Genomic DNA, 72,089 nt, shown 5'->3' with positions numbered 1-72,089 from the left:
TTTGGAAGTACCTTGGTCTTGGCTCTGGCTTCTGGTTCTAGTACATAGACTCGAACTTGTCTTCCCAACAATAGCACTTTGTCACTAGCAAAGGTCCTGGCTCTATAATCAGTCATCATGGAATTAATCTTTTCCAAACCATTAGCGATATTGTTCATCGCCTACCTATTGATTTCCACCAAATTGTTCTAGTTTTCCTTGTTCTCACTCACATCCTCTTCCATCTTCTCAATTTTGCGCTCCTAGTTAACCTTCATGTTTTCCACATCCTACAATTTTTTTTGGATCATACTCATGATCATCTCAGATTTCTTGGGCCCAGGGGAATCCATGGAAGTGCCAACAATTCCTTCAATTCATTCTTTTAGGGAGAAAATCTCCTTCTCCACTCACTTCCAACATTGCTCCTGACTTCTGGTAGCTTCCAATAGCAAATTCCCCATCACCCTCTCCTCCTTTATCTAGTCTTTATTTTCCTTAATCACACTCCCCTGTTTCTCATCATCCACCTTGATAGGGATGTCTAACTGAATCTCGTGGTCTAAGGCTTTGGACCCACTAGATTTGGTCAATTTTGATTTATTTTTGGTGGGAGGCTCCAAGTCTTGCATTTTCCTATTATTGGATTTAAACTTACTAGCCACCCACCTTGAGGTATTTTATTTTCTGTTGTTGTGAGTTCCTGGGGTAACCATAAACTCTCCTTAATTTTAGGTTTATACTCAAGGTCCTCCATATATTTGATATCTCTCCAGTCCATGGCCATTGCACTATCATCATCATCCATTTTCGTATCAGAAACAAACTACACATCATGGTTAGAAGAGGAAATGTGGGTTTTATCCTTGGGGGAGGATTTCACTTCATAGGACTGGGCGTATTCCATAATTAATAGGACAAGCCCTTCATGGATCATAGGGGTATCTTGATTTTCAGAGTGTTTAACTAAACTATTCTCCAAAGACAAAACTAGATTAAAGGGAATGGAAATCCAATCTACCATGTCTAAAATGGTTTAAGATAGTAAAATGATGAGAAAAAATACTAGCATATCTACCATCCAAGGTGATGTACCTCATGATGTACCTATTGATGTGGTGTTCATTTATGCTTTCACAATTAATTATCATATCTGAAATTGTGTTTAAGGAAATATTTTAAGAAAACTAATTCACCCCCCCCCCCTCTTAGTTTTCTGCCTTGTTGCCAACAATTGGTATCAGAGCCTAGTTCCTTAGAAGAAGCTTGATCAATTGAGATGATTAGGGATGGAAAATTATAAGAAGGATAGTATGAGATTTGATAGATCAAACTACACTCTTTGGAAAAGCTGAATGGAGTGTCACTTGAGATGCATTGGTGAAGATTACTAGAAAATTACTAAAAATGTGTATAACATTCCCCGAATGGTCCTACAACTCTCGATGAGCTACTGAAAGTTGAATAAAATATTAGAGATAAGAAATCATTGTTGAGTTCCTTGACTGATTCTGAAATGACAAACATAATGGATTTGTAGACTGCTCATGAGATCTGGAAGAAGTTGGAAACTTTGTATGAAGGTGACAGTCATGTGAAGATTGCTAAGTTGGGGAGTTTGAAGGGAAAATATGAATTGTTGAATATTGGCGAAGATGAGAACATTACTTCTTTTATGTAGAAAGTGAATGATCTTGTGTGCAATATCACATGTGTTGGTAGAGTATTAGAAGAATAAGATATTGTTGCCAACATGTTGAGATCTTCGGCTCCTACTTACAAGAATAAAGTTGTTGCTATTGAGGAGATTCAGACTGTGATTAATGTGACTAGAGACATGTTAAGTACCATGCTTGTTGCCTTTGAATTGAGTGAGTTTGGTGACTCTCTTCCTAAAACAAAATTTGCATTTAAAGCTACTATTTCTGCAAAGTAGAAAATATGATCCAAGAGAAAGTTATTCAAGAAGGTTATCTACATATGAGAAGGAGATGAAGGAGATGGAAGAAGATGAAATGGAAGTTGAGGAGATTGAAGTGTTGATTGCTAGGAGATTTCCTAAAGGAGTCGGTAAGTATGAAGGAAAATTACCTCTTAAATTTTTTTCATGTAATAAGATAGAACATTTCACCTCAAGGTGTCTATAAAGAGTTCCAAAGAAGCCCTACAAGCCTAAATATCAAAAGAAATGTTATTGTGTTGCTAATGAAGGTGTGATATATGATAAGAGTAAGTTTGTAACTATGGAAACATTGCTCCCATCATATGATAGGTGATAGAGTAAGTCTATAAGTATGAAAACATTTGATGGTGGTGTAGTAAGATTTGGTGGAGATAAAAATGGTAATCCATGGTAGAGGTTTCATTTCTCTTGATGGTAAACACAATACTAATAATGTCTAGTATGTAGAAGGTATAAAGCATAATCTCTTGAGTGTTGGTCATATGGCTGACAAGGGATATGATTTGAAATTCAAGAATGACAAGTGTATAATCTTAAGTGGTTCTGGAATTGAGATTGCATTAGGGACAAAGACTAAACGTAATATCTTTCACTTGAAAGCTACTGATAAAAGTCATAAGATTACTTAGATTAATGAAAGTTGGTTAAGGCATAAGATGTTGTGTCATGTTAATTTTGATTGCATGGTTAAGATAAGTTCTACTCAAGCAATGAGAGATCTTCCTAAGTTGGTAAACCTTACTAATAAGGTATTCAAGGAATGTAATTTAGGAAAGCATACAAGAGTTACTTTTAAAAACAAACACAATTGTTCCAATGGATTATTGGATCTTGTGCAACTAATTCGTGTGGTCCTTCTAGAGTGATAAGTTTGCAGGGAGATAGGTATTTCATGTTGTTGATTAATGACCATCTAAGGATGATATGGGTTACTTTTTCAAGGGAGAAGTTTGAAGCCTTGGAGAATTTAAAGATTTTTAAAGCCATGGTTGAGACAAAGATAGGTTTAAAGATGAAATGTCTAAGATTTGACAAAGGTGATGAATTCACTTCCAGTTTGTTCAATGCATTTTGTGAAAATCATGGAGTGAAGAGACAATTATTTGCACCTAGAACTCCTCAATAGAATGGTGTTGTGGAGAGGAAGAATAGAATAATTTCAGGAAGTTGCTCAATTCCAAAACTAGGGTTTGACCTAAGGCAAACTCCTATTCCAACTTATTTCTCTTCTCTATTGTGTGCAAGAATAGGTATGGAGTTGTGATATTTAGGATAAGTTTTATTCACAGAGATGAATCAATCTCCCATCGGAGTGTGAAAAGTATGGAGGACCAAAGTGACTGTCACACTGGTCTTAACAAATTAGTAGCTCCTTCTAGGAATAGTTCTGAATCCTCTTACAATCGTCAGATCCAAGTTTCATGGTTTAATCCGACAACTATAGCTTACTAATGTATTTTTACATCAATTCCAACACATTTACCCTAATTTCAGTATTTTCACAATTCAACTCAAAAGATTACAATTCAATCCAAACCCTTGGTAAATCCAATAGAATTCTTAGCCCTTATCTTTATTGGTTTGTGGCTAGATCTATTGGGTTTGCCTCCCTCTTTTATGTAACAGTCCCCAAGTCACAAAATTAGCAGTGTTTTCCATCTATGGTGGAAACCCTATTTTTTCACCATTACACTTAGATGATTCTCTCCCTTTGCTTGTGTATGGAATAATCTAAAACCTGAATGATCTCTCCTTCATCTTATTATCCTATCTAAAAAAATGTGATCTTTTTGAACAAAATGTTAATAATCTACTATTTACTACCTCCACAATAGCTGCTTCAATCTTATTTGATAGGGCCTCCCAAGACTTTTTTTTCCCCTAAAAAATCCTTCTATTTATTTCCTTCCATAATTCAAAAATTAGTATAGAAGAGGATATCCACTTTGAGCCAAATAGACTTGAGGAAAATAGTCTAAGCCAACAATTAAAGATGCTCAATATTTCATTTGGAGATGATACCCAACCCAATATAGCACATAACAATTGCCAACATCTATTAGCAAAGGGGGGGCTCAATAAATGTGATCAATATACTATAACATTGTGTTGCACATCCAGACATGTAGACATCTTGCAGGTGCAGGAATGAGATGGAAGGAAAATGCATCACAATAGAATGTGAGAACAAAATCGGGTATGAAGGAGGTATGTTGTAATATAAAATTAAAAGAAGATTTATGTTATTGTTCAACATTTATTCTTGATTGAAATGGTTACATGTTATTTGATACTATTTCTTTAGTCTTACAAATGCATTATATTTTAATTTGAAATAAAAAATATTGCAACTTAGATAAGTTTAAAGTAGGATAAATGGGTTGTGTAACGTCCATTAAGTATGTACTTTTTAGGCATTACATTAGGTATCAAAGTGTAGGTTACTATGATGGAGCCTTATGGACTTAGTCACTCTTCTTAATGAATTATGATAACAATTAAATTTAGGTTTTTTAAAATACCTACATAAAATTTAGGTTGTTTTGTATACCTCCAAAAAAATTGTGTATCAGAAAATAGGTAAAAACAAAATAAATTGATATGATCACAATTTAATGATAGAAACACTTGTTGATGTACACAAGTGCATGTATATGTGTATCTTAATTTTGTGAAGTATCCTTCATAAAGTTATGTGTAGTAAATTGTGAAAAGACTAGTAAAGGTGGTGTATCTCAAGTGGTCAATATTATTTGTTGAACTTGGGAAAGGATGAGGTGGACACCATTGATAATTCACTCAAGTGTGTCCTTTTGTGAAAATTATGTATATGTGAACAAAATATATATGATAATGGACCATGATGTGATTGTGAAGTACTTGTGTTTGGTATTAAATGTAAATAGTCGTGTGTTGCATAATGCTATGTTGGTAGTAGCTCCATATTAGAGTTTTCATTATATAGGATGAGCACCATGTAATTAGGACTTGATTTATAGAGGACCTTCATTGGGTTTATATAGTCAAATCCCATTTTGGTAGTAGCTCCATTGCAAGTTTAATTTTTTTATATCAGATGCATAACATGTTGATGGATAAAGGATCTCCATTGAGTGCAAGACTCCAAAGGATGTTAGTTCCTATGGACTCACAGTATAAACCTATTGTTTGATGTGTAAACCCTATTGGTGAGGATGGGATTTAGTGCACCTACATTTTGGAGCAGATGTATTATTGCTAGTTCAACTATTACATGATTGTCTCGAGTTGTGTGTATACACATAAAAATTGGCAATGAGTAATTAAATAAATATAAATAAATATTTTATATTTATTTAATAATTATTCTTCTATTAAATAGTTAATTTGAAAAGATTAATTATTTAATTCATTTTGTGTCTTTCTATTAATTAATTTAATTGAAATATTTTATTAATTAATTCATCTATCCTATTCCTTTAATTAATTAAATATCCAATATTTAATTATCTCCTCCAATCATTTGAATATCTAATATCTAATGATTATTCTTCTATCCTATAGTCTCAAAATATTTAATGATTTCCTAAATTATTTAATTTCATTTCCAACTGACCTTCCATCTCCACTTCATCTTCCCTTTGCCAACTCATTCATCATGTGGCTAAATTAATTCAATAAAATAAAATAAATAAAACATTTATTAGCCACTTATCTTCAACCTCCAAATTCTATATTCTCTCCAACATCCCTACATATTAGGAAGGAGTTGAGTCCACTTGTCCTCTCATGCCTAAATCTTCTCCAACCATCCCTAGATTCCCTCAGGCGACAATCCAGTCAAGGTGAGATGAGTGACACTTATCTTCTCCTTCCCCCTTTCTCTCAACCTTCACCATTGCTCACAGCCATCCAAATCTATAGATCTGATCATGACCATTGATCCAGGCCACATCATCTTATCCTCTCAAAGTCTATAAAATTAGGAGTTTGAGTTAAGGGAGAGTTAGTATTCAAGTTAGTCTTCAAGTGAGTTTTCAAGCTAATGATTTGTGAAAACATATGCATTCATGAGTTTTAATCTTGAAGCAAATAGCATAATCATATAGCATAATCATTTAGTGTAGTCATTTAGCATTTCATATCATAGTATCAGTTAACTACTAGTTATCAGTCCATTCTTCATATGCCATCTTGGAAGCTATCAGTGCTTGTCTAAGAGCACACCATCTTCAACCAGGAACAATGGAGTTAGGACACAATGAGACTTAAATCATGAAGGTAAAAATAATGTTTTGTTGTAGGTACCATTCTGAGGATGAAATTCAAGTCGACACATTTTGGCACCCATTGTGGGGTTCAGGCCTCAAACTCATCTTTCTAATATCCTGTCTTATTCTCACAAATGAAAATTTAATGCATTTGTAATGCAGATTCACACATGTGTGAATTCTAATAGCGCTTTTGTTTGATAGGTTTGCGCATTTTTCCTTCAGGTTAGCGCATCTGTCATGTAGGTTAGTGCTTTTGTCTGAGAATCCACGCATTTAATCTTCAGGTTAGTGCTTTTGTCCTTTAGGTTAGCATTTTTGTCCTATAGGTTAGCGCATTTGTCAGTTTGGTTAATGCTTTTGTTAGAAAATTATCACTTCTTAATCCATAGAGCAGCGCTTTTGTAGTGAAGGTTAGCACTTTTTCCCTGTAGATTAGCGCTTCTGAGGTGAAAGATAGTGCATTTGTTAGAATAGCACTTTATTTGCAACTGACAGAATTTCCTTGCAGGTCCGAATGTCCAAGAGCTTAAATTTCTTAAACTATTCACATGTATGTGCAGGATTGTGTGTAAAGCAAATTTTATGCATTTCCTCACCTGGTTAATTAAGAGCTCTATTTTGGCAAGTAACACATCATGTCTTGCTCATTTAGTTTAACTAAGGGGATAAATTGACAACAAGCTATTAGCAATATTGCATTATAACAGACAATGAAAGATTGTTGGCATTTCTTAAGGATATTGAGAAGGTTGTTGATGATTATGGATATAACTGATTAAAGATGTTTTACTATCCTGATATTATTATTTTGTCATTGATGTCAAGAAATTGATTTTCCAATTCAGTATGATGTTTCCATATCTTGAGTAGTATGATATGAAGATTATAAAGATGTCGGTAAAAGACAAAGGAAAGAATATGATGAATAAGGGGATGAATAAGGTATTCAATGGGCAACTACTACCGAGTCAGACAATGATGAGATCATGATGTTTTAGATTGTTTTAACATCATACATATGTTGTAAATTGTAAAGATTAATACTATACTATGTTATCAAGCAAAGAACCTAGTCGGTAAACCCTAAGGTTATTGCTATCGGTTAATGAAGGCGGAATGTCTACCGAGTGAAGTTTAGTATTCACTGAGTTGTTACCGAGTTGTAACCGAGCTATAACAGAATGCATGAAATGTTTTTATGCGGTATTTAATAAAGGAAGTTGATGAGCTGGAGTGGATTAAATGATTGATAAGCCGTGGAAGAAGTTTGTTAACGAATCTAAGGCAAAGAAAAGTCGGCATGAAGATCTACAGCTCATATTGAACCGCAATACCCTGGCACAAGTTCCAAGACTATTATGCAAGTTCGAAGGCTGGGTAAAACATTTTCAGATCGAAAGATGCATTGAACCTAGACAAGATTGAAGATTTGATGGCTATGATTGATCATGGGAAATGTGATCAAGGAGATTAAGTAGTTACCTAATTGTTTATAAATAGGAAACTACTGATAAACAATGTATGTGGGCAAGTGTATGCACAGGGATGCTACATAGTGATTACCAAGCACAGAAGCTTGAAGACCTGTTAGAATAATAGAGTATAGGAGCCTAGCAGATAGACAAGATTAGTTCTATGTCTAGATTGTATTGAACAAATAGGAATCTACTTTAGCATTTTAGATGTGAAGATGTAGATAGATTTTTATTATTGTTATTTTGTGAAAGTGATAGAAAATCTCTTAACTGAGTGGACTTAATAGTCTTATATGTAAATCCTCTAGCAAGGTGAAATTTTGATTGAGTGTTTGAAATCCTTTAACAAGGTCACTTCTAACAAAGTGAAGTTCCTAACAGATCTGAGGGAAATCCCTTAACCGGGTCACATCTAGCAATGTGTTTGTAATCTTTAACAGGATTTTCTTTTAATCGAGCATACTCTAGAAGAGTATATTTCTTATTGGGTCCGAAATCCCACAGTGGTTTTTCCCTATTTGGGTTTCCACATTAAATCTGGTGTTATGAGGTTTATATTGTTCATATGCTTTTGAGTCTACATGTTTAACAGTTTTGGTTAGATGACTGATACATATGTTACCAAGGTTGAATCTGATGTTTTTATGGATGATTAAGTTTGTATGATTCACCCCCCCCTCTCATCTTGTTGGGCATTGGATCTGTACCTATATTAAGTATCAGAACTATCAATTGGTATCAGAGTTTTCGACTCCGGAAGGAAAGTTTAAAGGCACTTGAGTTAAAGATCCAAAGATGTAAAAGAGGGATGCACCAAAGGTGAACAAGTCAAGTTTCTTTACATGGCAGAAAAGGATGAAGCTACATCTATCAGGAGTTGGAGAATATGTTGTATACTATCTGGAAAATGATTTTTTCACACCCAACACCTATCCATTGACTATGGAAGAGATAAAGGTGAAGCAAGAACATATTCAAATAATGATTGAAATAACATCTGCATTGACCAATTCAGAGTTTAACGATCTAGAAGGCTGCAATGATGCAAAGGCAATGTGGGATAAGCTCATATCAGTATATGGAGGAGATGAACATGTTCAAAGAGAAAAAGTAGATAGTCTGAGAGGACAAATTGAATCTATGAGGATGAATGAAGGTGAGAACATAACTCAGTATAGTACAAGACTAAAGGAGATTGTCAATCAAATCAAAGGAGCGGGTGGAACTATTGAAGAAAAGGATATAACAAGTAAGTTGTTAAGAACCCTTCTACCAGCTTATGCAATCCGAGTCTCTGAAATCAATGAATTGAGGTCTGTACCTAATATGCTAGTTTCTTTGGATGCTACTATTGCTAAGCTACATGCATTTGAGTTAAGTAATTTTGATAACAGTGGATCTTCGGTAAATAAAGTTGAATCTGCATTTAGTTCTTTTCATCTTGATGAATCTAATGACTACAATGAAAGAAAGTATAAGTACTCTGAAGGAGATCATAGTGGAGCAAGTGAAAGATTTCGGAAGAACATGGAAGAAGTACACAAACTATATGATGAAATCAGAAAGCAAGAAGAGTTTGAAGCACTATTAGCCAAAAGGTTACTGAGAGGCAAAGGTAAGTATAAAGGAAAACTACCTTTGAAATGTTTCAATTGTGATAAGATAGGACATATGGCTTCTAACTGTCCTGACAAAGATTTTACTGAAAAGAGAGATTACCGAGATAGTAGATAGATAGATAACCATTACAGAGGACACCGAGACATCAGAAGAAGAGATAGAAAGACATGCTTAATAGCTGATGAGGAATCTAATGATGATAAATCAGATGAGACTGATACAGAGGAAGTTGTTTATGTGGCTATCAAGGATGGATCGGATGAAGAAAGGTATGCAGAAAAAGCCTTAATATCTCACATAAACACTAATGATTCTTGGATTATATATAGTGGATGCTCATATCATATGACAGGAGATAAACACAAGTTTTTTATGTTAGAAGATTATGATGGAGGCTATGTTAGATTTGGTAATGATGCACCATGTCCGGTAAGAGGTAAAGGATCTATAACACTTCTTGATAATGCAAGATGTAATGATGTTTATTGGGTTGAAGGTTTGAAAAACAATCTGTTGAGTGTAGCACAGCTAAACAACATAGGTTACCGAATAGAATTTCAGAAAGGAATTGTCAAAGTTCATGACAAGAATGGAAAGTTAGCTGCTACCGGGATGTGCAAACAAAAGGTAATACATTTCACCTTGACTCAACTCGGAATAAGTGTTTGCATGCAAAGATTGATGATACCTAGTTATGGTATAAAAGGTTTTGTCATGTAAATTTTGATAATCTGATCAAAATAAGTAAGAAGCATAGAGTAAGAGGTCTACCGAGTCTTGAAAAACCTGAGAATGCTATGTGCCGAGGATGCCAGATGGGTAAGATGACAAGATCAACCTTTAGAAATAAGTCTTACACTTCTAAGGGAATATTAGATCCAGTGCACACTGATCTTTGTGGTCCTATGAAAGTTCAAAGTTATTATTGGATAAGTATTTCATATTATTTGTGGATGACTATTCAAGGATGATGTCAGTAATGTTTTTAAAGGAAAAATCAGAAGCTTTTCAAATGTTTAAGTGGTACAAGGCAAGAGTTGAAAATGAAACAGGAAGACAACTGAAATGTCTTAGATCAAATAGAGGAGGAGAGTTCACATCTGATGAATTCAACTTATTCTACAATGATCATGGTATTAAAAGACAAGTCTCTACACCAATAACTCCACAGCTGAATGGAATAGCTGAAAGAAGAAACAGATCTATTGTGGATTGTGCTAGAACACTGATGATTGAAAAGAAGGTGTCACAAACATTTTGGAGAGAAGCAATAAGCACAGTTATTTACACCTTCAAGCGGGTTCAATTGAATAAAGGTACTTTGAAGACACCATATGAAATCTGGTATGATAAGAAACCTAATGTTAGTTATTTTAAAATCTTTGGAAGTAGATGCTATGTTCATAAAGATGATAGAAATGGCAAGTTTGATCAGAAAAGTGAAGAAGGAACATTTCTAGGTTATTCTTCTAGAAGCAAAGCATTTAAATGTCTGATCAAATCATCTAACAAAATAGTAGAAAGTGCAAATGTGAAAATTGATGAATTTGCAGAAAGAAATGATGAACGAAATTCCAAGGAACCAAAAGACTATGATGAATTTGTCTATGTTCAACTAAGAAGTCCTATCGAGAAAACTGTTGAAGAAAATGAAGAGAATATCCAGTTACCGAGTGATGAAGAAGATCATACAGAGCCTACCGAGCCTGTATTAGCCAAGTATGTCATAAGACATCATGCACCAAGTCAGATTATAGGAGATAAGGATGATCCAGTGATGACAAGGAACAAACTGAGACAGAACACATGTTTGATATTTGAATTTGAACCGAGAATAGTGAAAGAGGCATTTAATAGTGAAGATTGGGTAAATGCTATGATAGAAGAGATTGATCAAATCAAGAAGAATGACACATGGACACTAATCCCAAGAATGGAGGACAATAATGTAATCGGTAAAAAGTTGATTTTTAGAAACAAGCTAAATGAAAAAGGAGAAGTCATTCGAAACAAAGCAAGATTAGTTTACAAAGGTTATGCTCAAGAAGAATGAATTGATTATGGTGAAACTTTTGCACCTATTGCAAGACTTGAAGGAGCAAGAACATTGTTGACCTATGCTGCTTTCAAGAACTTCAAGGTATATCAAATGGATGTCAAATCTGCATTTCTGAATGGAATATTAGAAGAAGAAGTTTTCATTGAACAACCTAAAGGATTTGTTGAAGACGATAATAAAGATCAGGTATGTAAATTGAACAAAGCTTTATATGGTTTGAAACAAGTACCAAGAGTATGGTATGAAAGATTGCACTCTTATTTGATTAAGATTGGTTTTATAAGGACAAGTGAGAACAACAACATGTACATGAAGAATGATGAAAATGGAATACTGATCTCAGCCATATTTGTTGATGATATTATATTTTGTAGAAATGACTCTCTATGCAAGAACTTTGGAAATGAAATGAGCAAAGAATTTGAGATGTCATTAATCAGTGAGATAAAGTATTTTATAGGTTTACAGATAGTGCAAATGAAAAATGAGATTTTCATTACTCAATCCAAGTACATAAAGGAAATCTTGAAGAAATTTGGAAGGGATGATTCAAAACCAGTAAGTACTCCTATGACTACCAACTGTAAATTATCTAAGAATGATGAATCTGCATCTGTTAATGAGACACTCTACCGATCCATGATTGGAAAACTACAATATGTTGTTCACAATAGACCAGACATAGCACATGCAGTAGGTATAGTTGCAAGATTCTCTACAGATCCTAAGGAAACACACATGACAGCAATCAAAAGAATTTTTAGATACTTGAAAGCCACAGAGGATTATGGCTTAGTATATCAGAAAGGAAATGATTTTGATTTAAAAGTTTATACTGATGCTGATTGGGCAAGCAACATTGATGATAGAAAAAGAACAAGTGGAGGAGCTTTCTTTTTAGGAGAAAGACTAGTGAGTTGGCTTAGCAAGAAACCAGGATGTGTTTCACAGTCAACAGTAGAAGCTGAATACGTTGTTGCAACATTGAATTGTACCAACATTGCATGGATCAAACAACTATTGGAAGGTATAAATGAGAAAGTTACCGAGTCAGTAACTATATTCTGTAACAATACTAGTGCCATTAATATTTCAAAGAATCATGTTATGCACTCTAGACTAAGCACATATCTATCAAATATCATTATCTTAGAGAAGAAGCTCAAGAGAAGAAAGTGGTGTTGGAGTATGTTAGCACAAAGGAGCAAATAGCAGATATCTTCACCAAGCCACTACCAAAGGACACTTTTGAATATCTCAGAAGCAAGTTAGGGGTCCTACCCCTATCTTCTACTCACTGACCGAGTTCGGTGAAAGCATCAATCTGATGACTCTAATAAATATCTTTTGGGAGTTGATGTTGAGTTATACACTTTAGGATGTTTTCTGAAATTGTACTGGAATTAATACAAGGAATATTACAAGGAACAGGAATTGAAGACAAATGCTCTGACCGAGACTTAGTTGATGCACAACAACAGGAAATCACTTCTTACAGAAAGAAATTATGTTTTGGTTCTTTACTTTTTGGCATTGTTGTCAAAGGGGGAGAAGACCAATATGGGGAAGAAGACCTATCAAACCAATATAGAGGAGAAGACCTATAAAGAAGAGAAGACTAAGAGAAAACTGAGCAGACTACAGTTTGGAAAGAAGACTGAAGAAATGAGGAGAAGTCTAATGTATAGGGGAGAGCATTTCAGCATTTTAGACTCACAGCAATCCAAATCTATTAAGGTCGAATCAGTTGGTTTTGCCATCAATGCCAAAGGGGGAGATTGTTGGCAATATTGCATTATAACAGACAATGAAATATTGTTGGCATTTCTTAAGGATATTGAGAAGGTTGTTGATGATTATGGATATAACTGATTAAAGATGTTTTACTATCCTGATATTATTATTTTGTCATTGATGTCAAGAAATTGATTTTCCAATTCAGTATGATGTTTCCATATCTTGAGTAGTATGATATGAAGATTATAAAGATGTCGGTTAAAGACACAGGAAAGAATATGATGAATAAGGGGATGAATAAGGTATTCAATGCGCAACTACTACCGAGTCAGACAATGATGAGATCATGATGTTTTAGATTGTTTTAACATCATACATATGTTGTAAATTGTAAAGATTAATACTATACTATGTTATTAAGCAAAGAACCTAGTCAGTAAACCCTAAGGAACCTAGTCGGTAAACCCTAAGGTTATTGCTATTGGTTAATGAAGGTGAAATGTCTACTGAGTGAAGTTTAGTATTCACTGAGTTGTTATCGAGTTGTAATTGAGCTATAACAGAATGCATTAAATGTTTTTATGCGGTATTTAATGAAGGAAGCTGATGAGTTGGAGCAGATTAAATGATTGATAAGCTGTGGAAGAAGTTTGTTAACGAATCTAAGGCAAAGAAAAGTTGGCATGAAGATCTACAGCTTAGATTGAACCGCAATACCCTGGCACAAGTTCCAAGACTATTATGCAAGTTCGAAGGCTGGGTAAAACATTTTCAGATCGAAAGATGCATTGAACCTAGACAAGATTGAAGATCTGATGGCTATGATTGATCATGGGAAATGTGATCAAGGAGATTAAGCGGTTACCTAATTGTTTATAAATAGGAAACTATTGATAAACAATGTATGCGGGCAAGTGTATGCACAGGGATGCTACATAGTGATTACCAAGCACAGAAGCTTGAAGACCTATTAGAATAACAGAGTATAGAAGCCCAACAGATAGACAAGATTAGTTATATGTCTAGATTGTATTGAACAAATAGGAATCTGCTTTAGCATTTTAGATGTGAAGTTGCAGATAGATTTTTATTACTGTTATTTTGTGAAAGTGACAGAAAATATCTTAACCGAGTGGACTTAACATTCTTATATGTAAATCCTCTAGCAAGGTGACATTCTAATTGAGTGTTTGAAATCCTTTAACAAGGTCACTTCTAACAAAGTGAAGATCCTAATAGATCTGAGGGAAATCCCTTAACTGGGTCACATCTAGCAATGTGTTTGTAATCTTTAATAGGATTTTCTTTTAACCAAGCATACTCTAGAAGAGTATATTTCTTAGTGGGTCTGAAATCCCACAGTGGTTTTTCCCTATTTGGGTTTCCACGTTAAATCTAGTGTTATGAGGTTTGTATTGTTCATATGCTTTTGAGATTGCATGTTTAATAGTTTTGGTTATATGACTGATATATATGTTACCGAGGTTGAATCTGATGTTTTTATGGATGATTAAGTTTGTATAATTCAAACCCCCCCTCTCATCTTGTTGGGCATTGGATCTGTACTTATATTAAGTATCAGAACTATCACAAGCAACTTGCATTTTGAGTGACTTCTTTAAAATAGTTGTACATAGACTTTAAAAGGTTAAAATAAACTTGTGTTTTCCATGATTTATGAAGTAGTAGGTAAGTATGCTCTCACCATCATACAGTGATTAGAAAACCAGACCTACTTTCTTTTATGTATAACCTTTAGAGGGCCTACCTTCCTGAGCTGCCTTGAGGGGTCCAGTGAGAGGGGAATGGCCTAAAGTAGAAATGGGCTAATATTGAGTCCTTCCAATCCACTCTAAATAAATCATGTTTGTGATGAAAGTCCCAAACAACATGTGCTGATAAGTTCATATCGACACTATGTTTCCCCATAAACCCTATGGAGCATAACCTCTAAAGGCTGGGAACCTTCTATATTTATAGAGATGAAAGTGTCGCATGTATGGCCACATGACTGGAAGCCTTTACTAAAAACCACTTGTACAAGTTGCCAGAATCCTTCTAGTTGTTGGCGTAGGATGTCAGACCTCTGAAGCGGATCACACACATACACTTTTTAGTAGAGATATAATGTTTACCATAGGGAGTTTTCATGGAAACTGGTGCTTGGCTGCCCCAAAGAAGTGAGTGTCGAGGGTGGAGCCAGTTGGGTCAAGCATCTAAATATATCCATTTTGAATAGCGTAGCCTCGGGAGAAATCCAAGTGAGATTCAACAATTATTGCCTCACCCTACAATAAGATTTGTACTTTCTTATGCATTTTGTTTCTTAAACATTGTGTCTTCTATGTCTATAACATGCTCCAAATGATAAAAAAATTGAAGAAAATTATCATCTAAGAGTGAGCAAAATTCCAACCAATTGCTGGAAAAATTGATCAAAAGGGTAGTACAAAGGCTTTCCAACATTTAAGCACCAAATCAAACTAAAGTTTCAAAACATTAGTATCAAAATATTTCTTGAGTAGATTTATCTCTAAACCATCATGCATTTTCAAACTAGTTCTACAACTAGGTCACTAATCCAACAGGCTATTCCCGAAAGGTTTCTATAAGCATAAACATTGAACAAGCTATTGATTCAAACATCTTAAGTGCCAAAGATCAAAATAATTGTCAAGTTTCTCATCAGGACATATCAAATCCTCTATCATGAAGCTTGATCAATTTATCCTATATTCATAATCTTGGATATATCTTTCCTATTTTGAAACTAGGTCATATCAAAATCAGAATTGCACCAACATTGGAATCAAACAAAATTGTAAACTGTCAGATGCTTATATGAGTTTTAAGTATCGCCTTAAGAAAAGAAAACCCAGTTATAAAGCTACTCAGAAAAGAATAAGATTCTTGTATATCAATCACAACATCTTATTAAAACATAGGACATTCCACCATTTTCATCACTATTTACGTGGCTGCGGGACAGAGTTTGATGGAGAAATTTTGGAAGGACGGGTTTTTCAACAAAGAGACGCTTTATCACCATGAATAAATAATAGTGGTAAAATCAACAAATCATATCTTCCTAAACCAATAATCACTTATTGACTTTGTCCTTTGGAAATTTCAAAAAATTTGAAATAATCACATGCTAGTTTGGACTAGAGTTCAATACGAACAACTTAGAAAACAACAAAAACAAATGGAGGAAAAAGATAATCCTGTATTCCAAACTTTTGGGTATACCATTGTTGATGAAGAAACAGTCAATAATACCATTAGAGACCTTGAGAAAGATTTCAAATTTGATAGGCTAACAGAAAAATTGTTGGCAAAACAAAAAGAGAAATCTCTTGATGTTGGCAAAATCTGGAGCTAAATTGCCACAAGATTTTAACATGGAAAGATTAAAACAAGATGCGGAGGCAAGTAACACCCAAAACACAGATGATCTAAATAACAAAGATCTAAACAAAGAAGGTCATGAAGAGATGAGAAAAGAATGTGATGATACAAGAAAAGAGCATAGTGATAAAAGAACTTACAAAGAAATAAAGAGAAGTTATATGGATAATCCGTTGTTAAACCTTACTCAACAAATGCAAACTCTACAATAACAGATGGAAGATATGCAAAATGGAACAAGCTCCAAGAAGTATTCATTGGAAGATATCTGCCCATATCCTTTTGATAAAAATTTGAATATGATACCATTTCCACAACATTGCAAGATCCCTAAATATGACAAATACGATGGAAAATCCGATCCTCGGGATCACATTAAGGATTTTTGTAGTATGAGTATGGAATTTTCCCATGATGAAACTTACCTGATGCATCTTTTTGCTAGGAGTTTAAATGGACAATCAACGGAGTGGTTTTCAAGATTACCATCCGGAATCAAATCTTTTGAAGAATTTGTGAATAAATTTATTTCACAGTATTCCTACAATGTAAGGAATGAGATAACAATGCTGGATTTATGCAATGTTAAACAAAAGAATGGTGAATATTTAATGATATTCTTACAATGATGTAAACACATGTTTATTAGGTATCCAAGAGATGTGCCTAATCAAGAAAAGATGGACATATTCATTGATAATCTTATCAATGAAATGAGTTATTGACTAAAAATGCAATGTCCTCCCTCCTTCGCCAAAATGATTGAGAATGGTCTGAAAATAGAACATGCGATGGTAAAGAAAAGAGAGCTAAAACTTTACAATAATTCTTACAATGACAAAAATGACAAACCCAAATTCTGGTCAAAGAATAGGAATGTCATCAATGGAGGAAATGACGACAATAGTGCTACGAAACAACAACCAATTTTTAATCTATCAAGTTTAATCCCAAGCAATAACAATCAAGAAAACAATAAAAACAAGTCCTTCTCCAATCCTCTGAGGAAATTCACAAACATTGGAGAACTATTGGAATCAGCTTTAAAAACTCTTCTTTCCAACAAGCTGATTGTGTTACTAGAAGCAAGAGGCTATGAACCACAAGTCAAGCCAAATTGGTGGAATGACAATCATTTTTGTAATTACCATCAGAATAAAGGACACCAAACAAATGATTGTCAAAGATTGAAACACCTTATCCAAGATCTAATCAATAATGGAACTATCACAGTGGATAGACAGAAGACAAATGAATCACACCTAGCTTTCAAAACTCCACTTCTAAATTATGACATAGGTGAACCATCCCAATTAAAAGATGACAAAGGAAAAGCCAAAGTGAACTACACTTATACATATGATCTTGTGGTAGATTTTATCATTGTTAAAGATAATCCACCTTTAGAGCCAATCAATGTTATTACGAGAAGCAAAGCAAAGGTTACCTTTCTAGGTATAACAAAAGACCCAACATCCACTTCACAAAAATATAATTTAGTAGAGCAATTACAAAGAATCCCCTCTCAAATATAAATTTTGGAACTTCTCAAATTTTCACCTATGCATAAGGAAATTTTGGAAAATGTTTTAGTGGAAACAACAGTTTCAAAAGACTTGGATATAGATCAGTTCCAAAGCATGGTGGGACACATTACAGCCCCTCATTGCTTATCATTTTCTGAAAATGATGACACATCCTTGTAACATCCTCACAATGCTCCCTTACATTTTGAAGTCACCATTAATAAAACACATGTCAAATGCGTACTCATAGATGGTGGAGCCAACTTAAACATTTGTGCATTAAGTTTGATAAAAGCTTTGGGATATTCAGAAAATGCAATAGATCCAAAGAAGAAAATAACCATTAAGTCGTATGATGAAGTAGAACGTTCTTCTAAAGGAACTATGGTGTTACCAATCAAAATAGGACCTCTGGAAAGGAATACATTGTGTCAGGTTTTAGATTTGAATCTCTCTTACAACATTCTTCTGGGAAGGCCATGGATTCACAATATGCAAGCAGTTCCTTATACATATCATCAATGTGTAAAATTTCCTCATGAAGGACAAGAAATTACTATAATTGCAGACTATATTCAATATTGCAATAATTTGAAGCCAACACATGATACAAGACTTCCACAAAATAGAGAATCGGTATATCCTACCAAAGAAATTCAAGAAAAGTTATGGGAAACCTTTCAGGAAAAGCTCAAATTAAATGATGAAGGAATGGGAAAATATTTTGTATAATTTTCCACTTTCCCCTAAGTCATATGGAAAGCCTACAAATATCCAATCAAAGACCTCAAAGAAATTAAAAGATATGTTTAATGGAGCATTTGTTAGAGCTGGAACTCTTGAAGAACAAACCAAAGACAAGGACATTCTTGGTTGGTTGTACAAAGATGAAAATGAAACTATAGAAACAGCTGCAGAAGTTAATATTCTCATAAAATAATATGGCAAAGGTTATGAAATCATGCAAAAAAAGGGATATAAAGGAAAATGACCAATTGGTAAACAACATCAAGGTATTTCAGAACCAATTTGTCCCCACTCATAATCTAAAGAAGATAAGTCAGGACTTGGATATCTAAAGTCAAATCAAATGCACCATAATTATCAACAATCAAAGTGGAGAGAGAAACTAGTCTCTAAAAAAGAAAATTGGAAAGAAAAGCTACATCAAGTAGCAGACATAGTAGCCACTAAGAAGAAACAAGAAGAACATGAGAAACAAGAAGAAGAGATTACCATCAAAGTAAAAGAAGAATCTTGTCAACAATTTCAAGAAATACGAGAAAATGCAGAATCTGAACAAGATATTTTAGAAGCAGTGAAAATAGAGATGGCAGAAATCAAAGAACTTTTTGCACCATACAACACTCTTGTATGGTATAGTGGGGTAGTCCTAGACAATGGAGAACAAACAACTATTACAGAGGAAGACTTATCTATTACAAAACAAAAGATGGAGTCAGAAAAAAGGCGAGAAGACCTCAGAATCCAAAGAAAAGAGGCACATACAAGACAACAAAAGAAAGAAGATGGTAAAGATAAAGTAGTAACGCCACAAGAAGCAAAAACAGAGATAGATGAAGCATCTAGAAATATCATATTTTTATCAAATAAGGAACAAGATGTATGAGGATGTGGCAGAAACATAGAAGAATTAAGAAAGAGTCAAGTAGGATTGACTATTAGTCCAGAAGAAGTTGATTTTGAAAGAAGACAAAATCTAGCAAAAGAATCCTCCTTATCATGTACACAAGTATGTAAACTTCAAAATGAAAATGAAGTTATTGAAAATAATCAAGAAGGAATTTGCAGTATTAAAGATGTGTGTTGATATAATCCATTGGTTTAAGGGACAAATGACAGCTGAAGAACCATTTGAGTGTGAACTACAAAATACTAATACTAATTTTGTTAGAACTGATTGGAAAACACTTGGGACAGACAATTCTCAAAATCATTCGATCTATGACATTAACTACTCTATGCCAAATTATGATCATTATGTGATGAACTTTGAAGCACCTAACGATGACAATGATTATGACCTACCCCTTCTTCATCCTAAATTAATTGATTGGGATAATTTAGAAAACCCTAAATTAGATGTCTTTTCCAATGATCATGACTTAGTCGTGTATCTTATAGCTATCGAACCCTTAACACCTAAGATATCTTCCATTGCAGAATCAAGTAACATTTCTTGTAGTCAGGAGAATGCCAAACTTTCGAGTTGCAAAATTGAAAGAAAACAAGGAAAGAGACCTACTGTTGAAAACCATTTCATGGCAACACTAGATCAATCAAAAGGGAAAATAAAGGAAGTATCTGATGGTAAAAACCTCTTTGAGGCCCCAGAAGATGGAAATTTTGGCATTCTTCCTACATATTTTTAGGAGAGATCTGCTATCCTAATAGAACCAATAGAAGCAGTAAACATTGGTACATCAAAGGATACTAAGATAATTCATTATGTTGCCTCATTATCAGATGAAGAGAGGAAAGAATACATGGAATTCTTTAAACAAAGACAAATAAATTTTTCTTGGTCCTATGCAGACATACAAAGACTTAATCCAGACCTTATCATGCATCATCTTAATGTGGATTCAAAAGAAAAACCAGTTAAGCAAAAGCTAAGAAAGATGCATCCACACATTACCCTTCTTGTAAAAACCGAGTTGAAGAAACTATTAGATGTGGGTTTCATAAGACCTATTGCTTATCCAAAATAGGTTTCAAGTATTGTACCAGTATCAAAGCTAGATAAAAGAATAAGAGTCTATACAGATTTCAGAGATCTAAATAAAGCATGTCCCAAAGATGATTTCTCGCTACCAAACATTGATATAATTGTGGACTTATCAGCGGGACATGAGATGTTTTCATTAATGGATGGCTTTTCGGGATACAATCAAATAAGAATTGCACCTAAAGATTAAGAAAAAATAACGTTCACCTGTGCATTGGGAACTTATTGCTGGAATGTTATGTCATTTGGGCTTAATAATGTAGGAGAAACTTATCAAAGGGCTATGATGACAATTTTCTATGATATGATGCATACATTTATGGAAGATTATGTAGATGATATACTTGCAAAATCTTATACAAGACAAGAACATTTTTAAGCAAGATTTTTGACAGGCTGGAAAGATATTAGTTGAGATTAAATCCAAAGAAATGTGCATTTGGAGTAACCTCTGGAAAACTTCTTGGGTGCATTATATCAGCTCGCATAATTGATGTAGATCCTAAAAAGGTCAGAGCCATCATGGAAATGGAGTCACCTAGGAACATAAGTCAATTTAGATCTTTACAAGGAAGATTGTAATCAATCAGGAGATTTGTCTCTCAATCAGTAGATAGATGTCGTCCATTCACCCATCTTCTACATAAGAATATTCCATTCAAATGGGATAAAAAATGTGAAGAAGTTTTTTTGCAAATAAAAGAATATCTTATGAATCCTCCAGTACTAGTATCACCAACCAAAGGAAAACCATTGTTGCTCTATATCTCAGCGATAAATGTATCATTAGGAGTTCTCCTAGCTCAACATGATGAAGAAGGAAAATAAAGAGTAGTGTATTACATCAGTAGAACACTTGTTGGTTATGAACTGAATTATTCCTCAATAGAGAAGACATGTCTAGCAGTTGTGTTTGCAACTTAGAAGCTGCGACATTATATGTTGACCCATCCCATGAAACTAATAGCAAAGATAGATCCACTAAAGTTTTTGTTGAGCAAGTCAACCTTGATAGGAAGACTAGCCAAATGGGTTATGATATTGAGTGAATTCAATATAGAGTATGTTGACCGAAAAGCTATCAAAGGATAGGTCATTTCTGATCAATTGGCTGAAGCACCTTTACAACAAGACATGCCTTTGCACATTAAATTTCTTGATGCAAACATTTTGACAGTAACTACAAATTTTTGGAATTGTACTTTGATGGTTCTTACACATAATATGGATCAAGCGCAGGAATCTTTTTCATCACACCTCAGGGACATACCATTCCAAAATTATATAGACTGCGGTTTCCATGCACCAACAATACTACAGAATATGAAGCATTGACCATTGGGCTTAAAATGGCCATTGAATGGAATGTCAAAGAATTACATGTCTATGGTGATAAACAGCTTATCATCAACCAAATAAATGATGATTATCAAAATAAGGATGATAATCTCATGCCATACAAACAGCTGGTAGAGGAGTTTAAAGAACACTTTAAAGAAATATCATTCATCTAGATTCCAAGAAATGAGAATAAAGAAGCAGATGCAATGGCTACAATATCATCTCTCTTGCACAATTAAGAGAATGAACATCGTTATGAATTTCTCATGGAATATATATTAACCCCTACCATTCAATCCCAGAATATCTACCTAACCAGTCAATCCTTATACGGTCAAACTTATCAATACTTAAAAGAGAATATCCTTCCTTTGGACCTATCCCACAATCAGAGAAGGAATTTTATCCGTCAGTCATCTCGCTATACTATTATTGCAAATATCCTATATAGGCGAGGTCTAGATAGTACTTTATTGAGATGTCTTGAACAAGAAGAAGCTGAGAAAGTTCTCAACAAATTTCATGTAGGTATTTGTGGCACACACTCAAGTTGCTTAACACTGGCTAAGAAAATTCTTCGTCTGGGTTACTATTGGCCTACTATGGAGAGAGATTCATTCACATATGCTAGGAAATGAAAACAATCTCAGATCCATGGGAATATCATTCATGTACCAGGACAAGAATTATATCCTATGACAAGATCATGGTCATTTTCTCAATGGAGCCCTGATTTGGTAGGAAAGATAAATCCCTCATCTTCTAATGGACATAAGTTCAATCAGACTGCTACTGAATATTTCACTAAATGGATTGAAGCAGTACCTCTAACAACAATGACAGGAAAAAAAATATCATCATTCATTTTGAATTATATAATATGTCACTATGGAGTTCCTATAGCCATCATCACTGATAATGGAAGACTATTTAAGAATGAAGATGTGAAGGAGTTGTGTGAACAATTTCATATCCAACATAGGTTTTCTACAACATATTATCCACATGGAAATGGTCAAGTTGAGGTATTAAACAAAACTATCTTGAAAATCTTGAAGAAAGCAATCAATGAAGCTGGAAAACACTGGCACATTCAACTGAATCCTACTCTTTGGGCATACCGAACCAGCATCCACACTCCAATGGGGGAAAATACATATTATTTGGTCTATGGATCAGAAGCCATATTACCTATAGAAGTAGAGATACCCTCTCTATGAGTATCCTTGAAAGGTCTTACACCAGAAGAAGAGCAACGAGTCGCTCGACTCCAAGAACTTGAACTGATTCAAGAACATCGCCAAAATGCAACAGATCATTTGAAAGTATATCAACAAAGAATGGAAAGAATTTATAACCATAGAGTCAAGCCACACATTTTTCAGATTAGAGATATAGTTCTAAGGGAGAATCCAAGAAATCAGCAAGACCAAGAAAAGAAGGGAAAATTTGAACCAAATTGGCTAGGATATTTTGTCATAGTAGCAACATATGGATCAGGAGCATACAAGTTATCCAACCCTGAAGGTGATTGGTTTGATCAACCTATCAATTCTATTCATCTCAAGAAATTCTATGCTTGAGTTATAAAGTCCTGGAAAAAATTAAAAGCATATAGTCCTAAAGAAATCATTAAAAATCAGAAAAGCAGAAAATCCCTAAAAAGCATAAAACAGATAAAAGCAAAAAAAATAGTGAAAAATCAAAAAAATGAAAAAAAAACAAAAAACAAATAAAAAAATGCAATAAATTTAGACAATGAAAACCTAGTAAACAAGAGCTATATAAAAGTGAGTTCCTCCATCTATGAGATCACTTTGTGCACCTATTCAATCCATCCTATCTGCTCCTACCATATCTATCGCTTCCATCTATCTTAGCTTATCCATTCCATCTTTCGCATCCATTGCTCTAAATCATTTAACAAGAACATATGCAGCTTACCAACAATTATCAATCTTTGACACACTTGTCGTAGTCACTATCTTATATTTTATTAGAATCAATCAATCTGCATTTGTATCCTGCCATGGTTTGGATCTTAATCAATTCATATATCCATAATAAATTTTTGTTTTTGCTGGGGGAAAAATCCTGATTCCTTTTCCTAAGGTGATCTTTTAAATCTTTGAAAATCTAAAACATTTGGAAAACTTAGAAAAACCAAAAATACCTAGGGTTTTGAAACAAATAACGAGCAATGAAGAAATGAAGATCAATTCATTTTATAATAATTGATTCGTGAAACTCAAAAACTGAAGAATCAAACAACAAGTACTAAAGGATTATCAAAGATCATTCATCAATATTATTATATCAGTTAATGACCATAAGAACATGAGAATGAGATACAAGATTCATTGTTTATATCTTGATTTTATTACTAATCATGTACTTTATGCAACTCAAGGATGTCCATGACTAGAGAAGCTATGATGGGGCATGATTATTTTTCTTTGATTGTTGTATGTGGTTTATCTCTTATTAAGGTATGTAGTTGTCTTAGGATATGATCAGCAAAATATCAAGGAGGATGCTCCAAGTCATGCATGAAAAGAGATAATCCTTATATGTTCTGCAATAAATACCCTGGTCATCTTGACTCATTATATCAAGTTGCTTGTATTAACTTGCTATATCAAAATCCATGTAATAAATACTCAGGTCATCTTGGATCTTTATGTCAAGTTCCTTGTATTTTCTTACAACATTTTAAAGCTCAATGATGAAATCAAGCACTGTTACAAGATAACATATGAAGAATGGCAGTATCATTTTTTAGTTCAATCATTTCATTAGCTCATTATTCATCTGCATAATAAGAATTCAATGTTAGTTGCATTATAAGCATTTCATTTCATTCATAGATCAACAGTCACGAATAAAAGATTGAGTATACTTGGACAAACATTTTTTTCGCATTTGATGATTATAGGTGCATTCATTTTCATAATCATTTTAATCATCATCTATTTCATTTAGTTGCATTTTAATGATTGTATTAGTTTGCATTCAATTAAGTGCATTTCATTAATCATGTAGTGTATCATCATAATTATTCGCAATATCATTTCATTAAAGATCATTTAGTTTCATATTTGTACTTAGATTCATAATCGTTATAAGCATTACATATAAAAAATCAAAAACATTTGAATAACATATCGCATAATCATTCATTTGCATTCCCATATAGATCATTGCATTTCCATCATTTAAGTTAGTAATCATTTTCATTTGCATCCAAGGTCATCAAAATCAAAAATAAAAAGCATTTATCATTGCATCATCATCATAAAAAGTAAAAAAGAAAAGAAAAGATCATCATCCATGTAATCAATGCATATAGATCATCATCATAAAATAGAGTAACATGCATAATAAATATCATCATCATATAGAGTCCATGTTTCCATATAGGTCATCATAAAATAATAAAAAGTCCAAGTATACAATGATATCGGATTAATAATGTACAAAGTCCCATCAATACAAATCAAGTCAAGAATCATGACTATCTCTTGATCCCGTGGGTCTAACACCTGGATCACCTGCAACACTAGCACCGGCATCACCATCTAATGGAATCATTCTTCAATTTAATATCTTCATCATTCATTCAACTATCATATATCAAGTCTTATACAAGATGTATCTTTCCTGAAACTAGACGTTTTGATCATGTATCATGTCTTATAAAAGATGTATCTTTCCTGAAACCAGACCTTTTGATCATCTTTTGTCTTATACGGGATGTGTCCTTCCTGAAACTAGACTTGATCTCAATCCAATCAATCTTATCAACCTAATTCATTCGATCAATCTGCAATCTATTCACTCATCTATCTTTCATATAATATTCTTCTTCTATTGAGAGATCATCCATGACTTTAATGCAGAAACGATCTCTCGAGGGGGCATCAACATAAAATCAATATCCAAAAATCAGTATCTGGGATACACAATCAGGATTTTCAATCTCCATCAGGCACATTATTGAGACTTGATTTAATCTTTGAAACAATATTGTCTTGACATCATTTCAAAGAGAGGCAAAATGTATACACATAAAAATTGGCTATGAGCAATTAAATAAATATTTTATATTTATTTAATAATTATTCTTCTATTAAATAGTTAATTTAAAAAGATTAATTATTTAATTCATTTCGTGTCTTTATATTAATTAATTTAATTGAAATATTTTATTAATTAATTCATCTATCCTATTCCTCTAATTAATTAAATATCTAATATTTAATTATTCTTCTAATCAAGTTAATTAAATATCTAATATTTAATTATTCTTTTGATCAATTAATTAGATATCTAATATTTAATTATCTCCTCCAATCATTCGAATATCTAATATCTAATGATTATTCTCCTATCCTATAGTCTAAGAATATTATATGATTTCCTAAATTATTTAATTTAATTTTCAACTCACCTTCCATCTCCACTTCATCTTCCCTTTGCCAACTCATACATCATGTGGCTAAATTAATTCAACAAAATAAAATAAATTAAACATTTATTAGTCGCTTATCTTCAACCTCCAAATTTAATGAAATATTGTGTACATACACATATTTCATAACCTCCTTCTATATTCTCTCCAACATCCCTATATCTTAGGAAAGACTTGAGTCCACTTGTCCTCTCATGCCTAAATCTTCTCCAACCATCCCTAGATTCCCTCAGTCAGCAACCCAGTCAAGGTGAGATGAGTGACACTTGTCTTCTCCTTCCCCTTTCTCTCAACCTTCACCTTTGCTCACAACCATCCAAATCTGCAGATCTTGTCATGACTGTTGATCCAGGCCACATCATCTTATCCTCTCAAAATCTATGAAATCAGGAGTTTGAGTTGAGAGAGAGTTAGTCTTCAAGTTAGTCTTCAAGTAAGTTTTCAAGCTAATCATTTCTCAAAACTTATGCATCCGTGAGTTTGTGGAGTTGGGACACAATGAGACTTAAATCATGAAGGTAAAAATAATGTTTTATTTTAATATATATTTCATGTACTTTCATTGGTTAAATTTAAATTTCCTATAACATTTCCTTTGTATTTTGTGAAACTAACTTGTTGCAGGTAGCATTCTGAGGATGAAATTCAAGTTGACACAGTGTGGGATATGATTGTCATGGTATTATTATTTATACATGGCCTCTATGTGCTTTGAGACCACCATTTCCCCTCCTCCCCCTCAAGTGACTTGAGATAGGGAATGAAGTGATTGTGTTGTGAAAAGTTTTGCAATTTGGAACTCATATTTTTTATAATTTATATGATTTATATCTGATTGATGAAGCCAACAATTTTGAGATTATTTTAGTTATTAATTAAATTCATTATGCAAGTGTCCTTCTTGCCTCAAGGACTAGTTATTGTGACTTTTTATTTCAATTTTGTTTAAGTTATGGTTGGTGGTCACAATTTAAATTTTGTTTCTATTTGTCTATTTCATTATCTGGTTTTATTTCAACTTAAAAATTGATGTTTTCATGCTTTATCAAATGTTTATTGTTGTTGGCATGTGTATTATGATATTAAATATGTGGATTGTCATATTCATGAGGGCTTCCTAACAAGTTGTATGGGGGGAGTAGATGGCCTGGGGAACTATTGTGAGTGGGAAAATGAGACCAAAATGGGATTCTTACAATCCATTTCCCCTAGATCCAACTGATATTTCTATGAAAAGGTTTCTTGGGGAGGAGCCGATGGTGATTATTTTTGTGACATGAACTCAGAGAGGGAAAATTTGGGCACTAGTCATCATCCCTATTTGTGTGAGTCTTGTGTTGTGAGTAAAGTGAGTCCTTCTTGTGGTCATCTATATGGTGGTTATGTTGATTGGTCATACAAATGAGAAAGAAAGCGTTACAATTTAACTATTGAAGAGCAGATTAAATTGTTGCTTAAACATAATGTATGATTAGTTGATGACATGATGAGATGTATGGCTTCTTTTTAAGGATAAAGTTTATTTGAGGTTTTTTTCTTTTTTGAAAACTAATGGTGTTTGATTAATGAGTGAGATTGTGGTGATGACATAATGAATATGTAATTAAAACCATCTTGGATATGTGTTGTAAGTTCTTGTAACCTATAGTAAGGACTTTGTGACCATGTCCTTAACAAGATGTCTATAGACAATCCATGCATGATGTAAATTTAATTCTAATTGTATGAGAATGCTCTTGATGGAAATTGAAATAATTATCTCATACCCATTGGTAATGTTGTGGTTCACATAATGCTATCTAAGGGAGAAGTTGATGTTGTCACCTTATAGATTAATTCTTTTGGTGGGTTCCCTCTACTTCCTTACTAACTTCCAAAAGGAAGTTTAGTCTTAGGGAGGGAGGATGTGATGCCCCACGTATAGATGGTCATCTAATAATTTCATTTTGATGACTAATTTGGGATACTTTTATCAATTCTTAAATTATGGACATTTAGTTTATGATTAGGTCTTGATTTTGGTTATGTCAAATATGTGAAATAATCTAATTATACTTCTAGAATCTTATATACTTAGGTTAAATTTGAAAAAAAAATTGACTTATTTTATATTAAGTACTAACCTAAAATTAGAAAGTGCTTAAATAGTTAGAAGGTTCTAGTTGTACCTATTATGAGTAGAGTGAATGGAAATGCTTTATGTCATATGATAATTATAAGTTCTAAGGATTATGAACTACCTTTCATGTTGGATAATAAATCAACCATTTTGGAGATTGCGCGGACATCATATCCTATTAAAACAAAAATAAAAGAAAAGCTAATGATAGTGCAAATGAATTATGTTAGATCTATGAGTCATGTCAGGTTGCTTGCCATAAGTCCTATGAATATGCTTGCACGGTCAAGTTGTAAAGGTATGATAAATACTCATATATCTTTGTTATATTTCATATACATATTTTTATATAAAGATAAGCATAGGAAGGGTTACTCTATCAGATATCATCTTTTATGCTTTATTTACAATTATCAAATCTAAACCGTATTTTAAAATTGATATAAATAAATAGTCTTAGACTTCTACTACTTGAAAATACACATTCATGATAAACAATGTATTGATTAATTATGTATATGCATTTTCAAATAACTTGGGTACTTTGTTAAGCTTTTTTAAATGATGAGTACATATGAATATAAATAAAAAGTTAAGATAGGTTGATTTATATGTTATGCTAGTGCAAATCACATGACTACCAATATTATCCTCTACATCATGTTGTTTTTATTTTCTTATATGACCTTCACATGAGGTGGTTGATGCATGTTGTATTTTCTCAACTAAGATGTTGTAATATAAGACTCTAATGATACTTCATCTTATGTAAACATAATATATGAGGAAATCACATAGAGCCATTTTAGAGCTTTTGTACACCTATTGCATGTATATAATTATTATTTTTATTGTCTCTTATTATCTTATGTTATAATATGATCAAACTTATGCCTATTTATGAGTTTTAATTTTATTTTAGCAAGTGTAAGGACTATTAATATAAAATAGAGGAGTTCAATAAATGACACAATTCTATTTCTTGGTGGGTAGGAGTGGGTCAAATGGAATTTATTTCTATAACAAACAATGAGCATAATTCTATAGATTGAGTTAATATTATCTACTCCATGTGGTTAATTAAATACATAATTAAGTTAAATTTAATAATTTAATTTATTATTTAGGGTGGCCAAGTCACAAGACTGAAGAAAAACGGTGAGCAACCCATTCATAAAGCAAAACATGTACGCGCCATTATTGTATCATTCACTAAGGGGATGTACAATAGTTACGTATTTGAGATATAATTTAGGAGTGTTTCATAAGTAGTGATGTTAGGGAATCTATAAGAAGAAATAATTAATATGTATGTTTATCTTTCGCTTATGCATTTGTAATAGTTAATTCCATGATGAGTTTATGAATGTAATATGATTTCTAGAAAAAAAATTATTATTATTATTATTTTAGGCAAAGATGGAGGACCATCATGATACTATTAATATATATAAATTTTATAACTCGGTTTGTGGGGGCATACAGGTAGGAAAGAGCCGGGAAAAGAAAACTTTCGACAAAACCCCAAAAATATGCCTATAAACATTGAGTCAACATGAGTATGAACACAATTATAACACCCAAAATTGACATTGGATTTACATCCTTGAACAAATTTACAACACCCAAATCTAACATTGGGTTTAAAACCTTTGAGAATTCAGAGCCAAAAGAGGGAAGACAACAATGAGTAAGAAAATCATAAACTCACTCATGGATCGACCTAACATGGAAGATGACTTATAATTTATGCCTCGATATACATACTTGTAAATCTGCCTTGAGTAATTGCCTTATAAAGTGTCAATGGAAGCTTCCTCTAATGTATTAAGAGAAATAGTATAGGGGATATGATATTCAAATTACACTGCAATCTGAAAAAACCTTTAATCAAAAAACCATGCTGTGAAAAAAGTGAGAGCCCCATAGAAGCCATATGGGAATTCATACAAACATATTGGGAGTCAAAAACCATGTTGAAAAAGCCTGCCCAAAACTTTTAACTTTCTAATTCATGGGATGAAGCTACATCCCTGGGCAAAGGAAATGAGGATAGGTTACCATGTGGGTCGATATCAGCATGGCTGTATAAATCCCATATTGCTTCAAAATTCAGTTTAATTGTGGCATATAGATCTTCTCCAATTGTGGCTCGGTGAACATTTACTCAATTGATAAATGGGTACGCAAAACTATAACTGAGACCATTTATAACGGATAGTAGAACCAAATGAGCTGGAGAATCATCTAATAAGTCAATTTTGTCCAAGAAGCCTCCAATCCTTGAATACCCTTCGAATACATTATAGGTTTTTAACTGTGAGAGAAGTTCTTCCCATGTGAAAAATTCTGGATGAATGTATGAACCAACCAAAAATTTTGTATACTTTGTATTCCATGATAAATCCATAATGTTGGATGAAAACCGAGAAGCATAATGCCAAGGAGGATTAACCGGATAATCATTAAGCCAAGCATCTTCGAGCACCTCCGAGAGAGCTTTGTGAATATCATGGCATGGAACAACAAAAATATTTTCCAATTGAATGGGCTCATTACCTCTAAATTACAGAGAATGATATCTTCCACACAAAACCGCCCTGTAAGACCTAGCAAATTAAAACACTTATACCTTATTTGTTCAAAAATGCCTTATTTATCCAGCATTTATAGATCTTGGATCATATCCAATCTCACATGCCTGCCAAAACTGTGAGAAAATAAAAGCCAATAAGGCTGAGCAGAAACGTGTCAAGTGCCATGGCAATGGGTTTAATCATCCGAGAAATGAATGGATGCAGTGACGCCATGTAAGGAGTTATAATGTGGTAGGGGATCAAGCATGCCACCTAACATCCTGAAAACCAAGAAAACATATGCCCATTTAAAATGTGGATGGAAGTGACCAATGATCATCATGAGTTTGCCACCCATTTAATGAGACTGGGCATCACATCTAGCCTTATCACGAAGGTGATAATCAACAATGAAGTTATTTTTAGTCAATAATTTTTCACCTTTATTTAGTTTGCACCCCATGTTGGCAAGTAAATCTGCCAACTTGTTACCCTCACGATAACAATGTTTGATATTGTAAAATTCAAAATTTGAAAGAATTTGTAGAACCTCTTTTAATATATAATCCATATTCCACGACGAGCCTTGAAAATTTGTTAAGGAGGAGATGACATTTAATGAATCACCCTATTTCGAGGTTTTTAATCTTTAGAAAATATGTCATTTTGATCCCAAACAGAAGAGTTGTTGCTTTTGCAGTGTTGTTAGTTCCATCTCTAATTCTTGTGAATCCTTCTTTTAAGATTCCACCTTCGTAATTCCTTATCACATACCCAGTCTCATAAGTGCCAGGGTTTCCCGTAGCCGCACCATCAAAATTTAGCTTGAATAAATTTGGTCGAGGAGGTTTCCATCGAATCTCCTTTCGATTTATTTTTAGCTGATTATTACTTAAAAGGCTACCTTTGAAAGGCAATTTTAACTGGTTCCAATTTTTCATGATGAGGTTATCCCGTGATGAAAAGGATGATGTTAATTTTTTTATTTCTGAATACATGAGCATTTACCTTCTCAAAAACAACTACCTCATGAATTCTAATAACCTCATGAATTGGATTTGATTCTTGTCTAAATATACGCCTGTTCCGTTCCCACCACAAATTCCAACCAAGAATAACATGAGCAGTCTCCCAAATAAAAGAAAAAAGGACTGATTCAAAACATGAGGCTAGGAATCAAACACCTGAGAGTGTGTTGAATGAAGGGGGCCATACCACCCCAACTTCTATAAAAGCCAAGACCAACATGATTGAGAAAATTCACATTGAAGAAGAACATGATCATCAGATTCCAATTCCTGATTACATAATACACAAGCAAAAGGGGGGACTATGTTTAACCGGAACATCTGTCACTTGTAAGAAGTCTTCCCTATAGTGCTAACAAGAGGAAAGCACTTGCTTTATGCAAACCCGATCCATACCAAAAAAAAGGAGAAACACCTTCTTGGGGGTGTTGAATCTTTGGAATATAACTGGTTGTATCCATTTTTAACTGAGTAGGCTCCCGAAGGAGATTTGGTCCAGATGAGAAAGTCTTTAGAATTTGGGAAGTGGATTTGTCTATCGATAATTTCTTCTTTGAGACTTTATTTTTTAGAAGAGGGACCATCTATGTCCCTCAAATATTTCCATTGAATGAACCATAAGCCTTGAACCAAAGAAGGGACAAAATAATAACAGACTTAAGGACCCCAAGATGCCTTTAGTACTATCTTTATATCTTCCAAGCCATTCACAAGATCTAGGGGAGGATACCCACTTCATGAGTCTTCCCAGAACCGAGCAGTCCTACCATCATGAACAACCCAAGCTAGATTGGGAAAAAATAAGGCCCGACACTTAAAAAGGAAATTCCACATTTGGGATCCCTTGGGTGGATCTTGGGTAGTGAAGATTCTTTTAGGTTCAAGTGAGTCTAAATATTTGTGACAAATTATACTAGCCCACAAGGAGGTGGGGTTTGAAAACAACTTCTAGACTAGTTTCGCCCCCAAAGCCAAGTTTGTAAAAAGGAGATTTGGAATGCCAGCCCCATCATAGGATTTTGGAAAGCAGACTTTCTCCTAAGCAATAAGGTGAATTTTCTTTTTTGGATCTCTATTTCCACTCCAAAAAAAAAGACTTCAAAATCGATTCCAGATTATCTCTAATCTTATTCGGCATAAAAAGGACTGACATGAGATAATTTGGAATTGTGGCTAAAACTGACTTAATGAGAGTTACTCTGCCAGCTAAAGATAGCCAATTATTTTGCTATGAAGAGATTTTTTTTTAATAGAAGAGATAATGGAGGGCCAATAGGTTTTTTTATTAGCACTTACAAATAGTGGGATTCGCAAATAAGTACAAGGCAAAAAAGCTCTCTTAAATCCAAGGATTTGAGCAATCCTATTAGAAACCAGCGCAGAATAGTTGAAAAGGAAGATACTTGATTTATTATTATTTATCTTTTGACCTGAAGCATCATAGTATAATTGAATGGTTTTTTTAATCACCCTGGCTTCTGCAGTTGTAGCTTCACCAAATAGAACTGTGTCATCTGCATATAGAGAATGTGTAACTGCAATTTAGGTTTGATAAATATTAATCCCTTTCCATAATTGGGATGCTTGAACAATAGAAATTGATCTACTCAAAGCTTCAACCATAATTATAAAGAGGGGGGCAGAAAGAGGATCTCCTTGTCTAACTCCTTGGGAAACAGAAAAGAACTCAGTTGGGCCCCCATTAATGAGCACCGAAAATTTGGCTCTAGACAAGATTGAGATAATCCATTTACACCATAATTAAGAAAAGCCAAAATCTAAGGGAATCTTCCTCAAAAAAGACCAGTTAACCCTATCACAGGCTTTCATCATATCAAGATTAGTTAGTACACCTTTGGCTAGTCATTTAAAATTGACTAAGGAGATGTGCCCAAAGACACATGAAGAGGTTAATAAAATTTCTAACATCCCGTATTCATCAGTTGTTGGTAGTCTGATGTATGCAATGGTATGCACAAGGCCAAATATTGTACATGCAATGGGAGTTGTGAGCAGGTTTATGAGTAATCTAGGTATGGAACATTGGAATGCTGTGAAATGGATCCTTCGGTATTTGAAAGGAACCACTACGAAGACATTATGTTTCAAAGGATCTAATGCTACTCTGAGTGGATTTGTTGACTCTGATATGGCAGGTGATATTGATTCACGGAGGAGTACTATAGGGTATGTTTTTACTATAGGGGGGACTGCAATCAGTTGGATTTCTAGGTTGCAAAGGGTTGTTGCACTTTCAACCACTGAAGCTGAGTATGTTGCTACTACAAAAGCCAGCAAGGAGATGATTTGGTTACAATGTTTTATGGAGGAATTGGGTCAGACATAGGAGGATCGCCCATTGTATACTGATAGCCAGAGTGCCCTTCATCTTGCAAAGAACTCTACTTTTCATTCAAGGACAAAGCACATTCAGCTTAGGTACCACTTCATCCAGACTATTTTAAAGGATGGTCAGTTATGGCTTGAGAAGATTCAGACAAGTGAGAATCCTATCGATATGTTCATGAAGGCAGTTCCACAAGAGAAGTTGATTTCTTCATTAGTTTTTGTTGGTCTTCTTGATTGATAATTGTGGAATTTATACCAGTCGATTCCTAGTGTTTTATCCAGTGGATGTTGCATGTATAGTGGTGTCGTGTAGTATCAGTCTCCAAGTGGGAGATTACAATAAAACCCTAAAAAGACCAACTTTGTTTTTGCCCTAAAAATGCATGTTATAAGTGGCTGGGATGCTTAAGGCATTGTAAGGTTGATGTACTATTCTTGCTGGATAATAAGAAAGATTGGACGGTTGTGTATGGTGGACGTAACCCATTCTAGGTGAACCACATTAAATCTTTGTGTTATCTGTGTCCTGTTTTATTTATTTAGCTTTTGTATTTAAATCTGCATATGATTGTTAGTTTATATTTGCTTCGGATTTGCTTGAAACCCTAACAACCTCCACCCAAATATAATTACACAAGTAAAAATTTTATATATTAATTTCTCCAAATAGTAAATATATTTATACATACTATTTGTGCTCATAATTACACGAGAAGAGGTTAAATATTACAATATTAACATTAACAATTTATATCACATAAAAATGCTTTAAAATAACATAAAAAATTAATAATATTAGGAATATGGATGGGAAATATTTTTACCATAAATAATATTACTAACAACATAAATATTATTAATAATATAACACTTAAATGCTAATAAACATTGCCAATATTAAATCCATAAAACACCACACAATTCAAAGATCACTAGCATGGGTACAAAAGCATAGCCTTTATGGCAATCCAAATAGGTAAACTCAAGACCATGGTTATTGCCCTAATTCAAAAGAATTTCTAGGGATAGGTTGCTTTGGCCTTAATGTTATATCCATATACCAACATTAGGGACTATTTTATCCTAATTAAAAACATTGCTTATATTAAATCCATCAAACAAAACACAATTTATCCTGTTTTATCCTCATAAAAGGCATTGCCAATATTAAATCCAGCAAACACCACACAATTGAAAGATCACTGGCATGGGTACTAAAGCGTTGCCTCTATGGAAATCCAAACATGCAAACTCAAGAACATGGTTATTGCCCTAATTCAAGACAATTTGTACAAATAGGTTACTTGGGCCTTAATGATATCTCCATATACCACCATCAGGGACTCTTTAGGCATGATAAGACTTGTGAAACAAGTTGGAGTGAATAATTGGTATCTGCATCAACCAAACACAAAATGCCTACACATCATCTATATATATACATATCTAAAAATAGCATTAGTAATCATAATCAATCCTCTAATATAATCAGATGAAACATATGTTCAAATAGTACATCATAACCCATCATAACTATAATACATCATCTCATATATATTTGTTAAAAAATCATAAGCACTAAACCCTAATATCATCCATGTGTCCTCATATGCATAAATCATCATAAACATCATCATGTCCCAAAAGATAGAATCATCATAAATAGTCCACCATCATAGATCAAATAAGTATGTCTACACACACACACCCAAAAGGACACCACAACCACATAAAGATAAGCATAAGTCCAACATAAACAAAATAAGAAGGAAGCATGGAAGGGTGAAGGTGAAGGGACAAGATGGTTAAGACTAGGAATAGAAGGTGAAACATTCATCGCATATAGCATAGCATGTCTAGCTCCACCTAGAGAGTTGATGTGTGGCCCACCCATCAATCCAAGTATCTTAGTAAGGAGATGAAGGAGGGATCAAATCCCCCCCTCCCTTATACTAGTATCAAAGCACATGTTTCTACACTAGGAACTCTAGTGAATATGTGCCAATTATATTATCATTATGGTAGGTATCCTTGGATAGTACCTATTGATGCCTATATTTATATGTATCATGCTCTAGTTTGGCCCTTTAGTTCTTTGTCTAATGTTAACATTGTGTTGTATTATTAGAGAGGCCTCCTAGGAGTAGGCGCTGAGGGTGAGGGAATCATCTAGGCACCTGGTAGAACCTGTATTGGGAGGAGTTCCAAGAGTATCATTAGGGGAACTCTCATGATAATTATCAAGAGGAACAACAAGATGACCAACAAAGTGACCAAGGAGGAGAGGATTAGAGTGAGAATCAAGATGGTGGGTTACGAGGTCCTCAGGTGTTTCATCTCTTGATTATTCCCTTTTTAGGGCCTAGGTAGGAGGGATATTAGCATAAGGGGTCTCATCATTCCTAGCATCAGAAAAGGGAAAGTAATTGTTCCCCTCCTCAAGGTAGAGGCCATGAGTCTCCTTGTAGGAAATTCGTAGCAGAGGATGAGGATGTCATTTTTGCAGGACACATGAGATACCTTCTTAGGCCTCGACCACCCACTTTTGATGGTTCTAATAGTGGTTTGATTGATTTTGATAGGTACTTTGATATGTAGCCCTATGGCAGTAACACTAAGTCCAAATGAGCCATCATGCATCTCAAAGGATTTGCATACACATGGTGGTGCATGGAGGAGCAAAATATTTGTCTTCATATAGCTTCCATATCTTGAGAGATACTCCTTCATAGATTGTAAGCCTATTTTTGTTATATCATTCAAAGTAGAGATGCACGAATGTGTTTCATGATTTAGGTCAGATGGCCATGTTAGTAGAGCAATATGAAGACTGTTTCTTTGAACTTAAGAAGTATCCTAGTATCCTAGATGATGAGCCCATGTTGGTAAAACATTTTGTTTGGGGCCTCAATACCCGCATTAGTGGACAAGTTTAGGTTATTGAACCTAAGACCATGGAGGTTGTAGTAGAAAAGGCATGATTGGTTGAGGATAATCTAGCCATAGATCTTGGAGATCAAATGGGTGTTTATATCAATAATTCCCCTCCATCAAGGTCAATTTCTATGAGTAATCATTCTCAGGTGGTAGGTGTGTATGGTCAAAATGGAATGATAAAATTATTGTAAAACCAAAAAATATCCAACCACATAAAACCTAGTTCTACAATTAAGAATCCACCATACACGAATGAAGAACCTAAAACATGCAAATCACAACAAAATAGAAAGATTATATACTATTCACATGCTTCGTAGGGTTTAATATCCATTGTTTCCTATCTTCATTGATCTTGTTTGATATGATTTCTCTCAAATTTTATGTGTGCACAAGAGATCAATAAATATTGGATTGTGTCCATGTGAAGTTGCTTGATCACATAAAGATTGATTGATCACTAATTAGGGTTATGAAAGGATGACGTAATCCTCTTATATAGAGGACACCTTAGGAAATGAATGGATATGATTAATAAGTGAAAGGATAAATGGTTGGCTAGGATTAAATGGTAGGTAGGGAAAAGGATAAAATATTAGAAAGGTGGTTAGGATAAAATCAAGAGATAAATGACAAGTGTCATGGTGGGAAAAAGCCAATAAATTAATTCAATAAATAAAAATTCATTTAATTAACAGAGGAAGGGGTACCAATCAAATAAATAAAATATTTATTTCATTTAGGGAAAGGATAATTTAAATAAATAAAAATATTTATTTAAATAGGATAGGATAATTGTTGGTGTCTATAGTAGGTTTTTCTAAGAACCACCCTACACCTTCTAAGCATGGACAACAACAACAGGGGTAGAATAATCCTAAGGGCTATCAGAATGCACCCACGATGATGGTTGTCATTCATGAGCGGATTGTACTTGGCATTGCAACAAGCATAATTAGTCTCCCTAAGCTATTCTTATAAAATCCTCTTACACTATCATACATTATTAAGCACACCCCAAATGTTACGATTTCTATTATCTTGATTGAAAGATTCTATATGATATGTCATAAAATGCAACATAAATTGATTAACAAACCAATTCAACAATATAACTTAATTCTTACACATGACATAGAACTATCATAATATCCCTTACACAAATTACAATTTTATAATATGATCTTAGAGATCTCCACGTGACCTTATATGCTCTTAAAATTATTTAGAACATGTCATACATTATATTATATATGGTAACATTTGTCAATTCAAAGTAGGGATCTTCTTTTTCTATGTGAGAAACGATAACAAATAAATGTACGAATGATAATTTAATATTACAAACATAAGGATAAAGGGTCTATGACACCATTCACAATATTTACATAAACAATATTGTATTTATATTTCAATTATTATGTTCTACAATTCCTTTACCTCTATATACAACCTTGATAGAATACGATCATCTATTATGTCACTAACAATCTCATGTTGATCTTGCTAACAATTGTAGATATTTATATATACTCATCCATTGAACCTAGATTAATTAGTCACATATCACACCTAGCACCCCATGTTCCCTTTCATACCATGAATACCGAGCAATGTGGAGCATTGCCACATTTAGTAGAAGTAACATTATCTAACCCTATTTCACCCACTCTGTATTTCTTATTCTTGTAAATAGTAAGATTCCAATTGTCATTAGTAAGAAAATATAATTCACATGGACCACAATCTAGTAAGAAAATATAATGGTGACACATGCATACCCATGTCATTTTCTTTTTTTTACCTATTTTTAGATAATTGACTAATACATTTATGTGTGTGCATTTCAGTTTCATTTAATTGTGTCTTAAATTGAGCTTTCTTATTTAATCAATTAATGGTAATTTCTTTAAAGTAAAATTAAAAGTTAGAACTAAAAGTTTTTAAAATATCTATGAAAATAAATGATATAAATAAAAATATATATATATCAATTAAAAATGCACTCACCATGTTTTAATATAAAATTTATTGAATCTTAGATTGTCCAAAATACACTTATGCTAAAGATTAAACCAATAATTTTCTTTGAATATCTAACACTATCATATCTTAGTTGAATGTCAAGCTATGTATATGAATGTCAAGCTATTAGAACTTAACTTATGTATAAATATGCATATTACTAGTAAAAAAAACCAATATTAATATATAAAATTTGTAACTTTATTGATATCTTTTTTATTCATTTCACTTTTAGTTAATTTCTTTAATATATATATATATATATATGAAAGAAACTTGTTCTTGATTTTTATTATAGCTTTAGAATATCACTACCTAGAAGCATGATATATATAAATATAATATTAGAAACTTGTTCATGATTCTTATTATAGCTTTAGAATATCACTATCTAGAAGCATGATTGAAGTTTGCAAATACGGAAAACATCTGTCAATCATTTCTATTTGTCCATTTAATGCGCTGATAATTTGCAACCTGTCAACATTCCATTGCACAAAAAACACGCAAAATATTAATTTAAGATTAATCACTACTATCCACACGTAAAACTCAATTTACCAATTTACTCAACGAGAATCTAATGAATTGGCCCCCATATAATTCCACTTAATATGTCATATGATTGAGTTACTAAAAAATCAGTTTAAATAAACTTTATTGAGTGACAATACATGGATGAGACGTAGTACTAAAACAAATTGCTCATTATATTATAATATGTCATATGATGAGACGTAGTTTTCAAGCCGAGAAATGAACAGTTTACAGGCGTGCACCAGAGTAGAGCTGAGACAATGTCCGTCCCGAACAGTTGAGAAATGCACAGTTGAGTCCGTCACGTACAGTATAAATATAAGGCCAATATAAGGCCACTTAGGGAACAGCTTTTGATTTCTTCAATAACTTTTCAATAGTGCTCTTTGTGTTTGACCTATTTTCCATCCCTTATTATTGTAGCCAACTAAATAAAACAAATTGCTCACTATATTCATCTAGCCAAGTAAATAAGACATGTTTACCATGCATTATTGTCATATCTTGCTGCTTTAAGCATGCAGTACATTAGCATTATCTAGTCCTACATTTAGCATCTTATTATTTCTTACATTATGATCTCATTTAGCTTTATCTTATGTTTATTACCTGTCATGATTGCATTGTTTACCTAATTCAAGCATTGTATCATTATATTTTTCTTAAAAGAATGTATATATCTTGGCATTACATCAACATATATTATTATAAGTATTTATCATTTATTCGCATATGTGAGTACATCCAGGGAGTTCAAACTATTTCCCCATCTTCCTGGAGTTTACATTGTCATCTCTTATAAGAAATTGTGTTTAAATGGTATATCTTCAATACTTATAAAATTTAGGTCCATCTAATCTAATCATTATCAAGTATTAGTGCAAATGTAAAAGTGAATTTTTATTCATAAAATAAATGCTTTGGTGATTTAAATAATATTAAATTATTTTTGTTATAAAAATATTGTAGTTTGGGTCACCTCTTAGCTTGAACTATTAACCAAATTTTGATTCCCAAATTTGAACTATTATCCAATTATTATGTATTCACCACTGAAACAATTATTAATAATGACATTCAAGAACAGTCATTCATAACACACACTCATTGTATTGCAATTGAATCAATAAAAAAATATTCTACAATTTATATTTGATATTTGAAATATTTTGTATATTAATATATATTTAAAAACTTATAACTTTATAAAAAAACACTAATATGTGGGAGGGGTATCATTATCTAGTAATCTATTTCCTATGTTCTCATATAATAGAATTTATAGAGCATTAAAGTTTAAAGTTTAAGATCATAGATATGGATCAATTCCATAGGTGTATACTAGATCTAAAAGAATGAAGTAACCAAACACATAATAGAGGATAAAATTTTGATTATAATTCACATAAATGATAACAAAGTGCATTTCCAAAATAAATATTAGCATTTTGATTAATTGATACAATGTTCATTCATCACAACCTACTATGAAATATATCTCTTCACTTTTACTATTTACGAATTGATTATATTTTTTAATTTATTATCTAATATTATGCTTTTTTTTCTTTACTTTACTAATTAATCTGGACTATATCTTTAAGGAAACCTTATTTTTCCTTTTCAATTATATTTTTGTACATATGTATATACAATATGTATTCAATTACACATTTCATTGTGTATATATACAATATGTATTCAATTACACATTTCATTGTGTACATTAGATTCATAATCTAAACTTTGATAGTTGCATAGTTGTATTTATGGGGTTTTTCATAAAATGCAATTAATGGTTTTTTTAAGATTTTTTTTATTTTAACATATTTAATTTATGATATTTATTTCTCTAACAATTGTATGATTTAGCATAATTTTAAGGGAAAGTTTAAGTAAATAATTGTTATAAAAAATGTACTTCACATATAAGATAAACTACCAAATTAAGTGCTTACTTAGATCCAATCACTCAAATTATCTCATCACACTTTCTAGATTTTTAAATTTACTATTTATAGAGCAAATAATGATATTATTGCACGTTACCTTTCACACCAAATATCTAAGGTTGTGTAGCTGAGGACAAATCTAGTAAGAATTACAATGCAAACTAAACAAGTATGGAGTCTAATAATGGAGGAAGAAAGAGACTCATAAAATTTGATAAAATATGTTTTTCTATTTATATTAAAATATTTTAGAAAGAAAGAATATTGTATGCTAATCATTCAAGATATTGGATTTGATTTGTGTCTATAGTTGTTGCACCACTATTTGCACTTCTTTGTTATGTTTTTCCTCTTTTCCTAGGATTGGTGTTTCCTTTCTTAAAACTTACCTCTATTGATAGCTTTGTTCTCACATTCATTTTGTTTTTCTTATACCATTTCAAATAAATCTACCAACATTTATTTTCCTCCCAAAATTAATTATTCTTTTGGGGTTGTAGGGAGGATGCAAGTTACATGATCCAAGAGATCTTGGCCAAATTAATGGGGCATTTAAGAAATTGATTACTCTCATGTAAGAATATAAATTCCAACAAACCCTATGTTATTGATACCATATAAAGAGATATGTGAAAGAGTCATTCAAAAGAGAGGAATCATTATTAATTGCTTAAATTATATCTTCATGAACAAATATTACAAGGAACTTCATTCTAATCATCTTGCATCTTTCTTTGGTTTGCATTCAATTTTACAAAAAGAAATGAAAAATAATAAAGCAATGAAAACTTGATGTCTTAATTTTTATTTACCAACTAGTTAATACAGTTTAAAAATAATAATAATAATTAAAAATTATAACAACTAAGAATTACAACAAATATTTTTATTATAATACCATAAAGACAAACACTTACCACTACCTAAAAATTTACATTGATTGTGATATTAGTTGAAAAGACATTATATATTTTTTTAATAACACTGGACCCGGTTGTACGTATATATATTTTAACAGCTCGCATGACGGCGAGAGAGCGCATAAAATCAAGAAGGAAATATGTATTTACACCGTAATACATCTGTATCTATGACTCAACTCTTTGTCTTATATCCATCTCATCTATATATTCTTGAATTCCACTCTGATCTTCTTTCTATATATAATGTCTCGTATACCTAATTCTTTCTATATGTAATGTAAGCTATTTCTGTTGTGCTGCAAGATACCTAATTCATCGGGAAGAGATGTCTCGTATTGTTTACCCGTGTGGCCCTTGCAAGATTCAACGAAAAAAGTGTGGAGATAAATGCATTCTCGCTCCTTATTTCCCACCAAACGATCCTCACAAATTCTTTGTTGTGCGGAAAATATTTGGAGCCAGCAATATTGCAAAAATCCTTGAGGTATGCATCAAATGTTGAACTGTGCTTCCATTCGACATTATTTCTACTCAGATTGACTACTTTATATATTTCAAAAGCATTCCTTTTTTGGGCAGGATATTCCGGGTGAAAAGAGAGGAGATGCGGTAAGGAGCCTGGTATATGAAGCAAGTGCGAGATTGAATGATCCAATCTACGGTTGCACCGCCGAAATTTCTCGATTGCAAAACCAAGTTTTACATCTCCAATCACAACTCGCAACCGTTCAAGCAGAGCTCCTCAACGCACACGGTAATTTAGTAGTCTCTCAAAATAATGAGAATGAAGATATAGGTTTTCAATACGATGACGACCCCTTTGGATTGTGGGCACCACTGTGAACCTAGTTTGTATTATCTAAAGCCATTTCTAAATATCTGATCATTCCTATTCTGACATTCATGGTTATTAAGTGTCAATAATAAATCAATTATTAATTAGGATGTCAAAATGGGCACATGAAGGCATTAGAGTACGTGTTGTTGGTCACATTAAAAAGTTTATAGGGGTGTTGCATCCAATTTCTGTAATCCAAGTTGAATCCAAGTTAAATCAATTGACTTGCCTTGCACATATTGTATCAATGGAATAAATCCTATATTTTTCAAATAGATAAATATGGAATAGTTTCCATGTAATTTGTTTGAAATTTAAGTCTAATTTATTTTGTGGATCTTGAAAATCTGAACTGCTTAATTGAAATTGTTTTATTTTGGCATGCTAGTGAAAATAGATTTAAATCATTGACGATCTTTTAGATATAGGAGAACACCAATTTATCAATATAATTCCTTTTATATTTATTAGTGTGCTTTTGGTCATTTATTATTGAGCTTTTATGTTTTTTAATATTTTATTGGAAACATCTCTATATCATTTCATATGGGAGGGTAGAGAGAGTTAGCTATTCTTTTGGTTTCTATAGATATTTGATATTGATTGTCTACATTTGTTATTCTTGTAGTATTTTCTACAAGATGATTTTTTCCTTGCCTGTTCAGGAGCAAATTGTGTCTTTCCACAAAATTTCATACAAATAGCCATTTTGTAGAGTGTTTCTCAAAGGACTTGGAAATCAAACTATATATTCTTCTCACTTTCTTCATTTTTTAGAATATAACTCTTCCCTACTCTTTCAAAAGATATAATTATTTGGGAATGTAACATATCTTGTAACTCCTTCCCATTAAAAAACAATGTTCTAATAGAAGCTAGTTTACTGAAAAATGATTTTAGGTATTGGTTTTGCTAGGTGAATATTTTGTAATCAAATGACTGATTATAAAATGATAACTTCAACCACAATTATGATGAGATTGTATCTCTTCTCACAAAGGGGAGGTCACCTTCTTATTGCTTACTTTAAAAACTAATATCTAAAACTACCACTATATACACAAGAGTACTTATTTGAGTGTTACATGCATCATATTCTCTTAATTTAGAATAGATGTTCCTCCTATCCTCTTATTTTAGAATAGGTATTCCTCTTCTTGCAATATCTTCCAATCAAAAACTCATAACAATTAGAGCCTATGTTTCCACAAGATGTTAACAAAAGCAATAATAGCTGATAAATAACCAAGTTACACAAAAGATTAACTCAGAATGTACCAACAATTCCTAAGTAATTAATAAAACCACTTAAGCCCAAAGTCTTCTATTTCTTCTCCAATTTTATCACAAGAACAAAATTATGATATATGAGTAGCTCAAAGTCTCTCACATACACAACAATTCAAACTACTCTAGTTAGATAATAGGATACAACACAAAGTCTCCAAATTATTACCATCATAGATATGAAAAACTTCAAATATAATGATGTAGCACAAAGTCTACAAGATTATATTTGATCACTTTTAAACATATTGCCTCTCCACAATACACAATTCAATCAATTTAAGATACTACAATGACAGGGATGTAAGAACAATCTCACCACATAAACACATTGAATTTAAGACAAAGATTTGTTGTCTATTTGTTTTCTTTATTAACTGAAACTTGATTTACAACTTAAGCACAAAGTCATAAAATTCTCTTCAGACTAGCAGAGTTTTGACAAATAAGCTAAAGATAAGATATTTACAATGAGGCTTTTTCCTTTATATAGAGGAGAGCTTTGAGAAAAAATAGGAAATCTACAACTCATTTGACTTATTCAAAAGTAGAATCCAATTAGATTTAGGACCTATGTTTTCTTTATATGTAATTTCATATAAAATGTCGATAACAAAGTACAAACTACATAACTTGAAAGCATGAAAAATGGCTAAGTGTCTAGAAATATGTCTTCATCATCTTCATTTTTTTCAAGAGTTCTTCAAATTTTGGGAAGGTCGCTTTCATATTTGATTCGTCAATTCCCAAGGTATGACTGAAAATAGCTCAAACTCGTGTGATAGAGTCTGCTATGATGTAGTAGTCATTTTTGTCTCAAAGTCCCTTTAATGATTACTAAAATTGACCTTCAAATTATTTAGAGGAAGAATTTCTTGATTCTCATTATGTCAAAAAGATCACATGGTCATCTTGCTTGGTGAAGGTTCCAACATCTGGAATGAATCCACAACATTGATTTTGAAAATTTTCTAGTGTTAATTTATTTTTTAGGTTTCATGCAATTTAAAAAAAATCTAAGATTCAGCATATTGGAAAGATGCACTTTGAGTTTTGAAACCCAAAATGTATCAGAGAAAGGGAAAAAGATGTAGGTTACAATGAGATGCATTACGGTTTTTAAAATCTGAAATACATAAATACAAAGTAGTAGACATGTAATTTGGATATAAAAACCCATTTGATATGTCTAAAGGACTAGTAGAGAAGTTGCATATCAATTTTTAATCCAGAGTACAAGTGTGATGCAAAAGCTAAAGTGCACATCGAGTCCGAAACTTTGATGTGCATATAATAGTGAACTTAGGACATGTACTTTGGCTTTTAAAAATCAATGTGCATGTTCATTGGTGATGAATGTATATTTTTAGTTTTAAAATATGAAATACATGTTTATGAGAGACATGCATTTCGCATTTTAAAATCTAAAATGCATATGCAAATAGTAAATAGTGCATTTTGGGTTTTAAAAACCAAAATGCATGAAGGTTAAATGGTATGACGTATTTCAAGTTTTAAAACCCAAAATACATAACGATGGAAGGATGTGCACTACAGGTTTTAAAACACAAAATGCATGATGGTATGAAAAAGGTGAATTTTATTTTGGGTGTTAAAACCTAAAATACATAAATTTTGAAAAGAAATAATCTAATTTTGGGAAAAAACCCTAAATGTACACAAAAATAGAATGACTAACTTTGAAAACCTAACTTTTATCAATTATTTAAAAGGCAATTGAGGGATCTAAACAATATGATTTATCAAAGAACTTGACTATGCACAAGAGGGTTAGACAAGTGCCTCGACATCCATGCTTAGAGGATGTGTCCTATAAAATAGATGAATTTTGTAAGGTTTATCCTAAGATTTGAGTGAGATAGAATTGAGGATAACAAGCTTATAGAAGGGCCGCATCATTACTGTTTGTAGAGTAAAAGTATTTGATGGTATTTACTATGTGTTTTGGGGTTTTTTAAATATTGTTCATTGGTTTTGTAGAGAATTTTATCACCAATTCTCAAGCCTACACCTTCACAAGGAAAACAAGCACAAGCCTAGTTTTGCAAATGCTATATTCAGTGCTATAATTTTTTTTGGCTTGGTGCTTTAACATCATTGTTTTTCATTCTCTTATTAATGAAGGTTAAAACTTATGAAAATGCAAGAACTATATTAGAGGCTATGAATTGTGTTGTAAAGGCTTTCATTATTACATTTAAGTCTAGTGTTGTGATAAATCTTTTTCTTGCTACAAATGGACTTACTTGTATTTTACATCATCATTCAAGTTTTCAAGATAATTTATGGAGATGATTGGGAGGGTCTCTTTGAAGCCATCACTAGATATGGTCTTGCTTGGCCTACAACATGTTTTTTGAAAGATTTGGTGGTGGAATTTGTACGAAGGCTAATGATGTTGGTGCTGACTTGTTGGTAAAGTTGAGCACAACATTCTTGAGGATATAAGTGCAAGTTTCCAAGAGAGGAAAGAGACAAGGTTAAATGGTATGGCGTATTTCAAGTTTTAAAACATGAAATACATAATGATGGAAGGATGTGCACTTCGGGTTTTAAAACACGAAATGCATGATGGTATGAAAAAGGTGAGTTTTATTTTGGGTGTGAAAACCTAAAATACATAAAATTTGAAAAGAAACAATCTAATTTTGGGAAAAATCCCTAAAAGTACACAAAAATAGAATGACCAACTTTGAAAACCTAGCTTTTATCAATTATTCAAAAGACAATTAAGGGATCTAAACAATATGATTTATCAAAGAACTTGACTATGCACAAGAGGGTTAGATAAGTGCCTCGATATCCATGCTTAGAGGATGTGTCCTACAAAATAAATAAATTTTGTAGGGTTTATCCCAAGATTTGAGTGAGATAGAATTGAGGGTAACAAGTTTATAGAAGGGCCCCATCATTACTATTTGTAGAGTAAAAGTATTTGATGGTATTTACTATGTGTTTTGGGGATTTAATATTTTGTTCATTGGTTTTGTAGAGAATTTTATCACCAGTTCTCAAGCCTACACCTTCACAAATAAAACAGGCACAAGCCTAGTTTTGAAAATGCTATATTCGGTGCTATAATTTTTTGGGCTTGGTTCTTTAACATTGTTGCTTTTTCATTCTTTTATTAATGAAGATTAAAACTTATGAAAATGAAAGAACTATATTAGAGGCTATGAATTGTGTTGGAAAGGCTTTCATTACTGCATTTAAGTCTAGTGTTATGATAAAGATTTTCCTTGCTACAAATGTACTTGTGTTTTACATCATCATTCAAGTTTTCAAGATAATTTATGGAGATGATTGGGAGGGTTTCCTTGAAGCCATCACTAGCTATGGTCTTGGTTGGCATACAAATTTTTTTTTGAAATATTTGGTGGTGGAATTTATACCAAGGCTAATGATGTTGGTGTTGACTTGTTGGTAAAGTTGAGGATAACATTCTTGAGGATATTAGTTCAAGTTTCAAGGAGAGAAAAGAGACAAAATTCATTCATAATTTTGAAAAATTTCCCAAGAGAGAAAATGGTCATGATATTTTCTCAACATGAGATTATTTTCTAGTGGGGCATTCCCCACCTAAGATAGCCTATCTAGTAATTAGGGGACTGCTATCATCATTTCTTTTATATTGGGATAAATTAATTGTGCATATGTTGTAGAAGTAGTTCTTGGGGTCATATTTCATAAATCATTACACATTTACTATCAAACTTATTCTTTTCTTTGTAATATTAACAAATAATAATAAATATTAATTCATTCTCTTTATAAGAAATTAGTAACATGCATCATAGTATTTTCCTAGCTCAAATAAGATTTTCTTTTATTCCTTCCTACTTTTTGACTTTAACAACAAATGAATTTAGACACAAGGAAACAATTTTAAGAGAAATAACAATTAACCAATTTTAATTCTTGATTGTTATTGATTTTCATTCTTTAATTGATGTATCACTTCCAAAAGGGTTGTACTAGTACTTAGCCTGATTTAAATTGACCATTGATCATTTTTAATAGATGTGTGCCATGGTAGTGTTGTTTCTTGGCATTAATAACATATACGATGTTTTATAATTTATTTGTAGAATCTTAAGATCCATATCTCATGAGTGTGGAGTTTATTGACTCCTTGGATAAATATGGAGTTTTTGGTTCCACATTGAGTTCTTGATATGGATCTAAGTAACAAAAATAGATCAAATAATAAATCATTCTCTTTAGCTACACATAGAATAATGTAATGACCATTTAATGGAGGAATTGCATTTTTTATGTAAAAATTAAAGTGATCCTTTTAAATATTCCACTAGATCTTAAATCCATTTTGAGTTTATGAGAGTTGTATGATCGTAATAAAATATTATTATACCACACATCCATATAAGTGTATTGTTCCAATGCAATCAACCTCTTTGATTTCCTTTCATCTGATAGTGAAACACAATAAACTATTTTACAAAATCAATTACATTGATTAAATAAAAATATTGGAGTTTATTGGTGCACACTAATAGATATTGAACATTATGGACCTTAAATAAATGGTTGCATAAGAGATTTTACGTTATGAAACACAATGCTCATTGAAATTTTTGCGAGGCAAGATTGAGATAGTATGACATGCTCATTGATATTTTTGAAAAGTAGGATTGAGATAAATCGTGGTACATCATATCATTTCTAGTCAACAAATGATTATTAGAGACTCACCACGCCTACTAGTAGGGGGATAAATATTTGTGCTAATTGAAAAGGTGTGTACGTTATAAGTATGGTTTTGTTTTTACTACAAAGGAAAACGGACCAAAAACCCAAAGTCATCAAAAAAGAACCAAAAACTATCTTAAACCACAACCATCAAGGACCCAATATAAAAAATAAAAAAAAAGTGAACTAGCCCATAAAAACCCAGGGCATCGTAGTCCCACAGAACAATAACCAAGAACAAAACAAAACTTCTAAACAATAAAACTATAACATTTTGACCAATTTATCATTCTTCTGACTGACATCCTTATTGTTATTCTTAACTTTCTTAATGATGCTATCAATAGGGGTCATACCATTATCCTTGCTATGAAGCCTCATTGCTGGACTAGGTAGAGGCTTCTCATTTTGTTAGTTTTATTAATATTATTAATTATTGAAATTAATATCTTTTCATATGGCCTATGTTTTTCATTAATATAAGAAGGGTTTTGAATGTGTTCAAAGCCTTTTACATTAAGAATGATAAATAATTAACAACAATAGGAGAACAAAGAACTTTCACAAAAATCAACCAAAGGACAACCAAGGACAAGAAAACAAAAACCCAACCAACCAAAATAAAATAGCAACAAGAAACCACCAAAGACAACAAGATATCTTAACATAGCCTTGACCAACACATGGGGTTTTTAAAAAAATTTCCAAATATTTTTGGTGAACTTTATAACCAAGGTCCGTATCCCAAAAATTCTACAAAAATGGAGAATCCTAATATTTAACATTAGAAATCATAAGTTTTGCAAATGAGATTCATTCCTTTTTTCAACTTTCTAGACTTTCTACTTTTCAAAGAATGGAGGAAGAGGATAACTCTTCTCCACTAGATACATCTCTTTGTCCACAAAACTACTGGAAGAGCACATAGCATTAAGAGAGCAAATGAGCTTTTCTCCTATGTTATCCATCATTTGATTCTCTCTACTGTGAGAAGAGCATTTTACATTTCTAGAAGGTATTTTTTCCCTCCGAACTATGGTCAACTTTATTGTTCTAACATCTAGTGGCATGACTCAGTTTTTTATAATGATTATAGATAATATGAGAAATTCCAAATTCAATAATCTGCACCTAATTACCAAAATGTGAGGATAAAGTACGTTGAGAAGGAAGCACCTTATCCTTTTCTACTAATACACAAAAACTCACATATAAAAATTGTTTAATGAATTTGGTAATTGGATCAATATAGAAAAATTACCCAAAAGAGTTGGCGATGATTATCAAACACCTTTCACTCAAGTATTCAAAAGGAAACCCTAACAAATGGACCTAGATGGGGAACATGGCATTAAAACCATTGAAAATACCAAAAGGATAAGAGGGGGGGTGAATTATTCTATACCTTGAAAGAAATTACTTATTATCATTTAAAAATTAAATTATAATTAACTATCTTTATAAATATGAAGCATGAAACCATAAAGCACAACACACATGTGAACACTAGATTTATATGAAAATCCCAAGAAGGATAAAACCATAGTGATAATCATACTCAGAATATGAATAATTGATTACAATATGCTCAGGGCCATGGAACTTACTGTACCTAATAAGAATTACAAAACTAAGGTGCACAACCTTAGGGAAAGATACAAAGGAATTGCATTATTGAGAAACACAATATCAAGGAGAGATATAGAGAATTGCACAAGTGGCCAAAGGACTCATTATCTTTCAACAGGTATAGAGGAATAATAAATTATAATGAACAAGATCTCCTGATCATGAAACTATCTTTGGACTACTATGTCAAGAAAGTAATATCATGGCAATATCTCTAACTTCATTTACTATCTCAACACACTGTTGTATTAAAGATATGATCTTAAAAGCTCATAAAAAATTCACACTTTTTCTTCTTCACTTGTGCTTGCATATCGTTCACATCCATTTCACAACAATCTAATTACTATATCACACATTAAGACTTCCATTTACACAAGGTTATATTTTGAAATGCTCAACTAGGTCAGCCATAGATAAAATAAACTTGAGTTACACAATGTCTTCTACATGGACCAAAAACACACAATGGGGTCCACTCATGAATGTTAACCAATCAGCCCAAAAACATCACCCTATACAAATTACACACTGTAAATACACACACACCTTGATGAGACCCATATCAATATTATATCACAACCTCTAATGCATATATGCACCAAAAATGGTATGATACAAATAAGATAAACCACCTAAATAAGCTAGACACCAACACAATTGACAACATTGAACATAGAACAACATAACTTCAATTTTTTATCAAAACAAGAATACTAATCTAAACTAGAATACTACACAAACCATATGAACATGTTCACCAAGTTGCAACACTTGCATCAACAAAACATAGCAATGCAAAGCATTCTCTAGACCAATCTTGACAGATAACCTCATTGTCCAAAAACTACCACAACTAACTATATCATCTAAGAAACTATGAACCTTTTAAAATGTAAGTTCAACATATATAGAGTGTAGACATAATATCTAGAACTACAAGTAATGAACATAAAGAACTAAAGGAATGAAGATTATTCTTTGATAAGGATATTAAATACTTTTTCCTATATGTTGTAACTTCCCCTAATCTAGCCTTCTAGAAACACCTCACACTAACTAAATATCACCACCAAACAACATTTCAACATCTAAAAACTCATTTTCAAATCATCTACGACATCCACACAATTTAACAACTACAACTTCCTCTTCACTAATATACATCATGATAACAATGACTCACTGAAGCTAAAAAGGTACACTTGATTGTGTTGTTACCTATGAACATGCATTTAAAAATAAATGAATACTACAAGACATTCTTCTGAAACTAATTTATTTTATGATGTTTAGACTCAAAATTCCAGCCCTAATCTTAGGGCCCACCTTAAACAAATTAGATAAAATATGAACTAGAGGTACTCTACTTTTTTGACTCCAAATAGATATTTGGATGACTTAGTATCATTTCTTATATAAAAAGAGTCATTAGATGCATGCACTAAGAAAATAGAGGCATATATGTTTGATCCTAGTTTATAATTTGGCTTATGTGTTTTGTAAATGATAGGATGATCATACATGTGTATTTAATGGTCATAAACATATTTTGTGCATGGAGACTAGCCATTGTTAGTGTTGTAGTGACAAGAGATATTTTCTTGTAAAAATATTTTGTTCAAGGTAGGTTGACCTTTATTGTTTAAATAATAATTATTATATTTTTCTAGAGCCAACCTAGAAAGGAGGTCGCTTAGTTTTGTATTTAAAAAGGATAGAGGCCTCTCATTTGATTAATCAATTTATTCACTCCAATTTTCATCTTCTTCAGTAGAAGCAGTTTGTCTCCTAGCAGTCATAAGTGTCATCATTTGTGTTTCACTTTAAGGAGAAGTATCTCCATTCATTTTATTAGACTTGACCTTGTCTAGGGCCTGAATTGTATGCAACTTCTGCATTTATTCATCTAATATATAAGAAATCATTTTTGCCAGGTTTTTCTCCCTCAAGTAGAAGTGTTTTCCCATGGTAATTTGTTGTGTTCATTGATATATGTGTTGTATTTATGCTTATTTTTTATTTCTGATCTTAAAACTAACAGTGATCTCTGAATTACTAAAGGGATTGGGAATCTCTTACACTTGGTCACTACTTTTCATACTAAAGGTAGTCTTAACTGTAAATAGTATTGATACAATTGAAATATATATCAATTCATCAACCATTTGATAATGGTTAATAGAAAAGTGAACATTGATAGAACTAATCATCTTGTAGACAAGTTTTAAAATTGTGATTGATACTTTACTATTCAAATTGAACCCTTTTGGTGTGACTGGTAATTGGGCTCTTAATACTTGATTCTATAGTAATTGTAATGAAAAACGTAGTCTTTTCTAAGATAGATCTAGACTTCTTAAATAAATGTACAAAAATCAACATATATCAACCTAGATTAAAGAAATACTTGGTTTAGAAATGATCATTGAATAGTTCACACAATTTTAGAAAACTAGTGTGAGGCATTAAGGCACTTATGTCTAGAAAATGTTTTGTGCATGATTATGGCTTGTTGTAGGTAAATATAACAATGTTAGATCACTTATGAATGGTTTTGATCTATATTGTAAAGAATTACACGTCTCCTAGTTTGACCTTCTTGATTGGACTAGCTTTTCAATCATGAAATTGATAAAAATAATAATCTTAGATGCAATTAATCTATATGAGTTTGATTCAAACTAGATTATTTTTAGTGTTCCAAATTGAAATATTTCAGTAATGGTTCTTCTTTGCAATGCACATAATTTTTTGAAATTGGTATTTTATTATAATTTTAATGCACATTGAATGCATTTAAATACAATTACATGGAAATAAATAATACAAAATGTGTTCCTAATTGGCTCCCTTGGCAAGAGACATTGTACAGGTTATCTGGTGTTGTCATTGATGGCAAACCAAGTCAGTATACCCATTCATAGTGAATAATATGCTCATACCAGAAGTCAAATTGAAGTTTTTTAAGTCTGGAAAGCTTAGAACAATGCATTTAAAAGTGTTTGGTATTTTTTTTTGGGGTTAAAATTTTGTGTTGCAGATCTAAAGAAAGATTGATGTATGTTTGGAGAACCTTATTCTAGAATTTAAGCCTTCGATGATGATTGATGTATCAAGTTTTGGTGTGATAGTGCAATACAACCCACTAGTATGATAAATCCTTATGCAAATTAAGTGGAGCAACTTTGGTGATTTTTTGTAATCGAGGATGTTTACCTAACATATGTAGTAGCATGTATTTGATTGTTTTGGTCCACGTTAGCATTTGAGTTCAGATTTTGCCACCAGTTTGTACACAGTTCAAAAAATAATTAAATGTTCTTGAGTCGATATGTAGCCAACATGATTTCTTTTTGCGGATATATAAGAATGATGGTTTTGGTCATTTTCATGATGCCAAGGTTGGGAGTAACTGATTGTTCATATTTCCATGTGCACAGGTTGGAGATTAGTGCTCTAGTTTAGTGACAATGCAGCAAAACAAAATAGTATAAGATGAAGTGTGAGCAGATTATGAAATTTGTATAATGAGCTTAACCAAAACTCTACTTTGGCATTTGTAGATGTTGTTCATCAGTTCAAATGATCTGTAATCTTTGTATTTAAATTGTAGCTAGTCAGCTTATTATTTTAACCAGTGAGCTCTAGGCAGTGTGATTGAATGCATGTGCCTTCCCCATTGCAATATTTCTATACTTATGCAGAGTATACCCATATTGTGGGCTCATCCCCATTGTGGTTTTTTTCTTAACCAAGTTTCTACGTACAAAAATATTGGTGTTGTGGTTATTTTCTTTATGTTCTCACATCCTTCTTTTGTTCATGTGCATTAAGTGGTTGAAAGAATTATTTAATAAAGTTAAACATTACAGAACATTGATTCACCCCCCCTCTTAGTGTTCCTTGATTCCAACATGGAGGATAGTGAGTGGTTAGGTCTTGCATCCAGTGTCCCAGAGAATATAATGCATATATTTTGGAAGGACACATCTGATTCTCTATCCAGACAGCAAAAGACCTTAATCAACTCTATATGTACTCTTTTTGAGTCTCTTGAAAAGTTAGCCGAGATTAAGGTTTGAAATGAATTTGATGGAAAAAGATTCAGTGAGTTGAAGAAGATGATTGCCAATGATAAGATTCTTCTAGGCACCTATGTAAAGAGTATTCAGAATTCCCTATCTAAAGGTGGTGTAATATACAGTTATTGTTTATCATTCTCTAAGTTTGTTAAAGATATTGAAAAGTAGATAAAGGAGAATGAGAAGCAATACGACCCCTTTGGATTGTGGGCACCACTGTGAACCTAGTTTGTGTTATCTAAAGCCATTTCTAAATATTTGATCATTCCTATTCTGACATTCATGGTTATATAGTGTTAATAATAAATCAATTATTAATTAGGATGTCAAAATGGGCACATGAAGGTATTAGAGTACATGTTGTTGGTCACATTAAAAAGTTTATAGGGGTGTTGCATCCAATTTCTGCAATCCAAGTTGAATCCAAGTTAAATCAATTGACTTACCTTGTACATATTGTATCAATGAAATAAATCCTATATTTTTCAAATAGATAAATATGGAATAGTTTCCATGTAATTTGTTTGAAAGTTAAGGATTGTGGGCACCATTGTGAACCTAGTTTGATCATCATTCCTATATTGACATTCATGGAAGGATATATAGTGTCAATAATAAATCAATTATTCATTTGGATGTCAAAACAGGCACATGATCACATAATCTGAATGCAAATTAAATCAGTTGAGTTGCCATGTGCATATTGAACCAATGAAATAAGTCCTAAATTTTTCTAATGGATAAATATGGAATAGCTTCCCTGTAATTTTGATTGAAATATATATATATATTAAGATCTTGGAAAATGTGAACTGCTTATTTGAAATTGTTTTATTTTGGCATGCTAGCGAAAATAGGTTTAAATCATTGACCATCATTTAAATATAGGAGAACACCAATTTATCAATATAATTTCCTTTATATTTAAATTAGTGTGCTTTTGGTCCTTTATTATTGAGCTTTAATGTTTTCAATATTTTATTGGAAACATCTCTATATCATTTCACATGGGAGGATAAAGAGAGTTCGCTATTCTTTTGGTTTTTATAGATATTTGAGATTGATTGTCTACATTTGTTCTTCCTATTGTATTTTCTATAAGATGAATTTTTCCTTGCCTATTCAAGAGAAAATTGTGTCTTTTCTCTTATATTTGTAGGCCAAAGTTTCATATAAATAGCCATTTTGTTGAGTCTTTTTCAAAATACTTGGAACTCAAACTATATATACTTCTCACTTTCTCTATTTTTTTGAAAATGATTCTTCCTTACTCTTTCAAAAGATGTGATTATTTGGGAATGTAACAAATTTCGCAACTCCTTCCTATTAAAGATCAATGTTCTACTAGAAGCAACTTTACAAAAAAATGATTTTGGGTATTGATTTTGCTGGGAGAATATTTTGTAATCAAACGACTAATTACAAAATGATATTTTCAATCACATTTATGATGAGATTGTATCTCTCCTCACAAAGGGGAGGTTGCCTTTTTATTTCTTACTTTAACAACTAAAATCTAAATTACCACTATATACACAAGTGTACTTATTTGGGTGTTGCATGCACTATATTATTGTAATTAGAATAGATGTTCCTCCTATCCTCTTATTTTAGAATAGGTATTCCTCTTCTTGCAATATCTTCAAATCACAAACTTGTAACAATTAGAAAACCTATGTTTCCACAACATACTAACAAAAGCAATAATAGTTGATAAATAACCAAGTTACACAAAAGAGTAATTGAGAATGTACCAATGATTCCTAAGTAACTAAGAAACTCACTTAAGCCCAAAGTCTTCAATTGGTTCTCCAACTTTATCACAAGAACAAAATTATGATATATGAGTAGCTCAAAGTCTCTCACATACGTGCCACAATTCAAAACACTCTAACTATATAATAGGATACAACACAAAGTCTCTAAATTATTATCGTCACAGATATCAAATAATTCAAATATAATGATGTAACACAAAGTCTACACAATTATATTTGATTACCTTTAAACATATCAATTGTCTCTCCACAATACACAATTCAGTCAATATAAGATAATGCAATGAGAGGGACATAAGAACAATCTCAACACATAAACACATTGAATCTAAGACAAATATTGGATGTTAGTTTGCTTTGTTTATTAAATAAAACTTGATTTACAACTTAAGCACAAAGTCTTAAAATTCCATTAAAATTGGTAGAGTTTCATCACATAAGCCAAAGATATATATTTACAATGAGGCTTCTTCCTTTATATAGAGGAGAGCTTTGAGAAAAAATAGGAAATCTAAAACTAATTTGACTTATTCAAAATTATAATCTAATTTGATTTAGGATGTGCGTTGTCTTTATATGTAATTCCAAATGTACGAAAAGACATGTAAAATGTCGATAAAATACTACAAACTACATAACTTGAAAGCATGAAAAATGGCTAATACAAACTACAAACTACATAACTTGAAAGGATGAAAAATGGCTAAGTGTCCAAAAAAATGTTTTCATCATCTTAATTTTTTTCAAGAACTCTTCAATTTTTTGGATGCTAGCTTGCATCTTTGATTCATCGAGTCCAAAGGTATGACTAAAAATAGCTCCAACTCATGTGATGGAGTCTTCTATGATGTCAAATTCATTTTTTATGTCAAAGTCCCTTTTATGTTTACTAAAAATGACCTTCAAATTATTCACAAGAAGCGTTTCTTGATTCTCAATATGTCACAAAGATCATGGTCCTCTTGCTTGGTGAAGCTTCCAACATCTAGAATGAATCCACATCATCAATTTTTTTAAAAATCTAGTCTTAATTTTCTTTTTAGGTTTCTTGCAATTTCAAAAAATTCTATGCTTCAACATTTTTGAAAGATGCACTTCGGGTTTTGAAACCCAAAATGTATAGAGAAAGGGAAAAATATGCATGTGACAATGAGATGCATTACAGGATTTAAAATCTTAAATACATAAATAAAAAGTAGTAGACATGTAATTTGGATTTTAAAACCCATTTGACATGTCTAAAGGATTAGTCCAGAGAAGTTGTATATCAAGTTTTAATCCGAAGTGCAAGTGTGATGCAAAATCTAAGGTGCACATCGAGTCTTTGGACCCGATGTGCATGTTCATTGGTGATGAATGTATATTTTGAGTTTTAACATATGAAATGCATGCTTATGAGAGACATGCATTTCAAATTTAAATCCAAAATGCATATGCAAAAAGTAAAATTTCATTTTGGGTTCAAAATACATGAAGGTTGAATGGTAGGATGTATTTGAAGTTTACAACCCGAAATACATAATGATGGAAGGATGTGCACCTCAGATTTTAAAACCCGAAATGCATAAAGGTATGAAAAAGGTGAATTGCATTTTGGATATTAAGACCTTAAATACATAAAATTTGAAAAGAAATATCTAATTTCAAGGAAAAACCCTGAAAGTACATAAAAATAGAATGACTAAATTTGAAAAGATAACTTTTGCCAATTTTTCAAAAGAAAAATTAAGGGATCTAAACAAGATGATTCCTCAAGGAACATGACTATGCACAAGAGGGTTAGACAAGTTCCTCAACATCCATGCTTATAGGATGTGTGCTACAAAATAGATAAATTTTGTAGGGTTTATCCCATGATTGGAGTGAGATAGAATTCAGGATAACATGTTTATACAAGGGCCCCACCATTACTGACATATTATTTGTTTAGTACAACTATTTGATGGTATTTACTATGCATTTTAGGGTTTTTTATATGTTTTCATTAGTTTTGTAGAGAATTTTATCACCAATTCTCAAGTCTCTGCCTATCACAAGTAAAAAAAGTGTAAACCTAGTTTTGCAAATGCTATATTTAGTGCTATAGTCTTTTGGCTTGGTAATTTAATATTATTTCATTTCGGTCTTTTATGAATGAAGCTTGAAACTTATGAAAATTCAAAAACTATATTAGAGGATAGGAAGTGTGTTGGAAAGCTTTCATTATTGTATTTAAGTCTAGCATTGTGATAAGGTTTTTACTTCCTACATATGGACCTACTTGTGCTTTACATCATCATTAAATTTTTAAAGATAATTTATGGAGATGATTACGAGGGTCTCTTTGAAACCATCACTAGCTATGGTCTTGGTCGACATGCAATGTTTGTTTTTGAAAGATTTGCTAGAGGAATTTATACTGGTAAGGCTGATGATGTTGGTGTTGATTTGTTGGTAAAGTTGAGCAGAATATTATTGAGAATGTTTAGGTTAAGGTGGGGAAATAGTTTTACAGGGTCCAGAAACCAAGAGTATACAGAGCAAAAGAAATCAGAAACAACTGAGACCTAGACACAAAATAACCTAAACAAGACAGGGCATAATAACTTGAACAAAAAACAAAACAATGACCTTAAAAACTTACAGAATCTTGCTTAACTCATCGTTCTTCGTAATGACCTATTTGTTGATCAATAGAAATTTCTTACAAACACTATCAACAGGAGTCATACCCTTATATTTGTTGTGAAGCCTAGTCCCTGGATTCGACTGGGGCACCTTGATATCCTCCAGCGCATCCTCCACGCAATCTAAAGGACTTCTAGGAATCTTGCTTGTCCTTACATCAATAGCCTTAGTAATCTTACCTATCTTTGTACTGCCTAATGGGGAAATGTCCTAGGAATTGACTTGCAACATTTCAACTGGCTCATTCAGCTTGCGAAGATCTTCACTAGCATTATCCATAGCCACCTTAAAAAATCACCACCACCATAGTCAAACTTTGTTTAAGTTTGTGACTATCCTCCTCTAAAGCTTTGATTTAGATCTCATGGTCCTTCTCAAGGTGATCTGAATCACCCTTTGGATTATCAACTCTTCTTCTCAAGTAATTGATCTCCTAAATAATCCAAGAAAACAGAGAGTTTTGATGCTCTTGAAAGTTACGTAGGAAAATTTTGGAAGAACACACTTCCTTTGGCGTGACCCTACCCCCATCAATAGGCATGTTGAAAGTGATATCATGTTTCATACCTTGCCCGCCGAAATCCACCTTTCTCTTTTTCACCAACACTTTATAAGCATTAACCATCGGGGACCCATAAATCTTTAATTTCCCTTTTGTGCTAGAAATAGAGGCCCTAAATGCCTTACTCCCCTTCACATCACTACTAGTTTCCACAGAATCGGGATTTAAAATTAGGGTCATCTTTATCCAAAATCACCAATTTCCTACCCCTAAGATTTGGATTTTTGGAAGAGGATGGCATCGAGCCTTGGTTTTCATAGATTTGAAAGTCATCCTTCTCATCCTCCTCCTCCTTATCTGAGGACATATCCCCATAATGCACTTGGATATTCTTCTAAAATGCAATGCTCATCTTATCCCCAGGGTTCCTCTTGACATGCAGAGCTTTGACATTTCCATGATAAAAATTATCAAGTCCTCATAGAGAACAAGGGAAGAAGCCCTCTTCGCATGAGACTGCATACAATGATTTAGGGAAGCTTCCAGATAAAAGGGTAGGGAGATACATTTATCATGATGAAAGTAGTTCAAAATAACAAAATGATAATTGAAATGACTGCAATATTTACCATACAAAGTGAGGCATCACATGATGACCTTTGAAATCATCTTCCAGGGCTCTGGAAGTGTTGTTCTATCCCAACCCCCATCTATGTTCTTCTCCATTTTCTCCCTCTCTTTTGGCATGAGGAAGATCTTAAACATTTCAGTGGCACATATCTTGTCCCTATTAAATTTAGACCCTTCAATCAATGTATTAAAAATCTTGGCCACGAGTTCCTAATTAAATTCAAAATCGAGGTTGAAGGCATAGAGGACACCATCCTTGCAACCCTAGACAAAGGAATTAGTGACAAGGGTATGTGATCCATGAAACGTCTCCATATATGCACTTAAGCCTGCCATAGATAGCTCACTCGAGATGTCTTTGTTTTTACGCTATTCCTAATACACCTTTGTGGGCTCTAAGTGGTTTATGTCACTTCCGATCGAGCAAGCCACAATCTGCAGAGTAGAAGCAAATAAGCTTGACAAAAGAATAAAGAAAAGGATATCCTCTAGATAGTTTGTCTATTCTTTAATAAAAGTTGTCCTAGCTAGGACACAATGCGCGCTTTCCTTCATCATTTCCAAGAACCCCCTATGCATCGCATACATTACAATCATTATGAATGAGGTTGAGGAGATCCACTAGGATTATATCATTAAAATCCCACACTTTGTTGTTAGCTAAGCCAGCCCCAATATTTTGTAGATTATCGGCAACCTTGTTACCTTCCCAATACATGTGTGAAATTTCAAAGTCTTCAAATTCACTTGGAAGGGAAAGGCAGTCTTCAATGATATGCTTGATGGATCAGCTAGGGGAAGAGGACCCCTTACGACATTTAATAATGTTAAGAGAATCTTATTCGAGCCAAACCTTTCTCATGTCTTTCTCCTTTGCATATTTGACCTCAGCATAAGTTGTGTAAGCCTCAGCATAGTGGTTTCTCTGGGTACCCAAAGGGAGGGCCATAGTTGAGACAAGCCTATCATTGTGATCATGAATATTCTTGAGGATGTTAGTACAAGTTGGTAGGAGAAAAAATATATAAAAATCATTCAAAATTTTAAAAAATTTCCTAAAATAGTGATGAGAAGGGGAAAATGGAGGATAGAAAATGGGCATGAGACTTTTTCTACATGATATTATTTCTAGTGGGTCATTCCCCACCTAAGATAGTCTATCCACTAGTTAGAAAAAATTTATTGTCACCATTTCTTTTCTATTTGGATAAATTAATTGTGCATATGTTGTAGAAGTAGTTCTTGGGGTCATATTTCATAATTCATTACACATTTACTATCAAAATTATTCTTTTATTTATACTATTAATAAATAATATTAACTATTAAATAGTTCTCTTTATAAGAAATTAGTAACATGCATCATAGTACTTTCCTAGTGCAAAAAAGATTTTCTTTTATTTCCTCGTACTTCTTGACTTTAAAAACAAATGAATTTAGACTCAAGTAAACAATTTCAAGAGAAATAACAATAAACCAATTTTAATTCTAGATAGTTATTGACATTCATCATTTATTTGATGTATCACTTCGAAAAGGGTTGTACTAGTACTTACCTTGACTCACATTGATCATTGATCATTTTAATAGATGTGTGTCATGGTAGTGTTGTTTCTTGGTATTATTAACAAATATGATATTTTATATTTTTTTTGTAGAATCTTAGGAACCATATCTCATGAGTGTGGAGTTTATTGGCTCCTTGGGTAAATATGGAGTTTTTAAAGTGGTTTCACCTTGAGCTCTAGATGTGGATCCAAGAAACAAAAAGAGATCAAAATTAAATCATTCTCTTTAGCTACACATAGAATAATGTAATGACCATATAATTGAGGAATTGGATTTTTTATGTGAAAAATAAATTGATCTTTTTAAATATGCCACTAGATCTTATCCCCATTTTGATTTTATAAGAGTTGTGCAATATATATTATGGTTCTATTAGTAATTTTATTAGAATAAATTATTATACTTTACCTAATGATATATAGGTTAATTTATTATGGGAATTTTATTTTTCTACTTCATTCCTTACGTACAATTTTTAGTGCATGTGGACCAATGACATTAGGTGTTGTTACTAAGGGATATTTGAAATGGACTAAGAATAATTTTCAAAGATCCATTTTAGGTATGTCATAGGAATAGAATATTATTATATCACACATGCATATAAGTGTATTGTTCCAATGCAATCAACCTCTTTGATTTCCTTTTCGTTTGATAATGAAACATAATAAAATAATCTACAAAATAAATTACATGGATGACATGAAATATTGGAGTGCATTGGTGCATACTAATAGTTATCTAACATTATGGACCTAAAACACATGGTTTCAGAAGTGATTTCAAATTATTAAACAAAAATGCTCATTGAAGTTTTTGTGGGGCAAGATTGAGATAGTATGACATGCTCATTAATATTTTTGATAAGTAGGATTGAGATGAATTTTGGTACATCATATAATTTATGGTCAACAAATGATTACTAGAGACTCACCACACCTACTAGTAGGGGGATAAATATTTGTGCTAATTTACAAGGTGTTTTTGTTATAAGTAGGGTTTTGGTAGTTTTATTAATTTTATTAATTATTGACATTTATATCTAGTGTTATGGCCTGTGGTTTTTATTAATTTAAGTAGGGTTTTAAAAGTGTACCAAACCTTTTATATTAAGAATAATAAAGCATTAACAACAATAGGGAAACATAGCAATTTCACAAAAATCAACCATGGATAAATACCAAAAACGTAACCAACCAAAATAGAATAGCAACAAGAAACTAACAAGGACAACAAGATAGCTTAACATAACCTTGACCAACTCATGGCAATTTTAAAAAATCTTCCAAATATTTCTGGTTAACTTTACAACCAAGGTCCTCCTAAAAATTCTACAAACAAGAAGAATTCCAAGATTTAACATTAGAAATTGTAAGTTTGGCAAATGAGATTCATTCCTTTTTTTAATTTTCTAGAATTTCTACTTATCCAAGCATGGAGGAAGAGGATAAATATTCTCCACTAGATATACATCTCTTTGTCCATCAAACTGCTAGAAGAGAAAATGAGCTTTTATCCTCAGTTATCCATCATTTAATTCTCTCTACTATGAGAAGAGGATTGCACACTGCTATAAGTCATCTTTTTCCTCCAAACTATGGTCAACCGTATTGGTCTAACAACTAGTAGTAGCATGACTCATTTTTTTATAATGATTATATACAATATGAGAAATTCCAAATTCAATAATCTAAACATGACTACCAAAATTTGAAGATAAAGTAAGTTGAGAGGGAAGCACATTATCGTTTTCCATAAATACACAAAAAATTACATGTAATGAATATTTAATTGATTTTGTAATTGGGTCAATATCATTAAATTACCCAAAAGATTTAGAAATTAATGTGAGACACCTTTCACTCAAGTATTTGAAAGACAACCCTAATAAATGGACCTAGATGGGGAACATGGGCTTAAAATTGTTGAAAATACAAAAAGATTGAGAGGGGGGAGTAAATTAGTCCATGCCTTGAAAGAGTTTACTTATTATCCTTTAAAAAAAAAAAAATATTTAACTTATCTATGTAAATAGGAAGCATGAAACCATAAAGAACAACACACATATGAACACTAGATTTAAGTGAAAATCCCAAGAAGGGAAAAACCACAGTGAGAATCACACTCACAAAATGAATAATTGATTACAATGTTTTAGGCTCAATGTTGTGGAGCTCACTACACCAAATAAGAATTACAAAACAAAGGTCCGCAACCTTAGAGAAATATACAAAGGACTTGCATTACTGAAACACACAATATTAGGGAAAGATATAGAGAACTGCACAAGTTACCAAAGGACTCATTGTCTTTTGGCAGGTATAGAGAGATAACGAATTGTAATGAAAAACTTATGATAATGAAACTATCTTTGAACTACTATATCAAGAAAATAATATCATGGCAATATCTTTGACCTTATTTACTATCTCAACACATTGTTGCACTAGAGATATGATCATCAAAGCTCATAAAAAATTCACAATTTTTCTTCTTCACTTGTGCTTGCATATCATTCATATCCAATTCACAACAATCCACCCACTAAATCATGCATTTACACTTCCATAATTTTACACAAGGTTATACATTGAAACCCTCAACTAGGTCAGCCACAGATAAAATAAACATGAATTACATAAAGTCTTCCACGTGGACCAAAAACACGCAATAGGGTCCACTCAAGATTGTTAACCAGTCAACCCAAAAACATCACCCTATAAAAATTACATGACGAAAATACACACACACCTTCATGAGACCCATATCAATATTGTAGCATAACCTCTAATGCATATATGGACCAAAAATGGTATGATACAAATAAGATAAACCACCTGAATAAGCCATACACCAACACAATTGACAACACTAAAAATTGAACAACATAACTTCATTTTTTTTATCAAAACAAGACTATCGATCTAAATTGGATTATTGCACAAACCATATGAACATTTTCACCAATTTTCTACACTTCCATCAAGACAATAAAGGAATGCAAAGCATTCCCTAGACCAATCTTGACAGAAAACCTCATTGTCAAAAAACTACCACAACTAAATACATCATCTAAGCAACTAAGAACCTAAAAAAATGTAAGTTCAACATCTGCAGAGTCTATACATTATATCGAGAACTACAAGACATGAAAATCAAGAACTAGAGGAATGCAAATAATTATTCTATAAGGAGCATATTGTAACTTCCACTGATCTAGCCATCTAGATACACCTCATGCTAACTCAATATCACCACCAAACAACATAACAACATCTAAACACTCATTTTTAGATCATGTATGACATATGTACTATTGAACAACTGTAACTTCCTGTACACTAACATAGTGATATCAATGACAATACCAAATAGGTTAACATCAATAATGACAACTCTGACATCAATGACAACATGAAACAACTTAAGTTTTCAACATGAAACAAATATCTCCCAACAGAATCAAATGACATCTAATCAAATTGAGTCATAATAGTCACAATGATAGAAAAATGTCTTGTCTAGCATCATTAGTTGTAGAATCTTCTACTTGTGCTAGTTCCAAATATTTTGGAAGAAACAAAAAGTTTGGACCAACTAATTCCAGCTTATTAATGGGCAATTGTAAATTGAGTAGTCTAAACCTGTGACAAAACCTGCCTCTAGGTAAAATTAGAAACTTGTGTCTCACTTTTATAAAGGAAAAGGCTAACAACAACAAAACAATTCAACTTCAATGGAACAAAAGTGATATTTCTATTTGGTATTTGAAGATGATGTAAGCTGATGAAATATGTAAAAGTGGATGAAGTTTATGGCTATTATTTAAAAAAAAAATTGGAACAAGAATTGATATATTTTTTTAATTATTAAAGTCAATTTTTCAATTATTGGAAAATACTACAAATCAAGGGTTTCACCTCCCACCACAAAACTATATGTAAATAATCTTTTTTTCCTCTAAATTTAAAATATTTTTTAGATGACATCCATAGCTAGTGCAGAAAAAAAAATCTGATTTCGATGTATATTTTCACTATTATAACAATTCAAAGTCGAAGTTTCCCAACATCGACATGTTTTGTCTCCCATCAAATTTCCCCTATCAAAACTATAGAAATCCCAGAAAAGATTATATATTCTTGAAGAGGACTCTCTCCTCGAGTGTTATATATAATTTTTAATTTTTTCTGATATGATTTACTATTTTTTTTTGTTTTTCCGAATGAGAGTCTTCTCAAATGTTAATATACCTACCTGTAGTATTTTGTAATTTTAATTTACTAATTCCAATTGAAATTATATAAAAATTATATGTCAATGTTGCTCACTCTGAGCTCTCAGAAAGGGTATTTTTAGTTTAAAATAAAAAATAAAAAATTAATGGTCTAATTCTTAGCAGAACTTGAAAGTTATGCAATTTGGGGGGGTTTTGTTGAGTAGGCTACCATGTGGGACACCACATAGGAAGCCTCGACTCGGCCGAGTCTCCCAAGCAACGGGGCACTCTATGTGCAATCGCGTGGGGAAGCGACCGCTCGCTTTCCCACCCTTTCCTTCCTATATTAAAGAGGTCATTTTTTCATTTTTAAAAAATTAAAAATAGTTCATTTCAATTTCAATTTTTTTTAGGAAGTTTATTTTTTTCAATGAGGCAATTTTTTCGAACGAGGTGATTTTTTCCAAAGGAGTTGATTTTTTTCTTAAGGATTATTCACTTGTAATTTTAGGAAAGCAAATTTCAATACTTTGTGTAATGGGGAATAAAAGAAATAGAGCAAAAAAATATGATCGTATAAGGGATGATTCAACGAAAGGTCATACAAAATGTAATCAAGAGCAACCTATTGATGTTGAAGATGATGCAACTGAAGTAGCGAAAGAAATTGGTACTAGTCAAGGTATGAATTTTTCTTCTGTGATGAGAAATTTGATGGAGATGAATGAGGATTCTCTTTTCAGTCAAATTTCATCTAAACACATGGTACGTAAGAGAACAATTAAAGTGCATTGCAAAAACATGTGGGAGGAATATTTAAGAAAAAAACCTATGGTCGGGAGAGCACAATTATTTATAGAGATATTCAGGAAAAGAGAAATGACTCTTGTTTTGGAGGTGTTGGGTGTTGATAATAGGAAAAGCTTAGGAGGTCATATATAAGAAACAATAGTTGAAAATTTGCAAGATGCATTGAACCTTATTAATACCACAAGTCGAGGAGATGAATCAAGTGCTGCATGTAGAACATTGATGACTCCGATTTCTAGTAAAAGGTTGTCATATAAAAGACAAGTTACAACAATTTCTAAATTACTACATGTATCTAGAAAAACTCTTCAAGGATATATTAGGAGGAGAAATATGTTAGATAATAAAATTGAAATGAATTGGGTAAATATTTGTAGACTTCCTCAAAAAGACAAAATTTATAAAGATGTAAGAAGACTGGTCATTTAATATTGGACCAGCCACTCTCGTGTTTCTTCCAATAGAAGGGACACTATACAGATGAAATATGAAGAGATCAATATGAATATTTCACATCCTAAATATTTTGTAGATACAACACAAAGTGAACCATTTGAAGCATTCAAAGAAGAATTTTCAGATGTGAAAATATGTTAGAGAATGTTTGAGAGGTTACGCCCTTGCTTTGTACACATAAATAAGGTACGTGAAACTTGTTGTTGTTGAAAACATGTTGAGTTTCATCTATACTTAGAGTCACATAAAAAATTTATGGCAGTACTTAATCCAAATTTGGTCATCCCTGGAAGTATGACACAATTTGTGAAATCAATTTTATGTGATAAATCAGAAGATTTAGATGAATTCAATGTATAGTGTATAAAAAGTACATCCTTTGATTATGGATATTTGCAAAAATTTCCATTACAAATTGAGAATATTGATGTTTCAATGCTAGTTCTATGGAAGAGATTTCAATGTGAGACATATCAAACTAAGACAGGAGATGAATCTAAAAATATTGCATTGAAGGAGATTGAATTGCTCTACCTTGATTTTATGAATAGATTTTGTACTATGATTTATCCGCAATCCAATATTTTTATGGTGCACGATGCAAGCTAAACAATTGTAGATTTTTTTGAGAACTATACATTTACCCCTCAATCGCAAATTCAAGCTCAATATTATCATTTTGATGAAGTTGCAATATTTGTGCAAGTGACCTATAGACATGCACAATTTGATGTGGATGGGGTAGAAAACTATACTGATCCAAATGAACGCATTATTATCAAGGAGGTTCATTTTTATATCAGTGATGATAATGTTCATGATAGGAGCTATGTAGCTCATTGTTTTGCAATGTTTTTTGAAGATCTTGGAAATCATGGGATAAATATTTCACAACACTGGATTTGGTCAGATGGTTGTGCAGGTGAGTACATAAGTTCCAATTCATTTTCATTTATATGTATATTTATATTTGATTTCAATTTTATAAATTTTATTTTAAATGTTCAATTGTATGTGTACATGACATACAACTTTATGGAGCAAGACAATTTAAATCTATAAAAGCCTTTAATTGGCTATCCATGTAACATGCTAGACACAATGTTAAGTTTTTTGTGGAACTTCTTTGAAAGTGGACATGGAATAGGAGAGCACGATGGAGCAGGAGCATGTGTGAAGCTTGCACTTCAGCAACATGAACTTGCAGGTACTGCTAATTTTGTTTTCAATTTGTTTGTATCTATTTCTTAATATAATTTCATTTAAAAAGAAGTGCACATAACAACATCTCTAAGTTCTTTCATGTAGGTAATAGCATAGAGAATTCAAACAAAATTGTTGAATGGTGTCAAATTCATTTTGATACTTGAGACATGCCATACAACAAACATTATTTTTGGGAAGTGAAAGGTAAAATATTTTTGTTCTCAAGAATTCTTAAAAAAATTCAACAGCTGAATTTCACTTTTATCCTAAAGTTGTTGATCTAAAAAATGTGCAAATTTCATTTCATATTTGTAACAAGTATTGATTGATCTAATCCTAACAATTGTCAAATAATTTTTGGTATTATAAGTTTACATCAAGTGATGACTACAGGACACCACAAGCCTCCATTGATTCAAGTAAGAGAAAAATCATGCTTTTGTGTTGATTGTGTTGATTGTGTTGAGGACAATCCAATGAGTCAATGTGAGAATATTGCAAATGGATATGTCTCACAATGGGATATGAAAGAGTTAATCAGAATGCCTCCTTATGAAGATGATGAAAATGACATAGACATTCATGATCCTATATATTCATCTTATTATGAACATGTTTCTGATTTAGTCATTACAGGTGCGTGTGTGCATACATGTTCATTTATTTAGTTTAATTTAGATCACAATGATGTTCAAATTTTATCTACATCTTACTTTTGTTTTAAATTTATATGGTTTCATCTGGATGTACATACATAGGTGATATTTTGTTGTGGTTGTGGATCCTGACAATGTGGAAGGTGTAGATTATTATCTACTAAGATGTACGAAAGAAAAATTCAAATTGCCAGAAGTAACTATAGACGGTGATGGACAATCATATCCAACTATTTCAGTTGTTATAGAAGGAACCTATTATCAGAAAATTAAGATAGACAAAAATAGTGTTCAATTTATTGAATACATGTCTGAAAAAATAGTTCTATATTATAGTCACTTGGTTATAGAGACAAAGAACATTGCCAGAAAAAGGACGTGGCAACCAAAAGTGGAGGTTACCTTTTGACTTGAATATGAATGTTTTTTGGAGATAATCAAAGATAGAAAGGATCTAGACTATATGTATCAGGAACTAACTTAGGCTATCTAACTTGTTTTTGTAGCTCATACTTTTATATTTGAACTAGAGTTTGAACTCATGTTTAATTTAAACTATTTTTTTTGTTTATACTTTTATATGTTGGCATTTGGGATAAATGATGCAGAATGCGATGACGCAATTGAAGACTGATGACTGCACCGATAGAGGATGGAAGACTATTTGTGATGAAGAGATTGAGATTTTGTGATTAGATGACTTGATCAGTTATTTGTGTTATCATTAATGGAAACTAATGTCAAATGATGATTACTGATGTTCTTGTAGTTTTGTTTTGTCCTCTAGTTGATTTGGTTTACCGGAAGACGGGGTTTACTGTCAAATAATTGAAGTCTGTGAAATAGGACTTTAACCGGTAAAGTCAAGATGTTTTGATTGAATTCGACAATTGATGATGATTGGTGATTTGTGGTTTGGAATGTGAGCTTGTATCGTGGAAAGGAGCATATGACCAAAACCAGAACTTGTGATGAGTATTGGAAGGCATGTTTCTATTTTTTTATGAATTTTTGCTAAGGTTTTAGTAAGGTTTAAGACCAGTGAAGAAATCATCTAACCAGTAATGATCTCTATTATGGTGGTGATCGACAACGAGTTTACATGAAGGTGGTAACATGACACAACCCATGTGAAATGATTTGATTGTGGTTTTGGTGCGATTCAAGGAAGAATATCTTGGGAAACAATGAGTCGCTTAGTGGAGTGTTTTGAGGTTTTGACTTTGGTACAGATCGGACTTTTGTGATAGGTTGCGATCAACCAATGGTTGGTATTGTATTGTAATTTGATTTCATGATCTGTATATTGATCTAAGATGATCTCTTATAGATGTAATTAGGGTTTAGTGGCCAACCTAGTTGAGATGGCTATTAAGGATGGCACAGTTGATTTTTATTGTATCGGTGGTCTTGAGAGAATGTGTTGAGCCATCTAAGAGAAGTGTGAGATCTTCCTGAGATTTGCAGAGTGTTGAGAATAATTGGATTTGATTTAGCAAGCTAAGAAGTGCAAGTTACATATCACTTTTTCATTGTTGTTCCCTAACAGTTGCAGCAAGTTAAATCCCTTAACTTGGTAGGTCCTAATAGACCTTAAAAATTTAAGTCCCCTAATAGGGAAGCTCTCAAAATAGTGTTAAATCCTCTCATGAGGTTGATCCTAACAGATCATCAAGCTCCTAACTAGGCTTCTAGTAAAATCCCTTAATCGGGTGACTTCTAACAGGGTATGCTCCTAACAGGGCGTATTGTAAGCTCTTAATAGGGCATACTTCAAAAGAGTACAAATATTTGTGCATGCCAACTCCCACCATATTTTTTCCCTATTTGGGTTTCCACATCAAAAAAATTATGATGTTCATGTGCGGAATACTTTTCATGTGATTTTCTTGTTTATGTTACATTTCATGCACTATTTCTGAGTACATCAGTTATCATGTTTTATCTGAGGTTTATCAAAGGTTACCGATACTGATAAGAGTTGATATAGAAAGTGTTT

The 72,089-nt window shown here is 32.4% G+C and overlaps 1 protein-coding gene across 1 annotated transcript; it reads left to right on the top strand.

Moving 5' to 3' along the window:
• Positions 1–43,332: 43,332 nt before the first annotated feature.
• LOC131874538 (LOB domain-containing protein 12-like) lies at positions 43,333–43,914 on the top strand. The gene is made up of 2 exons (XM_059217966.1): positions 43,333–43,511; positions 43,607–43,914. Exons 1-2 carry the CDS (start codon positions 43,353–43,355, stop codon positions 43,868–43,870), a joined length of 423 nt encoding a protein of 140 aa, XP_059073949.1. The 5' UTR covers positions 43,333–43,352; the 3' UTR covers positions 43,871–43,914.
• The last annotated feature ends 28,175 nt before the right edge of the window (positions 43,915–72,089 follow it).

The sequence above is a fragment of the Cryptomeria japonica genome, chromosome 3 (genome assembly GCF_030272615.1).
Source record: "Cryptomeria japonica chromosome 3, Sugi_1.0, whole genome shotgun sequence".
NCBI classification, from domain to species: domain Eukaryota; kingdom Viridiplantae; phylum Streptophyta; class Pinopsida; order Cupressales; family Cupressaceae; genus Cryptomeria; species Cryptomeria japonica.
The sequence above is the reverse complement of the archived record's forward strand: the minus strand, read 5'-3'. Positions and strand labels throughout refer to the sequence as shown.

Coding starts and splice junctions, on each gene's coding strand:
- LOC131874538 (XM_059217966.1), top strand. CDS start 43,353: ATGTCTCGTATTGTTTACCCGTGTGGCCCTTGCAAGATTCAACGAAAA. Junction 43,512..43,606: donor ATATTGCAAAAATCCTTGAG/GTATGCATCAAA, acceptor TTTTTTGGGCAG/GATATTCCGGGTGAAAAGAG.